Source organism: Folsomia candida, unplaced genomic scaffold (genome assembly GCF_002217175.1).
Source record: "Folsomia candida strain VU population unplaced genomic scaffold, ASM221717v1 Fcan01_Sc002, whole genome shotgun sequence".
Taxonomy (NCBI): Eukaryota; Metazoa; Arthropoda; class Collembola; order Entomobryomorpha; family Isotomidae; genus Folsomia; species Folsomia candida.
The window spans coordinates 8,392,127-8,442,899 of record NW_019091194.1 but is presented as its reverse complement, the minus strand read 5'-3'; the positions used below and the strand labels follow the sequence as shown (position 1 = coordinate 8,442,899).

The 50,773-nt window shown below is 36.2% G+C and overlaps 6 protein-coding genes and 2 long non-coding RNA genes across 9 annotated transcripts; 4 read left to right on the top strand and 4 right to left on the bottom strand.

The window, feature by feature from the left end:
* Positions 1-1,562: 1,562 nt before the first annotated feature.
* LOC110844329 (glycerol kinase) lies at positions 1,563-9,606 on the top strand. Of its 2 annotated transcripts, XM_022090505.2 has the most exons (21): positions 1,563-2,151; positions 4,809-4,880; positions 4,966-4,989; positions 5,129-5,291; positions 5,365-5,492; positions 5,575-5,667; positions 5,976-6,085; positions 6,181-6,252; positions 6,316-6,346; positions 6,424-6,461; positions 6,527-6,599; positions 6,780-6,858; positions 6,935-6,977; positions 7,065-7,189; positions 7,318-7,327; positions 7,406-7,467; positions 7,554-7,696; positions 7,770-7,914; positions 8,135-8,152; positions 8,447-8,533; positions 9,393-9,606. In XM_022090505.2, exons 1-21 carry the CDS (start codon positions 2,086-2,088, stop codon positions 9,494-9,496), a joined length of 1,686 nt encoding a protein of 561 aa, XP_021946197.1. In that variant the 5' UTR covers positions 1,563-2,085; the 3' UTR covers positions 9,497-9,606. The 2 variants fall into 2 exon arrangements, with proteins under 2 accessions (XP_021946197.1, XP_021946198.1); XM_022090506.2 differs by lacking the exon at positions 8,135-8,152 and having other exon boundaries at positions 1,566-2,151.
* LOC110844331 lies at positions 9,524-10,377 on the bottom strand. Its single transcript, XR_002547429.2, has 2 exons — positions 10,141-10,377; positions 9,524-9,778 (listed from the first exon to the last, which is right to left on the bottom strand). It is a non-coding gene; the product is annotated as an uncharacterized LOC110844331 (long non-coding RNA).
* Positions 10,378-11,008: 631 nt separating this feature from the next.
* LOC110844734 lies at positions 11,009-12,243 on the top strand. The gene is made up of 3 exons (XM_022091010.2): positions 11,009-11,166; positions 11,244-11,597; positions 11,704-12,243. The coding sequence occupies exons 1-3, from the start codon at positions 11,106-11,108 to the stop codon at positions 11,973-11,975; spliced, it is 687 nt and encodes a 228-aa protein (XP_021946702.1). The 5' UTR covers positions 11,009-11,105; the 3' UTR covers positions 11,976-12,243.
* On the bottom strand, positions 12,008-23,668 carry LOC110844732 (low density lipoprotein receptor adapter protein 1-B). The gene is made up of 5 exons (XM_022091009.2): positions 23,035-23,668; positions 13,802-13,941; positions 13,589-13,698; positions 13,185-13,296; positions 12,008-13,092 (listed from the first exon to the last, which is right to left on the bottom strand). The coding sequence occupies exons 1-5, from the start codon at positions 23,417-23,419 to the stop codon at positions 12,733-12,735; spliced, it is 1,107 nt and encodes a 368-aa protein (XP_021946701.1). The 5' UTR covers positions 23,420-23,668; the 3' UTR covers positions 12,008-12,732.
* Positions 23,669-26,539: 2,871 nt separating this feature from the next.
* On the bottom strand, positions 26,540-28,648 carry LOC110843850 (chitin-binding domain protein cbd-1). The gene is made up of 5 exons (XM_022089895.2): positions 28,465-28,648; positions 27,860-28,366; positions 27,256-27,736; positions 27,008-27,172; positions 26,540-26,904 (listed from the first exon to the last, which is right to left on the bottom strand). Exons 2-5 carry the CDS (start codon positions 27,947-27,949, stop codon positions 26,663-26,665), a joined length of 978 nt encoding a protein of 325 aa, XP_021945587.1. The 5' UTR covers positions 27,950-28,366; positions 28,465-28,648; the 3' UTR covers positions 26,540-26,662.
* A 909-nt stretch (positions 28,649-29,557) lies between these two features.
* On the top strand, positions 29,558-32,270 carry LOC110844375 (hemocyanin F chain). The gene is made up of 12 exons (XM_022090562.2): positions 29,558-29,718; positions 29,805-29,932; positions 30,013-30,218; positions 30,309-30,462; positions 30,528-30,596; positions 30,671-30,835; positions 30,915-31,046; positions 31,115-31,324; positions 31,404-31,542; positions 31,631-31,863; positions 31,941-32,126; positions 32,218-32,270. The coding sequence occupies exons 1-12, from the start codon at positions 29,649-29,651 to the stop codon at positions 32,236-32,238; spliced, it is 1,713 nt and encodes a 570-aa protein (XP_021946254.1). The 5' UTR covers positions 29,558-29,648; the 3' UTR covers positions 32,239-32,270.
* Positions 32,271-32,941: 671 nt separating this feature from the next.
* Positions 32,942-33,893, bottom strand: LOC110844690. Its single transcript, XR_004834109.1, has 2 exons — positions 33,738-33,893; positions 32,942-33,600 (listed from the first exon to the last, which is right to left on the bottom strand). It is a non-coding gene; the product is annotated as an uncharacterized LOC110844690 (long non-coding RNA).
* Positions 33,894-40,980: 7,087 nt separating this feature from the next.
* Positions 40,981-45,878, top strand: LOC118434675 (dynein heavy chain 1, axonemal-like). Its single transcript, XM_035848734.1, has 8 exons — positions 40,981-41,542; positions 41,644-41,789; positions 41,902-42,022; positions 42,092-42,280; positions 42,365-42,472; positions 42,547-42,599; positions 44,718-44,870; positions 44,993-45,878. The coding sequence occupies exons 1-8, from the start codon at positions 40,996-40,998 to the stop codon at positions 45,119-45,121; spliced, it is 1,446 nt and encodes a 481-aa protein (XP_035704627.1). The 5' UTR covers positions 40,981-40,995; the 3' UTR covers positions 45,122-45,878.
* Positions 45,879-50,773: the final 4,895 nt, after the last annotated feature.

Here is a 50,773-nt window from a genome sequence, read left to right as displayed (position 1 = left end):
GCAATGAGCACGATTAAATTGTGATAATCCTAGCGTTATATATAGATCTATGATCGTGGCCTACCTATGTGTTCAAGATATTCGCGCAATCTCAATTAAGGTAAGAAGATAACATCTCAGACGCATAAATATCCATTAAAAACCTGTGAAGAATTATGTAGTAGCATGGTCACGATTAGGCAATGCATGTATTCATATGACAAACTGTGAAATCGCTAGCTAAATAATAAGGATGTAATCGAACTACATACATGTAGACTAACCCTGTGTTACATTATTTCCATGTAGTTATAAAAATCAAATTTTAGAAATGTGTGGACTCAGGAGTTATAAATATTGATGTTACACCAAAGAATTTCAGTTTTCAGATATAATACATATGTAAACGAGCTAAATATATCTAACTCTTTAACTTCATACATGAACTATAGTAAGCAATTGGGTTATCAAGCCACGATATGTAATTTACATAATGTAAATGCACAATCAGTAATCAGTTTATCCATTCATTTGGACGTCATATAACTCAGTCTCACCGACTCTCAAAGCATTTTTTAATATCTCAGAGCAATATTCATTATTTTATTAGTTCACTCTTTTCCATAGATTGGATTTCATCCTAATCAGCCTGAAATTAATGTCCGAGACGTTGGCATTCCACAACTTCTACATGCCATATAATAAGGCATTTATACATATTTAAAACGAATAGATTTGTGGTTTTGCTCTTAAGCAATAAATTAAATTGAAATACGATGCTTGTGATACTTAATACGCCAGCCATCCAAAACTAAACCACTCGAATACAATATCTAAATTAACTACTACTGCAAAATCCTCAATTGAACTTTAACTCATGGAATAAGGTATAACATACTATAGAACTGCTTCAACTCTTCTTGGTACCAAGAAAGTAGTACAATAATACGATTATCGGCACCAGTTTAGATACGTTCACACATACCGTCTGAACCTGATTGTGACATTGCATAATATAAATTTATACATATCGACAGTTCGACGAGTGTCTGATGAAAAATAATTTAAAGTTTAAATACCCACCACCACCATCAACAAGATTGATGACATTCGTGATAAAAGTGGCTTTGATTATATATGCTGTCATCGGATACATTTCGTGACGGGCGTGATATAATATAGAATTTAGTATAAATACCAAAAGTATTAAGAAGAACTATCCTCATTTTAAAAAGGAACCACCAGTCAGCCAGTCGCTCAGTTTTATAATACTGGACAACAATAAAACGGGCAACCGCACCAACTTACCAACCGACCGCAGGTAAGTATGTGTACATATTCAATATAATTGACTGCAAGTTTCATAATTACTTTACTGGTCTCTCAAGCTAATAAGAGGCCCTTGTGCATGTTATGCATTTGTCCAGGAGTTATGTATTCACTGAATTTCCCATAAGAAAAATACCACTTCGAGACAATGCAAATGCTTTTCATTAAACTCATCGGCAAGGACCGAATGTAGAGTAAAAGTAGGTTTAGAGTTTTTTTAGCCAGGTATAAAAGCGAGTAGCGTGCTCTTCTCGAACCACAGTTTCTCTTACCAACTCCATAAAGCCGCACAAATATTGTCTGATAGCTTGGGTTTTGCGTTACCTAACTCGACCATCGTCAAAATAAACACTTCATTCACTAATGATAGACCTGTCGTAGCCACTGCTTTCTGGCAACAAATACGTACGTGCTTAATTTAATGAGTGGTCGCCGTTCTTCGTCATACCAGTTGCATAGTGCGGACACATTATTAATGTAATGGTTACTTTGCTCTTAATTGCTCAAAAAAATTAGAGTAAGTTGAGTGACATGTATTTATTGTGACCTGTCAGGTGGCCCATGTCAATAACTGTCATCACATTCCCCATCCAAATATTTACATCTTAATAATCACCGTTGTCCTGAACTATACCCGATAACCAACACTCTGTACTGAACCTGCTATTTTTTGCATGATTTAGTGAAGTGGAGAGAACAAGCAGGATTTGAATAAAAATAGTTTCCTAAAAACAAATCTAGTTTATTGTGACGCAGTTTTCCTGAATTTGGGCTGGAATGGCTGGGAAACATGGACCTCTTGTGGGATCGTTGGATCAAGGCACTTCAAGTTCAAGATTCTTGGTAAGACATTCATATAAAATAAAATTGAGACGTCCATGCAAAAAAATGCATGTCCACTTTATTAAAGCTTGTCCATTTCATCGCATGATGATATTTGTAAATATCATCTGACTACAGTGTGAATTATCAGAGTAATCATATTTAGATGTATGTATAATTGGGCACACTCGAGACAACTCAAGTACACACATTAGTAACAATCACAGGGAATTTTATGGAATCCCCAATTAGACGAGTATATTGACCGTAGTAATATAAATATTACAAAATTCATGGGAAAGTCCTTTTTCTACGACCCAAAGTTTTCCCCAATCAAATGGTTACCTAACGCTGCCAAAGCAATTTCAACTGGCAAGACTGCATTCATTTTAATTCCCTTGATCACAAATTCACCATCATTCCACAAGTTGAGATGAGACATCTGCCAATACAACCAACCTCGCGAAATACTGTCAGGAAAGAACATCGGGAATGTTATTGCATTAGAGTGCGAGAATGATGATGATACAACGATGTTGTTGGACACACAGTCGACAATACCGACCGACGACCGACGACGTGGCCTTGTCATGCCACGCTATTCATCATGAAAATTCTGTGATAAGATTGTTTATAAATATTGATGATTCCCCTCATCGAAAAAAATTCAGTGTCTCATCTTGTCCATTGGTCCACCACTTGCACCTCTTTTGCATTCAAAGTAAATTCAACGACGCAATTTTCTCAATATGGATGAATTACTTAGGGACAGAGTAGACAATAATCGAGTGACACGGGATTGACTATGAAAATTGCAGACTATTAGACAGCCCCATGACCATTAGGTTTCCAGCGATGGATGAATGACAGAAAATATCACCAGACGGTTCATAATACATAAGTAATGCTCACTACGTATAGACCATGAATTATTTGCAGATGGACACATACAAATAATATGTACTTTTGTATTATGTACAATGGATCTAAAACAGATGAGTAGAATCACTCTTGTCAGTCAATGAATTTTGGTGAATTATCAATCATCAATGGTTGTCATTATCGGATGATAAGACCTCGTAAACCATTGTTTATTTACAATTGCAATCAAACCATGCAGTCCCCACACGGAACAGCTATGTACATATGTTTCGGGAGTTCATAATCAGTGAGTTTATTAAAGTATGGTGGTTGTATCATAAGATTTATTTGTTGACCAGAGACTTGGTCTGTTAGTTGGAATTGATTAGTTCGCACATCTATGTACATACGTCAGAGTGATAATCTCCTTTGATGAGAAGGAAGCAGATGGATGACATTTATCCTTTCTCGGCTTACCTTTAACTCCTATCTCTCCAGTATCTCTATATCTGACTAATAAATATACAGCCCGGTGATAAATGCTAAATCGCTTCCATCCCATGCACCACAACCAGTCGGTATCAAATTCAGACAAGAATAGTAATTAGGATGATGAAATTTGAAAATTACCAACATTTGTGCGATTACTTCATCTACTGTTACTTCTAGGAAACATATGTAACAAAATAACAATAGTGCTATCCGATGAATGTTCGACGCATACATATGGAATTAAATTCCAGTTCCAAAATTTCTAAACAATTTTACTTTGAATTACTTTCAATTTGCCGAGATTTAAAATTTCACCTTTAACTGGGCCTCATACTTCACGGTGAGGTCTTTTTAGACCAGTGTTCTGTACACTGTGTATTACCAGTTGCTAGTCAAAATTTGGTGACCGCTAACTTGAAGATCATAATTTTACAGGGTCGACTAACAAGCTACCAAACTACTACCTTTTTTGTTCTCGATATCCGAAAACAGAACTTCAAAATGTTATTTCCTTAAAAAATGATCATGTAAGTAATGAACGAGCAGACAAACGAACGGATGGACAAACAAACGTTCTCATCTATCGCTGCTTTGTACAAGAATAGTGAAACGGAGGATTCTGTAAAACTTTGCTCGTCAGACATGGTCAGACAGTTCACTAATAAAAAGTTTACTCCATTGATTTGTGATTCATGACATTGCCCAATCTTCAGCTAACTTATTGGGTTATCTTGCTTCACTTTCCTTTATATTACTTGTTTAGTATCTTGTTGCGCAAAAAAAATCCCGATATGTCTCACTTATTTTAACAGGCTATAGACTGCACGACCAAAGTTGAAAGTGAACAAATGTGAATTTAAGGATGCAGAGGCACGTAGGCTCACTGTCGCCCACGCGAATTAACCAAAGATTGAACGGGTGAAAGCTCGATAGAATTATATTTGCTTTCTTTGATCCCCTTTTACTACATGTCGTCCAGAGTTTGCTCACGAAAGTACTTGTCTGTTGTCACTATTATTTTATCAAGCTTTTCATGCATACATATATGTATAGCAGGTGGAGCTGTCAAGCTGAAAATCCCAATGATAACGATGAATGTCTGAGACTATTCAAAATCAATTCTTCAAGATATCTACTTAGGATAACCACCTGTTGTTTTTTCTCAAATGACAGGCAAATTATGATAATGTCTTGTAGAATTTGTGTTTGGTGCAAAAATTGAGTACGCATGCAGGATTTGAACGAAACATGAACTTTTTTATTTGCTACTCATGAACTCCTCGCTTAATTATTTGTTGACTGATTACACTGGAAACAATTTTTAGGTGTTTGCAGCAAACAACGGAGAGCTACTGACTTATCATCAGATAGAAATTCCACGCAGCTGCCCAAAAGAAGTATGCAAAATACACAATTTCATTAAAATTACAGAAATAATGTATGTACAAGTTTATTATCATTATTCATATTAATTTTGAACAGGGGTGGGTTGAACAAGATGCTAAGGTTAGTGCAATAAGTGAATTTTACTACGCCTCCCAAGTGCATGCAATGTATGTATGTATTTAGTTACTCATCATTGGTTATAGGAACTCTCATCAGATTAATTGGACGATTTCTCTAAATTCTCATTGCTTTCTTGCAGATTTTGCTCAACTCTACACTGTCTTGTGTCGACAAAACTGTCGAGAATCTCAGAAAGTTGGGCGTAGATCCGTCAGACATCAAAGCCATTGGAATAACAAACCAAAGGGAGACGATTATAGCGTGGGATAAATTGACAGGAGAACCATTGTACAATGCCATTGGTATGCATATATATTTTGTGAAGTATAGTAATACCCTGGAAATATATTCATCTGTATATTATGGTGTTTCTAGTTTGGTTGGATACAAGAACAGCTTCTGAGGTTGACGAAATCCTAGGAAATCCAACAACGAAAGCTCAAGCAGAACGTATCCGTCGGTTATGTGGTCTTCCGATGAGCACATATTTTAGCGCCTTGAAGGTTACCCATACATATTTACCTTATGCATGCAAATAAGGCCACAAGAATAAGGGTACAAATAGAATTTTATTTTGTCTTGCAGATGAAGTGGATGCTGGAGAAAGTTCCTGCAGTCAAGAGTGCTGTTGAGGAAGATCGATGTCTTTTAGGAACAGTAGATAGTTGGCTCCTCTGGGTGCGTCTGTGTACATGTAACTCATAAAATGGGGAATGAGCTGGGCTTTAGGAAATGTTGCGTGATCAGGCATTTAATTTGATGACGGGTATAGAGACCGAGTGCATGCCTGATATTGCACGGTTTATAGAAAATGACATTTAAGATATAGGTCCATCCTTGAATCAATATTTCATTGAAAGCTTTGAGCTTTCTCCTTTCTCTTGGACACATTGTCTCCTCGCTCTCTCGTTCGTTGTCGTTTGAGTGGTGACCTTCTACTGCTGAGTTGTTCTACATCCTCAAAACCTTTTTATATTTGTATATAGAACCTGACTGGTGGAAAGGCGGATGGCTTACACTTAACCGATGTTACCAATGCGTCTCGTACAATGTTGATGAACATTGAGACATTACAATGGGACCCGTACCTTTGCAAGTACTAACAGATAATATCCAATAATTGTGTGGCTAACACTGTCGATAGAAAGAATAGATAAAATGACTTGTCATTTTATTGTATTGCATTTTTAGCTACTTTAAAATTCCAATGAAACTGCTGCCTGCCATTCGAAGTTCGTCCGAAATTTATGGCCACATGTCCAGGTATAGATACAACTTTTGGACTCTTGATGTTTCTTATTGATCTGAAATGCACGCCTTTTTTAGAACGGTGCTAACTGGAGTCCCAATTTCTGGGGTGCGAATAAAAAATAATTTTTATATTATAAACCTGCAATCATTTGTATGAAAAATATTAAATGTTCGATATTATAGATTTTAGGCGACCAGCAGGCCGCGTTAGTCGGTCAAATGTAATAATATTTAACATATAAAAATAAATATTCATGCATAAGTATAATAATATAATTGTTTAAAGGTGTTTCAAACCTGGTCAAGCTAAATGTACTTATGGCACGGGTTGCTTTCTACTTTTCAACACTGGAAACCAAGTAAATCCTCGGTTTGGTTATTTTTGTGGAGTCGATTGCTTTTCATTGATTTATTTTCCCCTAAATTATAAATTTACAAATATGCTAGACTGTTTGTTTCATTCTAATTACGTTCAAATTTGACCAATATGTTAAAATTCCATATTATTCTGTATTTCTGCATTACATTCTTTGTTACAGATTGTAAACTCTGCCCATGGATTATTGACGACGGTAGGATATAAATTGGGTCCAAATAAGCCAACCGTGTACGCATTAGGTGAGTTGTATAAAGATTTTATTTGTGGTCAATATTGTATTTAAAAAATAACTAATTTAATATGAAATGTTTTTAGAGGGTTCGGTTGCTGTTGCAGGGGCATCAATTCGATGGTTAAGGTTGGTTAGATATAAATTAAATTAATAATCATTTATTATACTAATTTGTATTTTATCTTTACAATTTGTACACACATTCTAAATTAGAGATAATCTGGGACTTGGTAAAAGTTACGAGGAGCTAAGCGACATGGCAAACAGTGTTCCAGATTCAGGTGGCGTTTACTTTGTTCCGGCGTTCTCAGGCTTGTTCGCCCCTTACTGGCGTCCAGGTAATGTAACGTTTTTATATGTATGTAATACGTCAAAGTCAGAATCAAAGAGTTAAAAAAAGTAATGGAACAGAACATGTAGACAATTTGTTAATTAAATTTAACTTATATTTAATTAATTTTTTCAGATGCAAGGGGGTAAGCCAGACTTATTGAATACTAACAAAATAACAAATTACATATAATGCATTTATCAGTTTATTTGGTTATCCCTAGAATAATTTGTGGTTTAACTGAGCATTCGACTAAGGGTCACATAGCTCGAGCCTCCTATGAAGGTAGCTGATGCATATTCATGGAATTTTGAACATATAGTATTTATATGTAAATATAATACATATGTAAATATTTGTTCCATACGAAGCTGTTGCGTTTCAAGTCAAGGACGTGCTTGAAGCGATGAACCAGGAGGGTGGTCATCCTCTCACATCTCTTCGAGTCGATGGGGGCATGACCATCTCAGATTCCCTCATGCAACTTCAATCTGACATTCTAGGAATTGATACTGTAATAAAAATGCAATTATTATTTTAAGATGCTTTAATGCACTTATATGGCACGGGTTTCTTCCACTTTTCAGGTCCGACCTTCAATGTCAGAAACCACTGCTTTAGGTGCAGCCATGGCCGCCGGTTCAGCCGAAGGAATTAATGTGTGGGACATTAATTCAGAAGATTACTCCAAAATTATCTCTGATGTGTTCGAACCGAAGATAACCCAACATGGTGAGTACATTACGACAGTGCAAATTAGTCATCATTTTCGTGTGAAAACTCTCGTTATCACATATTGTTGCGTAAAGAATCCTGAAGCATATAATGAACTACTAGTTCTAGTGTTCTCCTCAATGATAACGAGATTTTTTTGAAATTTTTGAAATCAATATGACACTAACATATAGTGTCCCCTTTTCATTCTGTACTTAATATGGTGATGGGACGACAGTTCCCGGACAACTTTCCGGTACTTATTATACGTTAATTATTCATTCCTGCTTATTAGTTGTTTTACTATTACTATTACTATTACTACCACTACTACACCCTAAACATAATTCCGCGATTGCTCATAGAATTAGTTGACTAATGACAACGTGCACAATTCAATACCTTCTTGCTTGTTGATATCCACAACTTTTTACTCGTTCACCCTTAATTATATCGTTCGTCCTTTACTGTCAACTTGTGACTTATTTACAAGTCCATTTTGTAAACCATATTTTTAACTGCTTATCTTTAATGCTAATGACTATTTCAGAGCGAGACGAGCGATACTGGAGGTGGAAGGAGGCTGTGAAACGAAGTTGTGGGTGGGAAGTGCACCCAGATCAGAAAAAGCCAGCAGGTGACGATTTGAAAACATTCGAAACATAGTCAGAGAAAACAATCCAAAGCCAGATCAGCCAGACTATGAAAATCGGAAATCCCTATCGGAAATCCCTAGTTTTTAATAAATAGGTCATCCATAATTATAACAGTTAATACATTTTACTTTCCACCAGAAGAATCTTAAGAAGAGAGCAAGTTAATTGAATTCTCCCTTAGAGGTCATTTAATAAATATACATAATTGACATGGTGCTCACTGCTCAGCTATCTTATGTTTTTAAGAGATTGTTTTTATTTTAGTATTAGACTACTTAGTAGTAGCTTAGTAGTAGTAGTAAATTAGCAAGCGTTTGAAATGCCAAATAAAGATACACTATGCGTCTCCCTAAAATGAATGCATGAAATATATAAATACATACGTATATATCAAAGAATCTCACTCTGCTCAGTTAAAAAATAAAGCTGTTTGCAATTTTTGTTTCGTGTCATTTCTCTTGCTGCTATTACTATAATTAATTTGTAGATTATTTCAATATATTGCTGCTAATTAATTCCATTTTATTCTATTGATGTTTCGGCCATCTCAGAACAGAATTAGCAGATCGATGCTATGAGGAATTATTTTCATGCAAGATATCCTACGCTCAAAGCTATCACTGCATTTTTTTCTGCGTTTACCATAAAAACATTATGACCTTCGACTCAATAAGTCAACCAATCTAATTAATTTTACATGTCAAACACGTGTTTTACACGTCATTATTTATGATTGATCTGGCTTTGAATTAATATATAAATAATTCGAAGGAATATTTAGCAATATAACACATACATTCTAAAGTCTAATCCCAAAAGTTTGTATGTTTTTCTTTCCAGATAAGCGATATTACATCAATCGATCAATTCCAGTGTCATTGTACTTTATAGGAACCTTTGCTCTGTTAGTCATTTCGGCTCACATGAGTTCTATGAAAAAGTAAATAAATATAACAGAGAAAATAGTACAATCGAAATTAACTTTTTTGTTTATTCACAAACTACGGACTGAATAGTCTATATAACATTTTGATTTCCGCTAATAAATTGTAAATTGAAATTGTTTTACGGTATTATTCTCACAGATTTTATTGACTAATGACTATACGCGAAACGGTTTAAGCTTGACCCACAGGTCCTCCTCGGTAATCGTCCATGTGAGTCGTAATCCAGGCAGGTGTGGCCAAAACGCACATCGCAATGAACAATCCGCATCCCACTTTCTCCTGAAATTTAAAACAAAGACACAAATTCATAGGAATACATATATGTATTTGCTTAATTCGTCTTCAAAGTGTCCCAACTATGACTGACGGCAACATTGATTTAAAAAATAACGTATAGCTTAAAGACTAATAACAGATCATCGTCGCCAATCGTATAAGAGTACAGCTAATTCATAATTTCAAACGTACATTTAATAATCGATATATAGTTCAATTCACACAAATTGAGGCAAATCCTTTGTATGGTTACACAGTACATATTCACGTCCTACTGACATTCATTGGCGCATACCCTTCTGAGCACTTAAGTTCGCATTACGTCTAAATTATTATTTTAAGGAATTGAGAAACTTGTAACTTACGGGAAAAGGAATTCGAGTCCGTGGCATCCCACTGACGACGTTGCTCGAGATTTGGGGGTAGATTGTCCTCACCGACATCTTCAGCCCAGCCCCCTGCCCCTTCAACATCGCACGACGAACGGACTGCCCAATCATCCCGAACTATTATTCTTAGAGCAAAACTACTAAAAGTTTTAATTTATTTAGGAGCAGGAGCAGATAAATTTGAATTATGAGATTCCGAGTTCTCTCTGAGATCAGGTGCAAATTCGTAACTTCGCAGATGGCGCTGGAGTCGCCATAACGAGAGTCAAACCTAACGACACCATGCACTTTAGCTTTGTTCAATGGATTTTCATGCCAATTTAGCAAAGTAAATATGTAGAAATAATACAATGCTAATTTAATTTCTATAAAAATTAGTAAATTACTTATTTTTATAGATCTTGTGCTTCTCATCTAAAATAATGAGATAATGACCGTATAAAACATTACCAATATTTCCAAGTATTGATTTTAAATTTTATTTGTAGTTGTTGAATAACTTCTTAAAATTCTTCTCCTGGAGAAACTAATCAAGAAAATCCATGCCTAAAAACCCCTCGCTTAATCATTTAATCATTGTGCATAATCTGAAGAAAAGATGTTTGATGATTTACTGATCTGTATCCAATTCTGAGTACGTTGATATAGTGGTTTATGCTGCGACAAACGAGTCTTCCATTTCTGTCCTTGACATTCTCTCCCAATTTGGTCAAAATCAAAAGAATACAGAATACATAGATGCACATTCATTTGTCTGTATTGGATATGTATGTACAATGCTTTTCCATTACGAAGAAGTAGGAAGATTTGCTTGAAGGCATTTTGCGATTCATACGTATCACGTATTTATGTGATGGTGTTGCAAAGTCTTCCAGTTGCAGTAGTTGTGTGGCGTCATTTCAAAGTCTGAGTGACGAGCAGTTCATTGCTTCTTTGCTGAAATGGCTGCATTAACCAGAAATCGAATTTCAGAAGGACTTTTGCTCTGTATAATTTTGTCAGGTATGTATAGACAAAAATGCGTAAATGTATGTTTTGCATTGTAGATTTTATTAAAGGGAAATTGATTTTATGCGCAGTACGTTTCTCAAAACTCCATGGCCAGATTTCGACCCATCCCGTGGTACTTGGAAGATTGGGGTCCCCTGCTTCGTTGAGCTGTCATTCCAACAGGGTTCCTCTCCGCTTGTGTTTATGGGAGCAAAAAGAAAGTGACAAACTCATTGCAACCTTTGATCAATCCAATTATCAGGAAGTAACCTCTTCCGCAAAAGAACTCTACACATTTGATGGGCCTCCATTAGACCAGGGTAGTTGTGGAATACGAATAGCTGTGATAAAAACGAGCGATCTACAGCGATGGAAATGCACTTTGCTAGCGAGGGATAATATCACAGCAGTTTATCGAGGAAGTGTCCTCCTTCAAGGGGCAGGTAGGCTACCTGCCTACCTACCTTTAATGATTATTAAATAATAATCATTATTTAACTCTTATATTTCTTTACTTTACCAACTCGTATATGCTATTTAAATTTGCAGAAACTGTGGGCTCTGATGACTCAAATTTCAGCATTGGCACCGGAGGAGGAGAAGTCACGACGACGGCAAAGAAAGAGTCGGGGTCTCGTGGTTTCAATCTGGGGAGCGGCGTGGGTCGACCCATCGTCACTGCGCAGGGGTCAATCTCATCCGCAATTCCAATTAGCAACTCTCCCCCACAAAAGGTGGCTCCCATTCAGGAAGTCGAAGTTCAGTCTGCAGGACTTACCATCGTTCCTCGAAGGAGAGACAGGAAGCTCGTCATTTTGTAAGATAGAAAAATTCCAAAACCAATATTTAGTTCTTACTCTTTTTAATTTATTTATTTAGTAACAATAGCAGGTAATATGTGTTAACAAAGATTATAATCAAGTCCATGTATTTACAGCATCATGAATTTCAGTGATTCAAAATTTAGTTAAAACTTAACCGATAATAAATGATAAAAATTGCGTAAAAAAGACAAAAGAATTATAACATAATCTCAACTTTACCTAATGCGACTTGTACATAGATAAGTATGTATTTTGTGTAATATAACAATAAGTATTACAAGTACAAGGATGGAAATATCTTTCAACTTATAACAAATCTATTTGGCTTATGGCATGTATCTCATTCTTCGTAATATAGCACCATGATTTTTAAAGCAAAAACACCATCATACAAATTTGTACGCATATTAATTAACATAAATAAATTAAGTTTAATTTGCATTTTAATTGTTTATCTTTTGCATCAAATTATATTCAGTTTATATAAATATAAAACGCATAAGCACGTCTATATGTAAATATATGTTTTATATTGTGGTGGTGATTGCATTACAAAATAGCTCATCTTTTTTAAAAATCGTTCTGCGTAGATATAATATTTAGCACAGTTGCCTAATCATATACATAAGTTGGCGTTATTTATTAATAGATATTTGTTTATATGTATGTCTGCTCGACAGAACAATTTCGTAAATTAGGCGTCATCCTTATACGTATTTTGCAAATACATAGGAACATCTATTGCGTAGTAGGGTTAATTTAAACATATGAGAAGATCGTCCCCATTTTTCCCCGGAGGTTGTCTAAGTCTTCTACTAGGATTTGGATTTGGCCTGTGGAAGGGCGACAGAGTGACGAGATTGATGGCATGGCTGAATCGAGTTCCAAGTTCCTCCGCATCCGTATCGTGGTTGTCTTGGTCAAACGCCACCCAGTCTCGAAGGTCACTTCCTGTGCTGGCATTGCTTTGGGTCGAGTCTGTGGATCCCACGATGACTTCGACCACATCTGAAGACGACACACTGCTCCCACCACAATTCTCCATGCTGGAATTTTGCCACATTTCAAAGGCCACGTTGAATGCTTGTGCGATTGTTAGCGTGATGTGCTGTGCCTTGAGAGGGAGATGGAAAAAGAGTGAATTTCATTGATTACGCCAACATTATCTACATACGTATACTAGATCCATTTGAATGTTCAACATACCATTTTCCTCTTCCTCGTGGCAAAGCAGTAGCACTCGTTGACATCATTTTTGTTAGTAGCAATGAAGGAAAAGATACTTGGATGGCTAGAGTCAGTTGAACAGTGTGCGATACTGTAAACAAAGAGGGGAAAATAAATTAACATTAATTTCACATTAGGGTGGCTTCAACCAACTCAACTCCTTTTCATGACAAGTTTCTTCTAAAAGAATGAAATAAGATTGATTGACGAGAAGAACTGAATGAAACAAATGATAAATTAAATAGGACAAATAAGATATGTGCATATACCCCAAACAAAAGAGAGTACATATGACTTATATGCCAACATAACGTAACAAAGGTAAACTTGTTTCGTTAAAGGATTGACAATAGTTGAAGTAAAATACAACAAGCCTCACTTACTCATAAATTGAGATTTCCAGTCGAATCTCTCCAGTTGATGGGTCCGATAGCGTTATACCATTTGTGCTCACAGTCATTCCTAATCTGGTCGGTTTGTGGCCAACTTTAGTCTAAATTGAGTCAAGTGAAAAGATCTTATTATATTTTTTACTGCTTTTGTTGATGAAAGAATGATATCCAGAACTAAATGATATATAATGATATTCAAAATACCATTTGAATCACTGTTTTTGTAGCTTCAGCAGCATCTGCAGCACCAGCTTTCTCAATCAGCGTACTTCCCAGAAATTTCACGCAAAATGCAACTCCATCCATTACTGGCTCGCCACCCTCCAGCCATTTGTCCGTCATTTCTGCAATAGTTAACAAAATGACATGAACTAAAAGTTTACATCAGTTTCTGATTTCATTCTGCAATATAAATAAATAAATAAATAATGCTAATGATATAAATACATAATTGCACAGGAGACAATATTTTCTAGTCAAAATCACCTATTTCCCTTGCCATCATGCTGAAATAAATTATGCTTTGTGGGGGGAGGAGGGGGGACACGTCACGTAAAATATGAGAAATAAATTATAATCATGTCATTTGTATGCTTGGGTGAAAACATGTACTGGGAGAGAACATGAAAATGCAATTTTCTTTGCAACCCTTCTTCCTTCCGAAAGAGAAAGATGACAAAATCCAATAATATCTAGTATGATATGGCCAGACCCATGCCACCACGGATCGAAACCATTGAAACACACGAACATCACCTTCAACTCCACAACTAACTTTCCCCCATAATAAGATCAGGATCGCTTTATCATTTTATCCAGTTCTAGCTACACACGAGGAAAATATGTTCCACGCTATCCGTGGTGCTGTGGTCATGTTCGTCAAATTTCCGGTATATATATATACATATCTATGTCCAACTTAGCTACGTGTATATTTGTACATATATAAATATTGTTGACCACTTTTTTATATATTTCACAAGAATGGAAAGTATAAGAGGATGAAAGTTTGTTGACAAATTATGCATGCTTTTCAAAACTTCAAAATAAAGCTGCAAACATGCAAAATGCTTGAACACCCAGAGATGGATAACACGTGCCACAATAAAATCATATGAAGAATGGCCAAGTAAAGAGAAATTCTTCCAGAGATTGAGATGGAAAAAGATCCCGAGTATCTCAAATCTTGAAATATAAGTCTGGGGGAAACTTTTGCTGCTTTCCTGAGTGGCAATGCAATGGTGTGAGCGGAGCCTAATCATGAACGGAGAAAGTTTTCATGTTGACCACCACCACCAGCATGGGACCAATTCCTCTCCTTTATAGCGCATACTTAGAATTATACTCTCTCTTTCACCCATCTATGCATTGCACGAAGAATGCAAAATTCCCATTAAACCCAACTAAAAGCAGTCAAAACCACACTGCACCCTGTAAAGTGTAATCATAATTTGTCAATGAAACGTAATTTGGTGCATAAAGATACATATGTACATCCCGTTCTACTGAATACATTGGATAGGAGTCAGACGGATGGATCGTACAGAATTGAATGTTTGCCAAACGATACTGGGTTCCGTGGCGAGGAAAACTGATGACCAGAAATTCTGTCCAGTGTAGTCACTTTCACTTTCTCCTAAACAAAGTTCGTGGGAGGATTTTTATAGGCCCCACTTGTCCAATTGTGACAAAAGGCAAAAATAAATACCATACAACCACTGCTATTATTTATATATCATTTTGATGAATTTTCTCTCGGCTGATTGCCAAACCAAATTGCAAAGTTTTTCTTTTCTGCGCTCATCTCGTCTGGAAATCGAAACCAGGAAAGAATAATAGTGCCAGCCACGTACGTAGTTTTAAGTTGGGTACATAGGAATGGGAAGGAGAAAGCACACTACGTTCCATTGACGTACATACATATGTATGTACGAATTCTGTTATTTTTCTTTCACATTCAACAATCTTTAAAAGAGCGCATTTACTTACAACACTACCACCAACTAACAACTGAGCTTTCGACATAGCTATGCGCATTTCGTTCGTACATATATACATAAATACATAGTTTGGTAAAGTGGTTGCACTTTTTCAGGATAAAAGACAATTTTGAGAACACCCGTATCGATCCCTATCTCATCTCAGGTCATACCATTAGTACGATCTCTCCTCATGGAACCAGCAGCCAACCCACCCACAAAAAGCTAGGAGACTATGTACTTACTTTCACTGAGGAGAGAGGCTGATATTACTACGTGGTGCATGCTATTGGCTGTAGAAAGAAGAGACCACTTGTTTCCTGCATCTCGTCTCACTCTCTCAACTCTAATTGCTCTTCTTCATACTCTATATATCACCAAACAGCCAGGAAGCAAGCACTGTGAAAGTTGGAGATACGGCTTGAAGAAATGAGCATCTGGATAGAAATCTTGTCGCAGGCAACAATTCCTACACAAGATATATGTGCAGCTAAATATTACGTATGTAGTACTGTCCTGGGTCTCGTACTATTTGGTCTATGCAAACCCTCAGGAAATGTAATGTTGGCTTTCTTCGCCGTCATCTGTCTAGGATTTCAAATCTGACATTTTAAAAAACCTCATTACGCTTATCGTGCATGCTTTTCTCCTACATCATCTCATACGGCTGAATTACATGGGGACCCACACAGAAGAAGGACACTCACAACCTTATCTCTTTCTCCTTCTCCTCTCTGGCCATAAGTACCTACTCCTTTCAAGGATGTTCTCCTCGAGGAAGATAAAGGAGAGTGAAAGCAGAGGAGCCTGCGTGGCTGTAACATATCGATCCTCCCGTTTTCGGTGAACGTGGCCGTGTTTTGAGCCGTGGTGGAGCTGCTCAAGGATAAAAACGATATTCAAACCGCTCATCTGCCTCCTCCGCGTCCTTTCGCTCCACTTCTCTCGCTCCGGCAACCGAAAACCAAAACCAATGCATCGCCACGACCGCCACCAACTCCCCCCGCAACGCATCACCTCCCATTCTATTCAAATGGCCTCCCCAACCAAACCGCCAAATGTTCTCCCAACTGGACATTCACACATTTGTCGAAACAAATAATAATTTTGACATGAGTTTCACTCCGCAGAAATTCTCCTACTGCCCTCGTGCCGAATTTGATCCGTGCAGAAGTCTCTAGAAACCCACTTGTGAAGCATTTTTCATCCTTTCTCCAATAAATCCGGGGATGTCATAATAATGACGACGTGCCCTAAAAATCTCAATGTAGAGTGTAATAAACCCATTTTTCTGTGTGCATGATGGTGCCCTCAATCGGTGTATATTATTTCTGCTCGTCTGTTTGTTGTTTTACTCCTTCCATGTAACAAGATGATACACCGAGACGAGATCTTCAAGACAAGGATGATGGAGGAAGGGTGTCATGGTCGAGTTATTTATTATTGGTAGTGACACACCACTAGAAACACATTGATTTATGTCTTTCTCCAGTATCTTCTCAATTTACACAAATCTCATCTTAGCGAAAAATCTAAGATGGAACTTTTATTCTTATAGGGGAATAAAAACTGTATAAGGTCTATTTCATCCTGCCAAGCGGAATTTCTTCATGGTTTGGTTGTTTCCTATATAAACATATGGGGAATTTGCACCGTACTTATTTCACACGGAGTACAGTTTTACAGATGCATGACAAACCTGACAAACACGATATAACTGATTATGCCGGTTTCTGATGTTGTTTGCACGGGGGAAGCAATTTTAGTCGAATTATCAAATTGGCATTGACATTTACGTACTATGCATACTATTGGAAGTGCGACTGTAATTAAGTATTTGCACATGTTGTTATTCAAATTATGTATTCGATTAGATTCTAAGTTTTTAAACGATTTGCTGTGTTAGCATATTTGTATCATAAATCTTTCTAATCTGCATCAGTATGCACTGTGTATGAATGAGCAACACGCTAAGAACTATAATACGTTGATATACATATGCATGCACTTCTGAGAGTGTTCACGTCGCAAGCAGTGAATACTGGAGGATTCGGAAGTAATAGTGTGGAATAATTGATCGCTGATAAAAGCTTGAGATTCATATTCTCTCCAATAACTTGACGCCATTCATATCATCCAATAAATACAACATCGTCATCAAGCACTTGTTAGACTGGGACCTACATAACTCTGCAGGCCTCCAATTCGAACTATTTTTAAGCTTCCTGTACGAAATGCAACGGAATGAGAGATGGGAACAGATGGTGAAAGCTGGCTAAACGGGATTTTGTCTGACACTAACAAATCCGGAATCAATACGTGACAACCACTACACTTCTCTAGCAGCACAAACTTATTCCATCCTGAATGAAAAAGAAAACTAAAACTGACTGCTTGAATCCAACTTTGGGGCAACAGCAGGAGCAGTTGTCTTGTTTCCTTCGTTTGTGTTGTGTACTATTCTGCAAAATCCAAATAATCCCTCTTCCTTCATACTCAATCACCATCAATCCTTTCAATCTCTGTCTGCAGAATGGAGAAAACGGAGAAAATACCGAAGGTCCTTCGTAACAGCATATCAATACGCTCAAAAATGTACAACTCATCATTTATAAAATAACACTGTGTACATTTTCTCCGAAAGAATCGTGCTGATGAAGTGCATTTTTAAAACGGGGAAAAAGTGGATACCTATTCATCCAGTTGCACAGAGCTTGAAAGGCCTCATAAAATGCAATGGCTTGAATGGGAACGGTTCCGGATTTGCATTGGCGTTATTGCCAGGAGAGAGAGAGAGTAAATAAGGGAGGAGAAGAGGGTTGAAAATTGGGAGCAAACTGGTTGACTGAAATTTGAGAAGTAGCAGACTGCGACGGGACGAATTGAAGAGTAATGCAATTCCCCGTCTCCTTTTGGCTCCTTCCTGTCCACGCTTATGGTGAAGTTAGGAAATGCTGTTGCTGGTGGAGAAAGTGGAGACGAAGCCAGTAGTCTCGCCTCATCGTCCCCGTCTCGCTCGTGGCGAGAGAGAAAGTCCAGCCGAGTGGAATAAGTTGGTTAAGTCCGTAAAATCCCATGAATTCATGCGGCTACTCTCAAAACACCCATAAATCATGTGCTTCCCAAGCATTATTATACACGTATAAGGAAGGACTCGGTGTGTTGATTAAGCAGTTGGTAAAAAACGAAATAATGTATTTGGAGAAACTTTAAATTTTCCAATATTTTCATAATTTAATGTCCATATGTATACTTATATATTTATCGGATTTATCACCTTGCTGAAGGCTGAGTAATTTTTGCTACGTAATATTTGTATGCAACAATGAAACTACCTTTCGAGCAAAATTGTTCTTAAAAAACTTCCCCCTTATGTAGATATGTATGAACGTGTACTGATTCTAACTCGAGAAACTTTTAGCCCCAAACTTTATAATGAATTTTACTTTCTTCCTCCCACTTTTATTTCCATCACGAACCCAAGAAGAGAGACTTCGTAGACAGTTACAGCAGTCGCAATAAAGAGCGATCAGCCAAAGTGAGCAAGATTTCAATCAAATGCTTCCTAGCGCCGCACTTTCTTTTTATGAGGTGAATATCACATTTTTATTTAACGTTCACAATAAACGGCGTTTATTGTCGATACGCTACCTCGTAAATTTGACTCTCCTTATTCTCCCGTTTCCCCACGCCAACAAGCCAAATGCCTTGAAAGCTTGACCTAAATATAGGTCTAAGATTTTGAGTTTTTAGGGAAGAGAAAGACGTGGAGAAATTGTAATGTATGGAACAAGATGAGAACAATTCGACATTGAACAGAATTGGGGGAGAGGAATGAGTTGGTTCTTCCTGTGAGGAATTTGTTGTTCACAAGTTTGGAAGAATTGATCAGTTTTCGCCTTAGTTATTGCCTTTATTGTGGTGAGTGGGTGGGTGGGTGGCTGCTGCTGCTGTTGCTTTCACTTTGTAATGCATAGTGTGCAGTGCAATGTGGTTTTCGTGGCATGTTGGATTCCATCGAGAGGAATTTATTTATTCTGTTCTGCTTCAAGAAGATCTTTTCTCTCTTTGAATGCGACGTGCTTGGTGCTTAACCAACCAAATAAATATCGGATGGAGAAAAATAATTGCCTTGTTTTCCGGTCCGTTTAATTTCCTCTCTCCATCTCAAATACAAAACAAATTCAAAGATGGAGGCAAAATAGTACATTATTGCAGAAATTACGATAAATTCACATTCGATACGACGTAAATGAAACACACTATGAACAATTATTGGATGTACTTCGAAAACTTTTGTTTACAAATTTGAATAAAAAGAGAAGATATCCATGAAATACTTATACAATCCTTGCCGTACGATTAAAATAATATGGCCCAACGAATAAAATCTCTTTGAGATAATCTGTATATTTATTACAGGATTATGTTCAGATTTACTTTTAGTTCATTACGACACAGCTACTTTATTGGGACATGGAAATTTTTGGTGTAATTAAGATAGGTGACTGTGACATCCTGATAAGGAAATTTGGGATATGAACCATTTAACGATCAATTTAAGTAGGTACACGACACAACCCGAAGCACGTCTGTACTAATTAGCGAGTTAGCCTGAGTATTTACTACTTATGTATGACTTATAAAAAATAGTAAAAACTACGTGATGAAAGTGCTTTATGTTTAAAACTTTCTAGGGTACAAAAAGATTTCAGTCTGTCACGAACAAATTATATGTGGCAAAAGTTGGTCTTATACACAGATGTTTATTTTGCGTCATATTCTTAGCCATAGCTTCGCTTGGGAGAGATAATGGGTTAAAAAGATTTATAAGGTTTTTAACCCAGTCGTCCATGATTACAGCAGTATTCTCGCATGCTCAAAATATGACAAAGCTGGAAGATATCTGGAAGTTATGTATAATGGCTGATAAGTGCAGCCAGCGACATTACCCAACTTGAACTTTGCAGTTTTAGGTCACTGTCTACAATTAAGCTGGAGACATTTAGTTGTCAAAGTTTACTGGTAACAAGCAATATTTACTTTGTGACTGGGAATTTGCTGACTCGTGTATAGTTTCATTTTTATAATAATTTGGTCAACAAGCTGTGGTAATGGTAATGAATTCTACGTACTTATTTTCATATACATTATGTTTACATATGTGTGTGCAATCTAATTTATATTTATGTCGCAATAAAACATAAAATTATCACCAGTCGTACCACCAAATTGACTTCGTGCTTGGAGGTTTGAAAATTCCAATTAAAATGTAAATTTTACTGCTAACGACGATACACTTATTTTATCAGAGGTTATAAACTCAAATTCTCATTTCGACAAGGAAAAATACAACTAGATTTCTGTCTCATCTGGACAATCTACTTATTTATTTATAGTTTACTATGGATTAGGATTTTAAGGTTCATATTAAAATGAAAATTCAACATTTACATATTTTATAACGCCAACTTGAACAAAATCTTGGCAAATTAATTTGGCTGACCTAACGACCATCTAACTAGTCTGATCTCGAGAATATTGCAAAAAGTTGGCTTAAACTGGCTTCATCGAACTTTTATCGAGTTGATTGAATGCTAATCAAACAAGGAAGAAAATAACCTCGGTATGCCACTTGGACAGAAAAGTGTATCTTCTATTTTTCAAACACAGTTTTACTAATAATTTATATCAAAGTACGTACTGAAATCGAAGTTATCATTTTATTTTCATGATCATTATTTAGCAAAACGTAGCAAAATTTCGCAATCTGAGACCCATTCCTTAAATATTTAATACATACATATGTACACAAACGTACGACGTACTCGAACAATTATAGTAAGCTCTCTATCTGCTTCGTATTTCACAAGAAAAGTGCGTTTCATTTCATTTCTCACAAATGTGCGGATGAAATTGCCTGGCAAAATATCAAAAAGGTGGAGATGCAGCTAAACAAATAAAGCGAGGAGAGCGTAGCACAAAATATTTGCGTCTACTCTGTGGCGTCATTAGCAGAATAACGTGCACGTGTTCAGGTCGTGACTATCAAAGATTGGTTAATTCCGTTGAACATACTTAAATGTGTGCAGTTGCATATAGCAAACAGTCTTTGTCTACAAAGAGAAGTAACAGGACATCAAATGCAATAGAACAACAATGCTACGGATTTATTATTACTGCTAAGTACGTAAAAAGAAGACAGAATGTTAATGACAGTCAATTTGAGTGTACTATGTACTATACGGTTCTTAATTTGCATATGTCCTCAACAACGCGTTGATTAAATTAGCAATGACACTTCACACTAATTGATTTACAGTTATTTTTTAGCTTTACAAGAACGTGTATTGAGTTTCTGTTGTACTTAAATTCCAGCGTTTTAATGTTTGGGACAATGTTTATATGTTTTTCTATTCATTTAAATTAAGTATAGAAGAAATTAAGTAAATATGACTCATCGTTTATTTATGACTGTATCATGTCGAATCTCATGAATTCGCATGTGAGGCTGTTTACGATTTCTCTCAACTGTGCTAATATTATGAACGAGGCATATTATTCAGTAATATTCTCAATTAACATGCTTTGTTTTTCTTCTTTCTCACCGTAACCATTCAAGAAAGTATAGCGCAGATACATTATGTGAATTGAATAAGAACAAGTGAACTTTGTAATTGGACTTTGAACCACCTCAGTTTTTTGTACTTGCACTAAATTCAACACGACTGACCAGTAAGTCCTGTCATGAAGACGTCGCTTCAATACTTTAAGAATTTTTGATATGTAAAGCAAAATGAAATTTTGATTTAATTGGATTAAATTTGAAGCTTGTTATATAAGTAAAAAAACTGACCAATAAGTATTAACCACATGCGTTTGGATGCCAAAGATAGGTTGTTGTTTTGTACTGTGATTCACTAACCACCGGTACAAATCTCACGGCGTGCTTTAAAAACATTATAAATTCACTCACGAACAATACGTATAATACATTACGTATAATATCATCTTAATTGCAATACAATATTCAGGTGGGATTTTGGCTAATTGCGTATGCCATGCGAGTGTTTGTGACAGTTAGGTTTTGTTCCCTTTTTGGCTATGCTAAAAACGTATTTATTTTTGTTTGTATGTATGCACAACCTAATATTACTTAATAGATGCATGTATAGTAAGCAGTGATGACACTAAATCCAAATGGTCAGTAAATGGACGGTTTCTTTGAAACTGAATGAAGTTGGAAGGACGACAATTGACCTTTAATTCAACCAATGAAGTCATGAAATGAACCCCACAATAAGTTGAGCTAATTGACATGAGTGGGATTCTTCCTTGCGTCCACAGTTCAAACCTTACTCGCAAATGAGCATTGCACAAGACTCAAGGGTTACCATTAGATTTCCATGCAAATGAGAACCACAAAATTCCTGTGCTACATATGAACCTTTTACTTACTTTTATGCTTTCCCTGATTCGTGGACGAGTTCCTCCTGGTCAATACTTTCAAAAAGGACATCCTTGAACTACCGCTATTGGACGAATTTGATCCATGTTGCTGTTCCTTTTCTTTGTTATTTTGACTCTTGTGATGACTAGGGGACCCTTTAATTTCGATGGGACTACTTTTCTTGGTAGGAGTACTTAACTCATCAGTTTTGCTTTTACTCCTTCGAAAAAAGCCACCGCTTACATTTTTTCCCGTCGTAATGACTGTGCTTTGACTTTCAGCATTCAGTTCCTCAGGTTCCGTATTGAGATTAATTTTCTGAAAGTTGTCCGAGTCGTCGTCGAAATCGAGGAGTGGATGTTCAATTTGGCTGAGAAGTGGGGAATAGTCCATTTTGGTGGTCGTGTGTGCAGATAGAAAGCTCAGTTGATAAAGTCTCAATCTCCAAATGAATATTTGCACGAGAGATGTTTAAATTGTTCAAGAATTATCTCAAGTAAATTTCTTTGCTGAAATCACATTCGTAGTGCAAATCAACGTTGTTCTCGTCGTCTCACAGCACTTGAGACTATGGATTCCGTTCGGTTTCTCTCAGGTCTTTGCGTCGTTCTCACTATGGCGCTGGTTGCGTACTGACTCTTGAGAGCAACTCGGCTCCTCTTTTATCCCAGCACAAAGGCGAATAAAATACGTGATCTTATACGCCACGCAGTCAGTGTGAAATAAAACATGCTCTGAAAGAACGGAGCAACTTCGTCCAAAAATCCAGCTTCCTCAGCGTCCGTACATATGTATGTGTACGAATAACGCCAAAAGATGATTCGCAATAATGTCTGCTAAATTTCATCAGCTAAAAGATAGGCAAAAAATATGCACATTAAAACAGTAACAACAACAGGGGCAACTTGTGTAAAAGTGAGATTTATATGAATTTAAGTTGAGTTATCATAAGCTAAATATATATTCCACTCAATTAATAGGTCCTTAGTTGACGTATGTGCATGGCATACGTGTCTATTCAAATTTAAAATTAACAAAAAAATAATTCAAGTTTTTTTTACAAAACAAATGCAGACTCGATATAGCCCGAGCAAGTCACCTATGTTCCATGGGCCAAGATTTTACAAAAATGATATAATTATTTGAGTAACAAATGATTTTGCATAAGGATACGCCACACCATAATAATTATCCCTTTTGGCTTAAGGAAACATGCACGAGACTTTGAGATAATGAGATTTTCTGGGGGTTGTTCCGGTTTTGGGTTCTAACTTAATCCGAAAATCCAAGAAAAATCCTACCAACTTTTCACCACGAGTTTGAGCCTGGAAGCTTAAAAAGTCGAAAGTGAAAGTTTTCGCTGGAGCTTTTATGTACTCAGAACATTCGTGAGTATTATGGGTATATTTCACCTTTTCATAAAATATTTACAAGTATGGGATTTGTGGAGGAACTTTATTCATTTCAGTTTCAACTTCACAATTTGGAATGGAAACTTTCCCCTTATGACGAAGGATTTAATGAGGTTTCCTGTTTCTCATATTTTCCATTAAATAGATCCTTTAAGACTAAGCGATATTAAACTCCGTTCTGTTTTATGGTATCAAACTCTTACTACCTCTGGGACCGAATTTGACAATCGGCAAGAAATTGAAATTTGTCGTGCCAATATCTTAGGTGAGAGATAATTCAGACAAAAAGTTTATCGAGAACTAAGCATATTATGTACTCTAAATTCCCATCTGGGACAACTATAACTTTGTTTTGTTGTATTGTTGCTTGAGGTACAAGTTTATCTAGTTTTGACTTTTCATGAACACATGTATGCCGTTGCTCAATTATGGAAAGTATTTGTTGCTATCCAGTAAAATTAAACCAATAATTTATGTATTTACGAATATACGGACTATTTTTCATCCACTTTAATAGTGTTAAGAATTTCTTATGGCTCTTTGTTTAAATACTGATTCATGACATGCCGCACATTTCTTATGTTATACGCTATTTCTCATGAACAACAAATTCGCGAAATTCCATGTTGTGTTTATTTATAAGTGGGGGTTATCTCCGTTTAAAGGCAGTAATTGCATTTCAAGCTTATTAAAGCATTACATAATTCTTAATTGTGCATAAATTTTAATATAGTTATAAATTCCAGAGCGATTTAATTCCAAAGTACATTCATCACTAAGTATTCAGAGTATTTGTATTCTGGTCAATCTCAATTCTAATCACTTCACATGGACATTTTGCTTATGAAATTAAACCTAATAAAACCATCATAAATAATTATGTTGCACTTATGCATTGTTAGTTACGATAAATCAAACATTCCATGATTTGTATGGCAAGATAGAATGCATCAAATCTTTAAATTGTTGATTGAACTGAATGACGCAACAACATTAACGATTGAAAGAGATTTACGACTCAGAATATTCGTATTCTCCAGAAATTAAGAAGGATTATCAATTGTCATATATACATATATGTAAGAATTACTATGCAATGTGTAGAGAATTTACGTAGATATTTACCAAATAAATAGTCTCAAATTGTAAAAATTTAAGTGGGTTTAATTTTATCGGCGTAGCACTGCAGTCTGAGAAGAAGACGGAAATCAATGAGTCGCTTAAAGATGAATATATATGGATTTCTACATAATATGATTTTATTTTTGTGGTCAATGCGTCGTAAATCGCTGCAAGTAACCACGTTGCAAGCAGTTACTATTATGCCATGCTTTCTATACATGAAAATTGTAAATAAAAACAGGACACGAGACGAACATGACCACCATGATGTACTGATCTATATCGGATAGTAATGTCTTCAATGACCACGCCACATTGAATGAAAATATTCCGTCTTGGTTTCCATCATCCAGACGTCGGAATTAATTCTGAAACAAAGAAGTTGATTCATTTATTTATAGGCACATGTGACTGATGCATAGTGATTGTTAACATAAACGTCCAGACTCGTACTCCCCATGCGGGGATTAAATAATATGAACTGCTAATTATATGTACTTATCATAGTACACATAATAAACGTTGAATATTTACATGTTTAAGTGAACAATTAATCTTTTAGTTATAAGACAATTGCTATAATTTAATGATTGGAAGAAAGTTATTGATGGCGATTGGAAATTGTTGAGGGCAACACTCGTGGGGTGATGAGTAGATGTCGTCGGAGGAGGAAGAGGATTAGAGACGAACGGCGTCCCTTTGTTCATTGTTGTCTGACTGAATCTCTAGCTGCTGATCCATGTGGCGATTAATGCCCGATGATGGTCACTCATCCACTTATTACGTAAAGATGAATAGACTCCCACTGATGGTCAAAGGTGAAATTTAACGCGTAGTTGTACTCAATTTGCGTATGATATTCCCCTTTCATTCAACTTAATGTTGACATTTTTTATGCCAAGTTTCTGCGTCCTACAACTTTTTATTGCAACATGTTTCGTGAACCTGATCATGGATAAAACATCACAGATTATACAAATATGCGTAATTTGACCAACTTTATTTTCCTTGTACCAAACCATTAAATTTCCATAATCTCACACATCGTTTAATCTTGGGAACATAGATATTTGCAATTTTTTCTTGAAACTCAGTAGATTTTTTAATCCGTGGTGTCCCACTCATCCTCGTGGGAGTCGAATAGGCTGTCAGACTCGTCATAGTCGTATGCATTGCCGACCAATATAGTCCTTACATTGTTATAAGCAGCAATGATGTGACTTCCACAATTCACTTCACTCGGCAAATTACACTGTCCCAAAACAGGGTCGAAAAGAAGATCGGCAGGACAAGATCTAAGCGTAGGGTTACCAAATGTGCACAGCCAATAGAGACTGCAGTTGCCTGGAATTTACCCAAAATAAATTGAAATAACACTTAAGACTAGTAACACCTTATTATTGCATGCATCTTATGTACATATTATGTTAACGTTTCACATATTTACTCGCATGGGGAAGATTCACAGCTCCTTCAGGTGGACACAGGTTTGGGCAAAAAACCAAGCTTTCAACATTGCACGTGGTCAATATAGGGTCATAAACAAGGCCTTGTGGACACTGCCTTAGGTTAGCAGTCCCCATTGAACACAACCAGTATAACGAGCAATTTTCTGTGGATTGAATAATAAATTGCAACCTAAGGTTAATATGCACGACACAAATATTACTTTCTATTAATATATTTTTTGCATACTGTCATGTGGAAGTGTAATGGTTCCTACGTCTGGACACTGGGGTTTGCATTCGACCAAGTCTTCGAGATTGCATTCCCTCAAATCTGGGTCAAATAACGTTCCGGGTGGACATTGCTGCACATCAGGAAGAAGAACGTTAGAACTGCATATCATATATTTTCTACAGTCTCCAGGATATGGGACAAAATACGCTCCATCTTCTGTGCAATTCCCATCCACATGAGACTCTGTCGTTGAAATTGGGGGTTGTGTAGTAATGGTGGTCATAGAAGTCGTAGTTTGACCAATGGGGGCTCGTGTCCCATCAACGCATCCATCGACTTCAGCAATACAGAACGTTGTTTCTGGATTGTATGCTGGGAAACTTGGATTGGTGCAACGGTTAACTGAAGGAGCACCACCAAAGCACAGGTAAAATATGGTACAATTGTCCCAATCTCCAAGTGAAGTAACATCAGGGACTCCTTCGCAACAGGTTGCCTATTCATGCATTTTATGAATATGCATTTAAATATGTACAAGATATCAGTACAATGGACTATTTAATTATTACTTAAATGGGCTGTCTCACAATACGACACGAAAAAAACGGTAAACTCTTACTTGATCCAGACAAAAAAGTGAAGGGTCCTGGGCAGTGACCGCTTGCGACAAAACTGCTAAAGCTACAAAATATTTTATCTTTGCAAACATGTCGAAAAGTATTAAAATTGCAAATGTTTTTAAATATGAGGTTTATATGTTCTGTATGTATTTGTTAAATGCTGCATGAAGAGTGTTATGTTAATATGTCGTATCACGCTTCTCAATTACACATTGATTACAAAATAGTTCGATTATGCATGCTTGCAGCTAAGATAAGATTATGTGTTACTCATTGTTATATTTAATCAGTTTTCTTGATTAAAAATATAAAATTGTATCAAATTAGTCTGTATTTTAACACGATCCCCAATCGCTGCAACGACCATATTGAGACCCTGTTGGTCTACAACAAAATCCTGAACAACATGGTTCAATAATTGCCCAATCTTGATCTTCGTGACAGCCAAAAATGTCATTCTCGGAACAATCCTCTTTTGTATCATCCGATTTAAGAACCTCCTGTTTCTTAATACATTTGAATAGTTGGAATAATAAATACAAAGTTTTAGTAATTATATAGTATTTAGGGTAAAAGTTATTGCGGTTATTTTTCGTATACATACTTGTTCAATTGGATAGACCTTTTCCTGGGCGGCAGACGCAGCCCAACCAAAGCCCAAAAATCCTATCGCTCCTAGAAGGACGAGTCCTAATGACATCGCGCCTTTATTTGCGGCCATTGACCTGTTGGATAAATGATTTAGTGGAAACTAAAAGGAATTTAGATACTTTCAACTGAAATTTCACACGAATCACTTCTTTATATACTGTATGAATAACTGGAGTTTTCCGTGTAACGTTCGAACACAAAGAGTTGCCCATACAATTACACATGCATAAAATTAGAGCCTAAATACATGTTCTAAGCAGAAGTAAATAAATATCAACATTAACTTTGTTCAATATTTGTCTAATAACCCAATTATAATTAGGTTATCATATGTTAAATATAATTTATGTAATATAAAATAAGAGGAAGTAGTGGCAAATTCAGGTAAAACACATTGACTTCACCCTACTAGGACATTCATAAATAAAAATGCTAATGTTTAATTACGTCATGTAAATAATGAAATGGGTGATATTATAATCGGAAGAATAATCAATATTTCTTCTGGGATCGCCTAGAAATCTTTATGTCAAATCAAATCACTCAACAAATATATGTAAAAGTCAAAAGTACAAATCTGTGCACACCCATCCACAGTGTCTTATAGATGAAAAGGTTTAAGATACAGTAGACTAAAGTTGTAAATTGACCCTGAAAATAAACACTGAAATCGTATTTATTTTGCGCTTTCAAAGTTATGCTACTTATTTGTTTCTTGTTTGCATGCGTCAATTATGTAGTTCTCAAGTGCCCATGTGCATGTAGATATATCCATTCATTCACGCCTTTTTATCATCGTCATGGGTCTAACTATAAACTCTGTAAGCGACAATGACAAGTGATCGAATCGATGACTAACTGTTTGCTAATGGACTTAAAAACACTTGTAAATGCTACATTACACACTTTATCTGAATATAAGCTCGTACCTACATACATAAATTAAATATGTATACTTCCATGACAGACTTGAAAGATATGATGCTATCTTGTGTCCCGTGTCAAAGAGCTGTATTATTGCTCAATTTATTGTCACTGTACAATTACAGAGGGTACCTGACACATAAAAGGCATCCATCGGTTAATTCATACGACTAGTCCTATTTCGGACGTCAAACTTCAACATATATAATAAATATGGGACTAATAATTAAGGCGCTCATTTTCCTTATTTTTTGTACAACTTGCACTTTCTCGGACAAAATTGGTATACCTTTTTCAATGACTTACCAGCACATTCAATAGACGGCACATGTATATATAATATATACTTATTTATTTCACTGCATACAGATTCCACTAAAGATGGTCTGCAGCAAGAGGAAGCCACCAGACGACCTTTGCCTTGGTGGCTAATGATGGATAGATATAAGACAATCGGCATACCCAATCCAACCCAATTATTCCCAAACTCTGGAAAGGTGAAACAGAGTCAATTTCTGAATTAGCATAAATGTATTATTTACGAATATATGGTAAATTGCATTAATTTAAAAAATAGGCATGTATTCCAATTGACGGGACAGTAGGAGAGGACAATGGGCAAGAAAACGCATTTTGGTATTTTCGAGAAGACTTGCTAGTAAATGCCCAGCATATTTTTTGGCACTTGACTCATCCCATAATGCTGGACAACCCCAACGGAACGCTTACTAATGATAGGCGTGGGGAATTATTTTACTATTTTCATCGTAACGTACTTGCAAGGTGAGCTGTTTGAGAAATTGCAAATTTTTATGAATTGTTCGAAGGCGTATGTGTTTACCTACTTGCAAATATTTTGTTCACTTGAGAAAGATATGACGCTGAACGCCTTGCCAAAGGATTTAATCGAGTAGTGGCACTGAGATATGAAGAAGGTGCAATAGTTGGGCAGGGATATGACCCTCATTTTCAAGAGGGCACCACAGAATTTACGTACCCTCCGCGCCCAAGCAATATGCCGTTCATTGTAAAATTCTGAATACTTGATTTTCACTGACTTGCACCACATTTCAAGTAATTTTTTTGTTACAGAATATAACTCGCTTCACACGATTATGGCAAACTGTCTATGCTGATATTAATAACAGGATGTTGATTGCTGTAAGTATGAAATGAAATCATAAATTATTATGTCGTTGTACTCAACAAACACAAACCATTTGTTCATACGACAGAGGGACGGAAGGTTTGTTGCATTGGATGACTTGAAGGGTATCGATTATCTGGGGGAGCTAATTGAGGCATCAATCAACAATATCAACGAGGACAGGTATTCGTTTGAAGGGATACATAACGCTGGACACGGTCATATTGGATCCATGTTTAATGAAGGCGGAAATGTATGTTGTACCTCTAAAACGAGAAAATAAATATGAAACATGATTTTACTTACCTAAATATTTTTTCTTGTTGACGCAGTTTACTGCAAGAGGTGTGATGCTTAACCCGTCTACTTCGATGCGAGACCCTGTGTTTTACCAGTGGCACAAACTTGTTGACGACATTTTCTACCGACATCATTCTTACATGGCTCCAAACCATCCTACTGTGGTAGCTAGATCATTACGTGAACAAATCTCATGTATTGTATAAAATGTGAACGTCCACAATTTATTTAGGGCCAATTTCCCTTGTTGTGGCAAGGAGTATCTGTTGAGTCAATTTCGGTCCGGGCTGCAAGTTCAGAAAGTCCAAATTTACTACAAACATTCTTCAAAAATTTGACCATTTCAATCCCCATTAAGCAAGATATTTTTATGTCCAACGAAACCATTGAGTACTGTATGAAGAGATTGGAATACGACGAGTTCACGTATAATATCACCATTGTAAGACGAATCTTTTTGCTTTTGAAATTGTGCTCTTGCTAAGTAAGTTAAATTGCTTAAAATGTGGTATTTTTATCAGGAAAAACAACCATCCGTCAACAGCGAGAAAGCAACTGTAAGAGTTTTCATGGCCCCAAGATTCAATGAAGTAGGACAGCGTTTCTCACTTGATGAGCAAACTCGGCAATTTTTTGCCATGGACTCGTTTGTTGTACATTGTAATGAAACTAAAATAGAAATTAATCAACGTATTATTACAAGTATTAAAAAATGTTGCTTCTTAATTTTTATTAATATACATAACAGTAAATTACGGGAAAACTGTAGTCACTCGAAATTCCTCATCATCAAATTTAAATTTAAACTGGAAGTTGGAAAACTGGATGGATTCTCCACCAAGTTATGAACAACCGGAATGTGGGTGTGGCTGGCCGTCAAACTTACTACTCCCCACAGGAAATGCTCAAGGAATGGTTTTTGATCTTTTTGTGATGGTGACAAATGCTGAAATTGACACACCTGAAAACTTGAACCTGATGGTATTTAATGTGATAAATTAGTCTTTGTAACAATAATGATTGACATGATACAAACACCTGCATACATATATTTTTAGCAAGAACCACAGTGCAAAATGAGTACAATTCTTTGTGGGATTAAGGATCAAAAGTACCCTGATATCAGACCGATGGGATACCCTTTTGATACTAAACCATTCCAAGTTTCTGTTCCAGGGGGTCCTCGAATGGTTGCCAATTTGGAGGAATATGTCAGTTTACTTCCAAATACTAAAGCTACTCAGGTAAATTCCAATAATTTTCATATTTTACTTTATTTTATTTCTAACTCAATCAATTTTTTTCACTATTTTCCTTATGTAAATATGTATGTAGGTGACGATCAGACACAGCTAATAAATCTACTTTTATACGTACTTAGAAATGGACTAAAAACTGTAATTCATAATTCATACTCATGCAAGCGCTTACATGCAGTACATATATACCGAAATATATATTTGATGTACATGTTTTTTTTATGTACATATCTATATGTATTCAGGAGTAAGGACGAGGATGAGACTCACTGTAAACTGTAGAATCCGGATTTAAAGGCCAATGGTCAACGTTTCGAACCTTCGTTCTTCTTCAGGACCGGAGGGAGAATTTTTGGTGACTGCTCACGGGAAGAACCAATGTGAGTGTCACTCACATTGGTTCTTCCCGTGAGCAGTCACCAAAAATTCTCCCTCCGGTCCTGAAGAAGAACGAAGGTTCGAAACGTTGACCATTGGCCTTTAAATCCGGATTCTACAGTTTACAGTGAGTCTCATCCTCGTCCTTACTCCTTATTATACTCACTCGCACATTTTACCAATCTATATGTATTCATACGAGTATATCTACATACATACGATGCTTAGTACATTACATAAATCTTAATGGATACGGTATAGTTCAAACGACTAATCGTAGTCTTGTTGTATGTGTGTGCATTATGCATTAGTTGTAATTATGATTCAAATCAACCAGTACCACTATAACGAGGGTAAGACATATATATGTAGTAAATGGTAGTTTAGCTGGATTCAAATAAAAGTATATTTTTAGTAAGGTGTTAAGTTTACAAGTTGACAGAATTTATTTCAATTTCAGAAAAATTTATATTTTTTTACAAGAAATAGACGTTAGTTTGATTTGATCTGCGAAAAAGCACATTGATTCAATTATGCTTCAAGCGCTGCATAAATCGCATAAGCAATTTCTTCAGCCCTGTTGTAAGCAGAGGCAAACGTACTACGAATGGTGTTCTGGGCGTTGAGAGAAAGTTGGTTAACATCAGCCTGCAAATCCTGTTGGAGTTGCATAAGAAGGGCCTGCAGACCCTGCAGATATCCCTGGGCAGTAGGAACAGTTAAGGTTCGATCAGCAATCTCCTGCATAGCAGCTTCGAGAATTACGGTGGCTTCAACGCTGGCAGCGTCCAGTTTTTCCCCAATCGTTTGACCAACGGTAGGATTGTCGTCGTTAGCAGTGGTTCGGATGGTGAGGATGGAAGTGCTTACCAGGGTGTGGAGCTCAGCAGCCAAACGTTCAACCTCTGGCCAGTTAGCCTGAATTGAGGTTGTAAAAAGTAAAATTTTGTAAATATTTTCTAATTTTACATGTAATTTAGATTAGAAATTATCTCCTCCAGCGATTAAGCATTGCAGTTCAACGTGGGAATATAGCTTCAATCCTGGGAACCCTCCCACCAGGAAAAAAATTCAACGAAATCTATTATATTTAAAACTTTTTCATTTTTAATGACATTGTTAACAAATTTGCATGTCTTTATAAATTCACAAAGCCCCGGAAAAGTTTTTTTAAGTAAAAAAAAACCTCATAATTTCCACTCGGTCGAAATTATTTACCTGGGGCTGAAAAAACAGCGACAGCAACGGCTGCCAAGATCACCAATTGGGCGCAGACCTTCATTTCAGCAGATTTTTGTGGAAAATTAGAGTTTGGTTGTTTGGGTGTTGTTTCTTGGTGGCAGCTAAGCTCGAACTGATTTCCTCTGCAGTTTTAGGATGCATTTTATACCCGAACAAATGCCCATTTTTCTACCAAAGTCCATTTACTGACCCAACCGGGAGTGCTTACAACGCTTATCACACACAACGAGATGATACTCAGCGTCCACCTCATATTTGACATTTGCACCCATGAGTGGACCTCTGTAATAAAACTATTAAAATTATACCCCTAAACAAAGCATAGGTGAAAATGATTCTCGCTGATTTTGATTGATTTTATATACAAAAGTCCTTCCAATTAGGTCACCTCATGTGAATTTTTACATTAATAGATATTTTACAATACGTAGATTTTACATTTTAGATCATAGACAGCATATCACATCATATTATGCTCTAAATATCTTTTCCATCATATTATATTTTTGAAATGTCGAAGAATTTGGTCTTTAAATTGTCAATTTTTCATTTACTCGTTAGAATTCAATTTTTTTAAATTAATTTGAGAGGACGAAACAAAGCTAGTGGTTCATAACTTAAGTTGTCTTATTAGCGAAAATTCTGAATCAGAGGCAAAGTCATCCGTTTTGTTAATGCTGTTCACACCCTTAATCCATCATAATCTGATAATCTGCAATAATCCATCGAGCCTACATATTTAACCCACTTGAGCTCGGGAGCGACTGGACCTTTGGATGTAACTTTGGTGAACATCGCCCTTCACTCTTCGCCCAACCCGATAAGCCAAGTGCATTAACATACTTAAAACCCCAAACTTAGATTTAGATCACTTGACACATACACATGTGCATACGTGTTTATGTCTGTATTTATTGTGGGGGTGCACAGCGTACCCAATAATACCCAGTTTCTCAATTGTATGCAGTTTTGTTCATGCTGTTGATTATTTTGACAGACTGCTGTTGCACAATTAGATTACAATTTAGCCAATCATCACATGCCAACCTTCCAAGATATTAATGTATCCAATCGGCTGTAAAAGATTATTTTTATACTGCAATGCAATTATTGAACATTCGCATACATATGTGCACTTTTGTAAAAATAAGATAAGTTCTATAAATCGAATTGAATTCCGCAAAATTCCAATCAACAATATTGGGAAATTTGCCTTGTAATGCCAGTATGTCTACTTTATAAACATGTAAGTAGATATATGGTTCGATTTATATGGCTCGATGATTGATTGACGTCACTTGGTGGTTCGAGAACCGTTCTCAAATAGTATTGTGACCCTGTTCAACGTGCATTCATACATATATTTCTTGACTTACCGATATGCACATGATATGATGGGTGGTTTTCCCCGTATCCTTAAAATGGATAATCTTCATTATACTTTTAAGTAGTTATAGATATCTAAAACATATGAAAACCCTTCACATTTTTGTGGAGACCTGCAATTTGGATAATGCCATGCGCGTTATCCTAAAATTAATAGCATAGAAACTTATTCCAGCTAACATCGCTGGTTACGTTTCAAGAACGTGCTGCAATGTTTCGTAATGAAAAAATATGTCGATCTCGTCTTTTCTGTGAGAAACTTTTATTAGATAAGGACCAGATACAATCGTAGAATAGAGGATAATTTTTTTTATTATTATTATTAAACAAATAAGTAGTTTTATTACATTAATACAAATTAAGTTCAAAAGGACAATTCGTTGAATAATAATAATTCTTAAAATGCAGTTTTAAATATAATACATTTCATTAAACTTCTTTCCTGGTGGGAGAGTTCCTACAATTGAAGCAGCATTGCCACGCTGAACTGCAATACTGATTCGCTGGAGGAGAAAAGTCGTAGAGGATAATTAGTTTCCAAGGATCTTTTAAAGTCCAGCCAAAGATATTTCTTTCTTGAAAAGTTGAGGTTACAAAATCGTAATACAAATTCACCAAGGTCCTGAATTTTACTTAGTTACGTGTCTACATATGTAGACACGTAACTAAGTAAAATTCAGGACCTTGAAATTCACTAAAAACCGACATCGATGCATGAAATTTAATTTCACTATTGTAATTATATACCGCATTTAACTGAATTAAGTCACAGCAAAAACCTCTAAAACCGACATAGCTGTTTAACCACTTCAGTAACTTTAATGATGTCTGAATCTACTGCCCCTTCAACAATGGCAGAACAGGGCGGGACAGACCATGATGGAACCACAGCAATGATATCGAACAATGGGACAGAGGGGGACAATAAGAGGAAGAAAATGTCGATGAATTTCGCAGTTGACGAGGAAGGACAGCCAGTTGGGCTTCCCTTGGACCTGTTTCTCTTTTCGACAAAGAAAGATTCTCAGGAGGGATTGGTGCGCTTCACCAAGACCCACAGAATGCCAGACACGAAATTGGTCAGATTTGAATTGCATCTTATGCATATCTCTTGCTCCTCAAATAATAGTAAAAGGAAGCATTGCAATTTATATAGGCTCCAACTTACGAGTACAGTAAACTTCCAGGACAAGTTCCACTTTCTGACGACTTTCATCTAGAATTAAATCGTGAACGTGTTGGACCTGATGACGATGGATTGGACGATGAAGATCTCACGCATGCTGATGGTGTCATAAGAAAGAAGAAAGTTTTTGTTGGGAGGAGAAAGTCCATTATTTACGACAATATTTGGGTGAATAAGGGCGAGTTCCTGTTTCCGTACAGAACATACCGCCCAAAAGTTCAGGTTGGTGTAAACATTGTTTATTTGTTTGACATCAGCAACAGTTCATAGTCATGTAAATCCTTAGATAATAAATACGCATGTATTCGTTGCTACAACTTTGACAGGTTCCATACAAAGGTGGAGCTGGACAAGTACCCCAAGCCGTAGTTTGTGAACGGCTTCATCGTCTATATAAACGGACGGATATAAATGTCGTGTTGCAAAGTCTGGGAATTGAAAGTTCCGATTTAATTCCACCTCCAAATTATGCCGAGACAAATGAAAGATTTTATCAGGAAATGACTTTTAGAAACCGAGTCCGAGTGAATGGAGTATTTAAGAGAGATTTTATAGTCCAAGGAAAAAAGTGTTTGCTTATTTCACTACATACGTGCATGCATATTTACCTATGCACATAATATGCGTCTCTATTGCCAGGAATTTCCAAGATTTTCAAGACGAACATCAAGTGCACACTCATTTGCACGCTCCAAAAGATGGGAGATCATCGCTTTCATATCCCTCGTCTGAAGATTCTAACCCATCCACCTCAAATTCAAATCCTTCGGGAGAAAATACAATCCCAACAATGGACAAGCATAGGCATGAAAAGGCCGGTAAAGATCACCATCTCGATGATATCCATCCCTTCATCCGATCCAAACCTCCATTCGGTCACATGGTTGGTCACTTTTTGTTGTATGTACATATTTACCTCGTTATGTTGGCATGTCTCCTGTCGCTTCAACCATGACTTCAAGCACTTCGACTTCACTTTAGAATATCTTAGCTGGTACAGCGAGTGTGATAAAAAAAAGAGTGCCCTTGTCATTGTGGCACTTATTTTTAGGAAATTCGTTAACTTTTAATAATATTAACTGGACAATAAATATTTCATACTTTGCGTTTGACTCTCCACAGTTTCCAATCAACTGTTTTGATAATTGTACCTTCGACATTCGACCACCTGAAGAATGGATTCAATTGGGGTTAGATTTTAAAGATAAGCGATTCTATCCTCTTCCTGGCAAAGCATTTCTACCACTTCCGGCTGGGGCTGCAAAGAAAAAAAGTCCAGCCTTATCCGAAACTGTCGTTGACCATTTGCTAACCGCAACACCCAGGTTGAATAGGATGTATCAGTGGCTGCTCAAGGAAAGGTGAGATTTTATAAATAAATCATGAAATACAATCCCGAGATTGGTTATTGGCGAGGTTGAGTTGACCCAAGCATATTTCATATGTACACATGTATGAATGATTTAGATTTGAGAGAACTGTGAGGATGCTGGGTCTTGATCCCAGTCAAGGTATGCTTGTTATCAATAGTTATAATAACTTTATGAATAACGAGTTATTACCCTCGTTATTTACGTGCATATATGTACATACATTACTTAAATAATCTTGATGTACTTTAAACACCAACAGTGAAAAACAACCCTAGCGAATTTGACCTTAGTCTCCTAGCCCGACTGGGATCTACTGTGCCTTCCCTTTTTCGAACATCGGATACTCGTATCATAGAAAGAATTACGATGCAAGTTCGCTTGTCCCGACAAATGCATATTGCAAGAAAAACGGAAGGCTCTATGCTCAGTTTAATGGATGCAGAGCAATTAGTTAATTCATCCGGGGATTCTGCATCTGATCAAAATAAAGGAGGACCCACAGACATCCAAAATTACAATGATACCATGCAATTCATCGACTCTGCTGGAACTCTCATCCCTGTAAAAAATGTTATTCAAAAGAAAAGGGCAGATAGGATGAAAGGATCTGAAGAGATGGAGGATGAAGAGAAGGACGACAATTATGATGACGTCACAGATCAAAGCAATGTGTGAGTGTTGTCACACACTTTTGTCAACCGTATGAATGTGTATAAAATGGTTAAATGGTTAAATATGTATAAAATGGTATTTTTCTTTATAACGAATAGAGTCGTACTGCACGATGAAACCGAAGCGCCTGAAACCATTCCCGAATTTGAGGTATAAAGCATTATGCAAATATATAGATACCACACACATTTATTAAACTATTTGATGATGATGCATATGTAGCTAATATTACAGCTGTATTTTTATATAGCTCGATGGTGAACAACGTAACGAAGAGACGGATGCTGAGGAGGAGGAGATTGACGATGAAGAAGGGGACGAGGACGAGGAGGAAGAGGATTCCAAAGAGTGGAGTGGCCTCCCATCCGAAGCAATATTAAAAGGAGACTATGGTCAAGTTCGCCCCACAAGTCCCGACTTTGACTCATTCATCGATGGACACACCAAGTTTGTCATTGAATTTGACAAGATGAAGAAAGTCCATATTCATGACTGGAAGTGGGTGGACGTGGCTGTGTTTGATTACAACGAGAAGACAGAACGATTCTACGTCCGAAGTATTTATGCCCCCATAGTGCACGCATGGGTGCCTAAAATATATCTCTGTTTTGATGGCGAGGATCCTAACCAACATGGAAAGAGAGTTCGGGATGCTGTTGTTCGGCGTATCGAGTGGGAAAACATTATGCGATTTAACCTCTATGTTGACTGTTTGCCTGTGGATGGCTTACCTTCAATCAGTGAGAAAGTTATGGACATCATATTAGCAAAAACATTAAGTACGCCGAGGTTGGAGTATACAGATAAGTCGTTGGAGAAGGTAACAAAAATTCAGAATTTTATTAGTGGGTGCCATTTAAATACATATGTACACATTTATCTAAGGTCAAGAAAGAGATTGAATTGGAGTATAAGCGAACATTTGCAAAAGCCAAGTTCATCCAAATAATTGACAAACATCATCATCTTTACAAACCGTGGGTTTCAATCCCTGAGCAAGATCGTCATTATTATTATATGCTACCCCAAGATTCGACAACCGAGTGGAAACGTCTTCAAGAAATATCAATAGACGTTCCCATCCAGGTTTTTGCTTATAAAAAACTCCGAGTCCAAAAGCTGTCGGTCAGATTTGGAGAAAAGGAACCCAGAGAAGCTCTCAACAAAATCCGTGAGATTTGTTTGGATGCCAGGCGAAAATTTTTGATCTTGACGGATTTAGAACTCATGGAAATTGATGAATGGGAGCGTCGTCAGATTGAAAACATTAAAGAGGTTCGCTCGAATCAGTTGCAAAATAGTCAAGTCATTATTTTTATTTACATGTAAACGTAGTTTTTCACACTGCTACATATGTCTGTATCCATAATGCGCATAAACCATTTTGTTTTCTAGGTTCGAAAGTTCTTAACGGAAGAATGGTGTCAACTTGTTGTCAATGTATTAGTCGAGAATCTTGGAAAAATCCCACACTCATGGTACAACTTGAAGGAGACCAATTATGAAATATTCATCATGTCTAAACTAAACAACTATTTGACTTTAATCAAGTTAATGATGGAGGTAGTTAATGATATTCCTTATCCCGAGTTTAGAATAATCCGGTATTGCTATTGCTATTTATTTATGGGCAGGACACTATTCGATCAATGGTAACCGAAGCTCTGGAAAAGTTTATAAATCGACTTAAGGAAGTGACAAGTGAAATTAATTACAAGCGAAGATTCGCCTGGGATAAAAGAGATTTGATTAATTCACTCTATCCTCCACCAAAAGGAGTTCCTCCTTTGTGGACTATCGACATTGTAATGGAAGCTGACTCTGCGAGATACAACCACAAGCTTGGAGATTTTTCTACAGTGGTCAAAAATTTGTTTACTCGGGTTGTGGAGGCAGTGAAGGACCTGCCGACGGTAAACTCATAGCTAAATCTGAATCAAGTGGAATCATTTTTGCATTTTGATTATTATTAGAATGACATTCGTATCGTTTAATAATATTGATTGCAGCTTTTACCGAAAGTCATGCCGCAGATGCAGTTTGCAACACGACCATTTCTTCTATGTCCTGAAGAAGGCGAACCGGAAATGCAACGTCTGAGCAAGGAGATGCAAAAGTACTTGAAGCGAACTCTACTACCAATTGACACTTATGTGCTTTTGTACAACAAATATCTAACAATTTGGAACACTGAAGAATTTCTCAAGTTAGAAAAAAAACATAATTTGGGATTTTAATTTTAGTTGCAATGAAAAAGCTTTATTATTTTCATACAGAGAATGGAATGTTAAGCGTCATACGGCTGAAGAAGTTGCTTCTGAAGTAGAGTTGCATCGAAGTCAGGAAGCAGTTTATGAAAAAGACATTCCAAAATTTATCAGTATCACTGGATTTGTCGTTAATGTTGAGATCCTCCGGACCGAATTGTTGCATAAGAAGAAAAATATGTACACCACAATTCTTGATGCACATTCTCAAAAATTAAGAAAGATTATCCAGAGGGTGAGTTTATTAATTTGTAATAGTAATAAAACTATACATATTACGGAGAAATTTGCTAAAGACTGATTTTTTCCTAATTGCTGTGCTATTGCAGGTTAATGAAGAATATGAAGAAATGGAACGTAAATTAAACATTCGTTCCAACATAATTGAGGAAGTGAAGGAACTTAAGTTTTACGTAGCTGCAGTACCTGCACAAGTAGAAAAGCTGCAAGAAATTACAATTGGTGTCATCAACGACTACACAGTTTTCGACCGTTTCTTGTACAATATCCCCGATGAAGATGTGTTTGCCAAATGGAACACACTAGTATATGCTGGAACCATCATGAGGCTCAGCAAGGCAGCTGTTAACTGGCTAATTGATGATTACGACAGGTCCTTAGACCTTCAACAAGAACAACTGAACGCCCTGAGCTCAGAAGTGGAAGCTTTGTCGTATGGCGTTATTGCTTTGTCCGAATTCGTCGATTTGGAGCAGGCTACAGAAGTGTGCGAACAAATTGACAAGCTGTTGGAACAAGAAAAAGGGTTTCAGGAGCAGTGTAACTTGCTAAACCGACGCCAAAAAATATTCGGATGTCCATCGCTTCTTCAGGATGAGCTGGATAACATTTTGACGGGAATTCAGCCATATCACGATTTATGGTTTACTTGTGTTGGTATGCGCTTATCAGTCTGTTTTATATATGATAAATACATAAACATCCACATATTTTGTTGGGTGTACAATAGTTGTTAGTATTCATGTGCACATATATAGATTGGCTGAAAGTTATTGATGCCGTTAACAACGCCACTTTGGAAGAAGTAGATATTGATGCTCTTGTATTCGTTATAAACCAAGGAGTGGACAAAATTTCCCAATGTGCCATTCACTTTGGAGAAGCTGGGTTGTCAAAAGTGCAGGTACATGCATAATCTGATTTAGTGTTCATTATTCAGCATAAATATTTACTGGAAAATCTTAAATAGCAATTTTATAGTTTATATTTTATTTGAAATATTTGCAATAACAAAGGCAATAGCAGTCAAAGTAAAAGAAAAGATGGACGAATTTCTTCCTCTTGCTCCTCTTATGCGTGCTCTGAGAAATGATGGGTTGAGATCTCGACATTGGGAAGCAATTTCAGACATCACAGGTTGAAAAAAGCTGGACTGTGCATATTACGCATTTATGCACCTTGTAACTCCTAGCTTTAAATTTACAGGAATTCCAGTGGTTGCAAAAACCGAAAACTTTAAATATCTGTTAGAACAGGGAATTGCTACTTATTGTCAAAGGATTGTGGATATTGGAGACCTTGCTACTAAAGAATTGGAGATTGAAGTCGCATTAGAAAATATGCAAGAGAAAATTGCAGAGTATGAAGTAACATTCAGCTTGGATTCCGTTTCAAGTATGTTTTCACCACGTCATAAGGAATGTACGTATTTGTGTATTCAAGTTTCGTGGATTAAATAAGCCATTATTTAATTCACAGAACAACATTACATTTCCATGTCTGACGAATCCAAAGAAATCGTGGAAGAATACGTAAAGAAAACTGAGGAACTCAAGGAAAATCCTTTTAACCCACCGTTTGAGGAAGGTATGTACTAAATTATTGATAAATAATTTGTCTAAGAATTAAGTATCATCATTATTATCAAATCTAATATGAAGAGCTGGCTAAGTGGGAACGTAAGATTAATATGGCCAAGAACAGCATGGAACTGGTATAGATTACAAATATTAAATAATCTCGTATACTCTGCATTAACCAGTTGCCTGCCACATTTGAAGCCATAAAATAGTTGCTAAGCCCCCAATATAACGCTTCGAATTTCGCGATCCTTGTACCATTTTTCTTGGACAATCATTTCCAATGCGGTCCAAGATATGAAATTATGACACGTACGCTAGCGCCCAAATTAATGCAGAGTTGATACTGATAATTTGACATATAGAAATTATTTTACTTATCATTGCTTGATTGCTTGTTTGCCAAGGCAATTTTTAGCCCGAGTCAGGGCTTATGTAATTGTCATGTCCGTCCGTCTGTCTGTCTGTCTGTCTGCCTGCCTGTCTTTAAAATAACTCTCGAACGAGTTAACCGATTGACTTGAAATTTTTACCATATGCAGATTGGACAAAGTTAGGAAATGAGTTCGAAGATGGGCGACATCGGTCCAGTGGTTGACCTGTGGGGGTCATCGGAGTGGGTGGGGTATTATGCACCAAAATTTCGAAATCGTCGTAGAAAACTCAAATTTGGTACAGAGGCTGGTAATGGCTCCTAATGAAAGAATATGAAGTGAAATTGGTAAAATTTTTAAAGGCCAGGACCCGTTGAGGTGACCCATATCGATTTTCATAGCTTGTCGCAAACAGCTGAAATTCGGAACTGTGATACTTAATGGCTTCTCATGAAATTATATGAAGTCAAAGAGGAACAAAAAGTAGCCAGAGGGGTACCCATACCGATTTCTAAGAGTTTATATATTCAGATAAAATTTAGTGCGGAGTCGAAAAAAAAGTTAGAATTAAAATATAGGAGGGTTGAATTTCGAAATTTTTATGCGAACAGCCTCTACTGCTCGTGGTATTTGGTTTGGTGCCAAGTAATACTACCAAGTGACGTTAAGTTAATGCAAGAATTAGTGAAAAATGGTACAACATTCTGACAAACATGGGTTTGCTAATCAATCCTGGTTCGGGCTAAGCAAAGCTGTACAGATATGTTGGAATTTCCGTAAATAATCTCTATAAAGCTGGAGTTTTTTGGGGCTAGTATATTACGATCAAGTATTTATTATCAATAGCAAATATTTGACCTAAACTTTTCTCAAACTTATAAACATGTGCAGATAGTGAAGAAGTAAGTCGAGCGTTCTCTGGGGCAGTATTGGCATTGTGAAAAACCTATCAGTACAGCCTGTACTGATAGGTTTTTCACAATGAAATTTTCTATACAATTGTGATACTATTTTGCACTAATTCTTACATAACTCATAGAAATCGGTATGGGTCACCCCCTCTGGGGTGACTTTAACTTATAGTTGCTTTTTGTTCGTATTTGACTTCATATTATTTCATGAGAAGCCATTAAGTATCACTGTTTTGAATTTCAGCTTTTTTCCGACAAGTTCTGAAAATCGGTATGGGTCACCCCAACGGGTCCCGGACGATGAAAATTTTACCAATTCACTTCATATTCTTCCATTAGGGGCCATAAGCAGCCTTTATACAAAATTTCAGCTCGATTGGATGATTTTGAAAAATCGGTATTGGTCATACCCTCTCCGGTACTTCCGGTTGAAAAATTTTCCAATCTCGCTTTATATTCTTCTATTAGGAACCATTAGCACGCTCCGTGCCAAATTTCAGCTTTCTATCACAATTTTGAGATTTAGGTGCCTAATACCCACCGATCCAAATCTTTTCTCATCGAACCCCATCTTCGAACTCGGTCGTTGCATATACATGTCTGCACCAAATTTGGTTAAAATCGGTCAACTCGTTCGAAAGTTATCGAAAGACAGACGGACATGACGATCACATAAGCCCTGGTTCGGGCTAAAAAAAATTACACGACTTTGATGTGCTCGGGCGGACAATTTTGTTTTTGGAATTACACGACTTTGATGTGCTTGGGCGATAGATTTTGTTTTTGAAATCACACGACATTGATGTACTTGGGCGCATGGTTACCGTACAAGAATTACACGACTTTGATGTACTTGGGCCCTTAGCGACGTTTTGTGCAGCACATGACATTCATGTGCTTGGGAGGCAACTGGTTAATACACAAACTATTGTATGCTCATAATATGTACATATGTCTGATACTTTAGTGGTTTAAACTTCAGCAAGATTGGTTGGTGGAAATCGAACCCAATTTTCGAGCAGCGGATATCAAAACTAGATTGCCCGTGGAGTACAAACTATTCGAAAAGATGCAGCGTATTTGGAAACGACTGATTCGTCATGTCAAAAGCAAACCGATGGTATGCAAACATATTTTTCTCTCACCACCTTCTTTAGATCCACATATTTGCATACTCAACTGTGTTGAGTTTTGTATTTAGTTTACTCATTATTGCTTACATGCATATTATGGAAATTTCAGCTTATTGAAGTCGCATCAGATTCAACGGTTGCGGCGTCACTTCAACAATTCGACGAGTTGGCAGGAACGATAAAGAAAGCTTTGGAGGAACGACAGCGACCTAAAGGGTCAGACGAAGACTCTGATTAGCTGTGCCATATACAGCGATATTTCTGTAATATGATCTTATAATTTGATTCGTAATTGCTAATTTTAAAGCTATCTATATAAGTACATGTGTATGCGTGCATTAAGAATACTTAACTTTTAGTTAATGCAAACGTAAATGCTAAATAAATAAGGATGATTGCATTAATAACCCCTATTAAAACCACTCCATATTTCTCTTGTAATGTTAATGCACAGATTAATTGATCAGTAAATCAATATTTTATAACGCAACAAATCACTCTGTTCATTTGCCCTCCTGACAGGAAATAACTTCATTAACATCAATTTTGATAAGATATTTAATTTATATATGTAGGCTGAAATTGAAGTACAGTCTTGGTCTGTGCATAAAGTGCCAAATCTTTGAGAAAATCAGAAACTTGACAGACTTATTTAATATCTATGTTAACTAAACTAACTTTATAGGTTCACATCTGGAGCAAAAACCACATACATTTCTCATCAACTAGTCAGCCATTACAATGGAAATTAATTAAGTTCAATATTACCTAATCACACAAAACATATCCTTCGATTTCAATCAAAGGAGCCCCGTCATAAAGTAATCGTCAGGGAGTAAGAAAAATAAATTAAGTAAGATAACTTTGATATGTATGACTTAAAAATATGTATGCATTTAATTAGATTTTTAATTTAAGCTACTAGTATTTTATATTTCTGTAGAGTTTTCATTGTTGTAATTTTTAAGCAGCATACATAATAACGTCACGTAATGAAATCAAGAGAATTAATAATAAAAAAATCCTCACAACTCGAGTGAGTAATACTTTCTGTCTCATTTTTTTTTACATTTCTTCCGGTCTTCAATTTCCATTGTTCAAAGGTTCACTGTTTCTCGACATAATCATCACTAGCAATAATAAATAACTACGTCGGTCGGTCGGTATAACCATTAGCATTAAACAATACCTGAGGAAGACACACACAAGAGTCGATTAGTGGCATCGAGAAGTAAATAAATATGTGAATATTTAACAACTCGAATGAAATGAAAGTGTCTCAAACTGAGCGTACAGGAATCATTTTGTATTTCCGTCGAATAAATTAAACTGCTATTTAGCTAACTAAAATCAAGCTCATCTTAAAAAAATATATAATGGAGTAACTCATATTTTGCCAAAAATGTGGGCCCTAGTGTATACGAACTATAACAATGGATATTATATTTCGTAAGTTTGTAGTAAGCTTTGATGTACATACATATGTAAATCGCTCATGAATTCTCAATAACGGACAATGAGTCGTTGCTCGTACCATGGTGTGTGGATGCTTGTTGTGCAGTGTTACATATACGTATACCATTTATCAATATTAAGGAGTTCCAACTTTGTAAAAAAATCGCTTTTTTGGCTCTTTCACAAAACGCTTTTTTCTCAATTCCGCATGTGATTTCGAAATTTTTTCCAATATTTTTGCTTAAAAATAAAATCAAGGTTAAGATAATTTTATTTTTGGACCAAAAGAGTGAAAAAAGAACGAAATTGCATCGCAATTGACAAAAAAGCGTTTTGAGAAAAGAGCGAAAAAAGCGATTTTTTTACAAAGTTGGGAGTCCCTATTATGTATGAAATGATGAATTTACACCGGAATCGCTTTTCTTTTTACTTCCCACAACTTACCACACTAATGACACCTTAATTACCACAAAGTTTAATTATCTGTATTTGCCTATGAAGGAATTCTATAGGAATACCGATAGCTCGCACAAATAAACATGTGTCTCAAGCAACATGTCATCAAACACCGATTTAAATCAATGATCAAAATATTTAAATCAAGTCTCAAAGTGACTGTACCATCGAAGGTTGAATTAACGGTTTATCAAATTAGTCGAGAAAGGTTTTAAAGACCTAGAGACAAGATAATCTGGTTCCTATACCCAAGTAAACATGTCAATCTGACTGAATTGTACGGTTGGTGTTATACATGTAAATACATGCATCTGTTGTAATGTAAACGCACAGATCTTTCAACCTTTTTCTTTTACTTTGGTGTATGAACATACGTATAGTAATATATGCAAAATTGATACATTTTTCACCTATTTATAGGTAATAAATGTAAGTAAATAATTTGGTTGCATATCTTACGTACATTAAATCTTTTTTGTGTGATCCTCAATTATGTGTGCTTAGTACTCTGTTGTTATTTGACTCATTTTTTCAAAATTAGGCAGTTTCTGGCATTTTACGAGTTATTGCGCATTGTTGACTCTGACCAAAAAGCAAGATTTAGTCATACACTTCTAAAAGCCTCATGTCGCGAAAAACAATAATCCTGTCAATGGTCAGTAATCGTGAGATTAATGGAATAATTTTCGTGGTGATCTTGTCAGTTTTGATGCAATGTAACTTACTACAAATTGTGATCTAGTTAAAAATTGCTTATCTAATAAACAAGCAAACAATGGACGAAATATAGGTGAAGCAGGTTGCAGGTGCATTCATATTTTGTTCGATGTGATAAATTGTGCAACCATAATAAGCGAACTATTTTAAATTACCTAACATCGCCGTTTTTCATTTTCATGAACCAAGAAATAATTCTTAAAGTTGAAAACCTTGAATTTTTTAAGGAATTATATAATGACATCCAAAATCAGATAGACAGAAACTCGTGACATTATGTAAATGAAACTGACCATTGATAGTTCTTGTTGACATCTAGCATACACACATACATTGATACGTATGTATATCGGCTATTATGACCATGTGCTTTTATCTCGTGCACGTATTTATCTCAAAATTGTGGATTAATGGACATGTGATAATATTCCAATTTAATATGGACGATGTGGACTGACCTACGACCCAGTACTCGTTACTGATCACACATTTTGTGTGTAATTTAAAATTCAAGAATATTATCCCCAGTGTCACTTATGGCATTAATGACCACATAAAATGTGTAACTGTTAATTAACTTTCAACAATCTCGCAACCCTATATGTACCATATCAAATTATTGAAGTTTAAAATTTTTGCGGTGTGTAAATTTTCTTAAGGAATGCTGTGCGTACATTTATTTATGTACATATTACATTTACCCCAAAGTCTCAATTTAAAAATGTTAATTATAGTTTAAATGGGTTTAATGTGACATTTCATGTTTGGGCGTAATATAAAATTATTCCCTTTGCAGTCAATTGCTCAAACCAGTTGAATAAAGATTTTTCCTAACTTATCCTTAGATGACTTATGTATTTACGTAGTAATGGATCACGATTTTATTATTGCCCTACATACATAGGTTCATGAGTACCCTAGATTTATGCATTGCAACAAGTTTAAAATCTTAAAAAAATAAACTGATACTTTGTTACTGTACGCCGCTGTTGACTCGAGTTGATGACACTCGCAACGCAACGTGACATTATTCAATTGTTTGTAATGATATTTTTGGAATAAAAATATCAATCACATTATCGCATCCATTCTTATTGATCTACTTACGTATATACATATTTATTTGAAGAAAGAATCACCATATTTAAAATATGGCAATGCTTACCATATTTGATTGAACTGGATCAAATTTAATATATTAATTTTGTGTTTGGTACATAAATACTTCACTTGACGGTATAGAAGTGAGTCAATTAACAAAACATCCAAAATCTGACAAGCAACAACAAAGTATCCTTTTTTGTACCGAATCACATATCTGATGCGACACACATTCTTGACATATTTGCTCCCTCTGTACACTAATTGTAAGGGTTTATCAATTAGTTCATTTGAATTGACTAATTGCTGACAATTCTGACAACACTTGAATTATCAGATTAATCATACATAGCCAGGAAGGTGTCTAGCTAGCCGTCTAGTCAGTTTAAATATTTATAGGAAGGAAGCAATAGATAGGCCAAAGCCACAGTATTTGTAACAAGCGTAAAAATTATTGTCATTCATCGTCATACATCATGTACATATAATACATGTGTACATTGTACATACGTGTAGGCCGATGGAGTTTGAATACAGTAACTCAACCAGTATGACTCGAAATAACTTATTACTAATTTTCGCTAATTAACACTTTTAGAGATTTTCTCACGATTCGCGACAACTGTGATTTGCTTTGCCCATAAATAACTTTCCATGTATGAAGTTTGGTTTGGTTTGACTGTGCAACTTCTAATCCTAATAAAGCGTTGTGACGTTAAAAGTAGCTCTCCCTGTAATACGGGGAAAATAGGTATGTAATGTTGACATAATTTTGTATTCTTAAACAACAGGTATCTAAAGGAATAGACCTGTATGGATAAGTAGGTACATATATACGCAAGCATCTACCCAATGAATCGGTAATTATCAAATGAATTGTCAAATTACTTGGATATTAATAACAATTGTAAGTGCATTGCAGGATTTTCAGTAAACATTTCACTACAGAGAACAGTAATTACTTATGAAGCTACAAAGCCTAAAGCAATCGGAATTGCCGAAAGGCTCATTTTCATATTAATTCTATTTAGCGTATCTGAATGCAATTAAAAACTAGATAATCTTTGTTTCCACTTCCCATCTCACAACGTCACCCAACAAATAATACCACCCCCCTTTTAAATGGGAGGATACAGAATTTACATAATGAACGTAATAATGCAAACACGCATGAAAGAGGATGACGACGACAACGAGTTATGTATGCATGCGTACGTGAAGAAAGCAAATGTGCCACAATTGACAATACTTTATAGTAATTACTGCTGGTTTTAATTGAAGGTTTGTTGATGTGAAGAAAAACGCATATAAACCCATAAGCACTTTATTATTTAAAATTGAGCGACTTGTTAGTTGTAAATAAATATCCTTTGATGAAATGATTTATTTCACATTTCATTAAACTCGACTTCTGAATGAAAGCTGTATTTGTTTTGCTACAAGAGTCAATATAAAGTAGTTCAACATTTATTCGTGGGACAATTCAATTTATAAAATTAATTGATTCAGTAACAACAAGGAGTAAAACCCATAATGAGTTGAATACGGGATGTCACATAACTTTGAGAACTTGTGCAATGCTTCCGTCTCAAGTTATGTGACACGTGCAGGCAATATCAATTTCGAAAAAAATGAAAAAGTCCTCCCAAGTAGCAGCTCTTCTCGTGTACATGATCTGTATTTTCTAGAGTCTAGACTATAGATAGAAATTTAAATGTATCAGCGACGACTTTACATAAACTAAACGAAATACAAGCTGAAAAAGTTGCCGAAATCTAATAAAGAAATTGAAATTGTCTGTCTACCCGTTCCCCAAATGTTTCAAATTACGTAAAAACAAACAAAAGGATTTTTTTCAAATATAAACAGATACAATTGACCAACATGTCCAACTACAAAAGAAAGGTTTCTGTTGGTTTCTTAATTTTTTTTCCAAATTCGCATGATACTAATCTAACAGGGAAAGATGTCAAATCAACGTCACGGGAAACAAAGGAGAAACGCTCAGCGGAGGTGTCAGAAATGAAAACATTATGTCAAACATTTGAGGAGAGATAGCATCCATTGTGTCCAATTGAGCCCTGAATGCAATTTGCAGAATTCTGTACACATACGCGACAATAATAATGACAACAATTAAAACCCAAATTGCTACACATGC

Coding starts and splice junctions, on each gene's coding strand:
- LOC110844329 (XM_022090505.2), top strand. CDS start 2,086: ATGGCTGGGAAACATGGACCTCTTGTGGGATCGTTGGATCAAGGCACT. Junction 5,668..5,975: donor TAGATAGTTGGCTCCTCTGG/GTGCGTCTGTGT, acceptor ATTTGTATATAG/AACCTGACTGGTGGAAAGGC. Junction 6,462..6,526: donor GCCGCGTTAGTCGGTCAAAT/GTAATAATATTT, acceptor AATTGTTTAAAG/GTGTTTCAAACCTGGTCAAG.
- LOC110844734 (XM_022091010.2), top strand. CDS start 11,106: ATGGCTGCATTAACCAGAAATCGAATTTCAGAAGGACTTTTGCTCTGT. Junction 11,167..11,243: donor GCTCTGTATAATTTTGTCAG/GTATGTATAGAC, acceptor TTTTATGCGCAG/TACGTTTCTCAAAACTCCAT. Junction 11,598..11,703: donor TGTCCTCCTTCAAGGGGCAG/GTAGGCTACCTG, acceptor TTAAATTTGCAG/AAACTGTGGGCTCTGATGAC.
- LOC110844732 (XM_022091009.2), bottom strand. CDS start 23,419: ATGGACTATTCCCCACTTCTCAGCCAAATTGAACATCCACTCCTCGAT. Junction 13,297..13,588: donor CTGGAAATCTCAATTTATGA/GTAAGTGAGGCT, acceptor CTTTGTTTACAG/TATCGCACACTGTTCAACTG. Junction 13,093..13,184: donor CCACGAGGAAGAGGAAAATG/GTATGTTGAACA, acceptor CTCCCTCTCAAG/GCACAGCACATCACGCTAAC.
- LOC110843850 (XM_022089895.2), bottom strand. CDS start 27,949: ATGTTTGCAAAGATAAAATATTTTGTAGCTTTAGCAGTTTTGTCGCAA. Junction 27,737..27,859: donor CACTTTTTTGTCTGGATCAA/GTAAGAGTTTAC, acceptor ATGCATGAATAG/GCAACCTGTTGCGAAGGAGT. Junction 26,905..27,007: donor TGTGAATCTTCCCCATGCGA/GTAAATATGTGA, acceptor GGTAAATTCCAG/GCAACTGCAGTCTCTATTGG.
- LOC110844375 (XM_022090562.2), top strand. CDS start 29,649: ATGGGACTAATAATTAAGGCGCTCATTTTCCTTATTTTTTGTACAACT. Junction 30,463..30,527: donor CAAGCAATATGCCGTTCATT/GTAAAATTCTGA, acceptor TTTTTGTTACAG/AATATAACTCGCTTCACACG. Junction 32,127..32,217: donor CAAATACTAAAGCTACTCAG/GTAAATTCCAAT, acceptor ATATGTATGTAG/GTGACGATCAGACACAGCTA.
- LOC118434675 (XM_035848734.1), top strand. CDS start 40,996: ATGGAACGTAAATTAAACATTCGTTCCAACATAATTGAGGAAGTGAAG. Junction 41,543..41,643: donor TTTATGGTTTACTTGTGTTG/GTATGCGCTTAT, acceptor GCACATATATAG/ATTGGCTGAAAGTTATTGAT. Junction 42,600..44,717: donor CCAAGAACAGCATGGAACTG/GTATAGATTACA, acceptor CTGATACTTTAG/TGGTTTAAACTTCAGCAAGA.